The sequence below is a fragment of the Catharus ustulatus genome, chromosome 10 (genome assembly GCF_009819885.2).
Source record: "Catharus ustulatus isolate bCatUst1 chromosome 10, bCatUst1.pri.v2, whole genome shotgun sequence".
NCBI lineage: Eukaryota > Metazoa > Chordata > Aves > Passeriformes > Turdidae > Catharus > Catharus ustulatus.
In genome coordinates this window covers 7,223,775-7,295,863 of record NC_046230.1, presented here as the reverse complement: position 1 = coordinate 7,295,863, position 72,089 = coordinate 7,223,775, and the positions used below count along the sequence as shown (strand labels likewise).

Here is a 72,089-nt window from a genome sequence, read left to right as displayed (position 1 = left end):
GAGTATGAAACCTAATTACCCTGAGCTTGCAGGGTCCATGGCATCAGTCATATACTGCCTTTTAGACTGTCCATCCTCCTAACAGGATTTATTTCAGACTCAGTTTTTCAGCCCCCGTTCAACAGCACCAAATTAATATGCAGAACTGTGAATTATGGGAGTAGGCCAAATTCAGCATTGTGAACTCAGCATGGCTTCCAAAGTTGGTAGAGATCTGCAACAGTCGAGAATGTGGCTCACTAACCACTCACCATTAATTTGTGTTATCAAACAGGTAATTCAGCCTCAGCACCTGGGAATGCTGGGTACTTGCAATGGAAGTTAAGAAGAATCAGGTTTACACACACAGTTTGTTTGCTTCAAAGCCCAGTTGTTTTCATTCATACCATTTATGCCACAGTTTTTATTCTGGAAGGAGATCTGCTGATCAGAGCAAGTGAAAAGAGAACCTGACCTCAAACATATTTTCTGATTTGTAGCAGAATAGAGGAGGAACCGAGAGTTTTAAAAAAATCTCTTAAAAATATAACTGAAGTAATACCATCTTCCCATACCTACATTCTATCATGGGCTGCTTTCTTTCCCTATCTGCTGGCCAGGCAATGCCATCACAGCAGCACATTTTTGCACCCAAAGTACCTTTGTGATATAAATAAAATCAGGTATCATTGAAAACAAATTATGCCAGAAAGCAGAACTGATGTTATCAAAGCAATTTCAGAGTGCCTTGGGGATCAGTGAAGTGTGGGTCTATTTTGGTAACATTGAGAACCAACTACATTATTACATTTCCTTGTTGTTGTGGTGAGCAAACAGCACCAGCAAATACACTGCCTGCACTCATCCTCAGCACCAACCTGCTCCTTTCTGCATGCTCCCCACAGGACTGAAGGGGAAAAGCACAAGCTGCTCATCTTTGAGCTACCAAAATTAGTCTTTTTCCTTGACTTGCTCTAACCTCAGGCCAAGAACTGAGCAAGTTGGGCAGATCTCAGGCTAAGCCAAGGAAGTTTATAAAAGCAGTTGCATCTGCCTTAGTTTGTTTATCTCTGGTTAAAAACTTGAAATAACACCATCTTATAAATGCTGGTATTTCTATGACTGAAGGCAAACAATTCATGCAGTATTGCTTTAGGGTTTTAGACATTTGAAGGCTTATGCTGCAAGGCATGTTTTGAGTCAGAAGTTGATCTCTTTTTCTTACTAAGTTTCTCTCATTTCAGCCACTGCTAAATCCATTTGATATTTGGACTCTATGTGGCATCTGATTATGCTGGTATTAAGTTTACATTGAGTCAAAATCTCCAGAAAAAGCATGGATAGCACAAGAATTAAAATCTTCTAAGCAGCCATTGTTTGATAAACGACATCTTTGACCCAGATTTCTTTATAACTCACACAACAGGGTTTATACAATTTGTTACTAATATTAGAAATTAACTGTGGAGTTATTAAAAAAGCAACCTGTTTCCATCTTTACCAAAAAAAAAATACTCAGACTTAACAGAGGCTGTGTATTTTTTCCAATTTCTTGTAGAAATAGCTCTGTGAGTAATGCTTATGAATATACAAATCCCACTTTGATGCTGTGCTATCAAAGCCCTGTGAAGCCAGCAGAAGCAAACCTGTTGACTACATAGGCTCCAGGTGGACTTCAAAGAGTTTTGCAGCCCTTTCAAAGGGACTTCTTCTGAAGCAAAGTTGGTATATGATTGAAACTACTGTTTTTACAGCATCTAAATGTGCATTATGTCTCAAATGTCTTAAAATAAGCTGTCAGATTACTCTGGCTTGTACACATATTTAGCTATTGGTAGAAACAAGCAACAACTTTGCAAAGGCCACACTTGCCAGGCCCTGAAAATCAGATCTGCTTGGTAGTAGCAATACTGTAATAAGAGTAATTCGATTTTTTCAATGCATATTTAGTAGCCAGAAGGTACTGTTATAATGCTTTTGTAGCTATCTGCTCTATGTGTGCCTTACACACCAATCTCAGGGGTCTTGGTGTTTCTGTGGTACTCACCCCAATGCTGAGGAGCCTTGCAATATAACATTTTGTGCTTTCACACAGCCTTCCCCAGCATTGCTGATAACAACACAACTGGCTGGTTTTCATTAAAGGCTTTTTAAAGAATTTATACAACACATAATTGCATTACTGTTTTTAAAAAGGCTGCACTTTTCAGCTCTGCCCTGCTGGAAGGCACCATGAAACACTAATAAAGCACATGCCTGTTTGCTTTTGGTCAAATACATCTTTGCTGCAACAAATTAGTTTTAGGCCCTTTCTACCACAGATTGGGCCAGCTTCCAGCTGAAGCAGGTTGATAAACACAGCCCAAAGCTTGGCAGAGAGGAACTCAAAAGCAAGATGGAAAGCGAGTCAAACAGGTGAAAAATTAGAATTTAATAACATCAGCAAAACAGAATATGTCAGTATCTTTGTGCTGGTTGGCAGGCAAGAGTTCAGGTTCAACTACCAAATTCAATTCATACTGCTGTAGATTCATTTGCCTTGATGAAAAGCTACAAGTAATTTGATAACTGCCTGAAAAACACTCTTTCCAGTACAAGTTCTGCTTTGCCTTATCCTGAGTTGTCAACACAACAATTCTCTTCAGAGCTATTGCAGGTCAGACGGGGCAGAACATAAAGGCCAAATCCAAATCCTTCTACATATCAAAAGGAGTGGAAGACTATAGTATGCCTTCAATATTATTTCTGGCCTAAACTAGTACTTCTGAATTCCCATTTTGCAATATTTTGAAAAACTGGTTTTTTTCCCATACTCTCTATGTGTTTTTTTCCTAGATAAGCTGTATCTCCTGTTGAGAAACATTTCCATCTAACTTCAGAGTGAAACACAAGCTTTACACAAACATGCAATCTAACTCCTAAGGGAACTCACCACACCGCAGGGCAATCAAATCCAATCAATCTTAATCTTAACTTCATCTATATCAGACTGAGAACACTTTGTCCTTCACCTTGGTGATTTTTCCAGGCAGCCCATACAAGCACTCTTTCTCTCTGCTCCTCTATTCACAGCAGCGATATTTTCAGCCAAGTTTTTCCCAATGCAGATGAAAGCAGTGAGCTTGTTTTGCACAGCTACCAAGGATCTTCCTCTCAAGGATATCAGCAGCTGTTAGTGTTAGCAAATCCAAAGTTCAAACTACTGTCTCCATAGCATTACTGTTCTCCATAAATCTCTCTTTGATCTTAAAATCAAACAAGTCAACCAAAACAAGGCCTCTAGCTACTCTTCACATCGAAACGCTCTCCGTTGTCTCTGAGTTTTACTTTTTCTCAGGATTTTCAGCTAAATAAAACACTTTGATATATAATCTCTCATATTGGTCATGGCTCCATAAGACAAGTTCTGTTTGTCTTAAAAGTTGAAAGTACACTCAGTGCTTCCCATGAAGAAAATATTTTCTCTCTTAAAAAGTAAACAATGCAAAAGTAATTTACCAACAAGAAAAAAAACCCCAAACTTCAATGAAAGTGAAAATCCTCAATGCTAGTAAAAACCAGCATCTTGGACTTTAAGCTGTCTGACTTCCTGTCCATTATATTACTTGACATTTTCTCTCTTCTTATCTGAGTTACAAAGGTTTTAACCACATCCTACCCAACTTTTGCGAAGCTGGCCTCTTCGTCATTGCATGTTTTGGCAATCCTGCCACTTAGAAATTACTACAGTCTATAAAGTTTTGGGGTTCTCAGCAGAAGAAGTACTAGCAGGGAAAACTGCCTTTTAGAGAAGTGCTGCAGCACAGATAGTAATAACAAACACACTGTGACTCAAGGCAAGGACTGTGTGTGGATAGGAGAGGGAAAGCAGCAAGGGTAAGGGGAAAATCTGGAACAAATCAATGTCTTATCAATGTCCTGCTGAAAAACCTACCAATTTTGGTGCTTTCTTTCTCTGAATATAGGGCTGAACTTCAAGTCCAGCAGAGCAGTGTAGTGACTGTTCTCATGTTGCTATGCACTTCCTTAAGGAGCTGACTGGTGAGTGTGAGGACAATCTCCAAGCACTCACCTGTCCTACACTCACTTCAAGACCAAATGCTCCTCATGCAGCTTTGATTAGCTCAGCACCTACAGAAATGTAGCCTGTCCCTGCTCCTGTCAGGAGGCTGGAACAGGAGCTCCTGCCAAGCTCTGTACAATCAGTAAGTTTCCACTCTCTAGCTGCATGGGCACACATTTTTGTCTCCAGGAGGAATGCGAGATCATCATGTGAATAGGAGGGGTGCAGAGTCCAAAGGGCTCCAAGCAGGACAGCCACAGATACTGATGAAAACAGCACAACTAGAGAAGTTGAAAACATCCCTGATAGGAAAATGGCTTTGTTTATTAAGATAAATACATGAAAGGGAACTGCTACCAATTTCAACAGCTCCAGTTCCAGGTCATGGAAGTACTTAGCACTGAACCACTTTTCTGAATCCAGCTGGTCTTATCTGAAAGTAAATGCCAAAAAAAGGGATAAGCAATATGTCAGGTCTGATCTCAGTTGTCCCACTTCACCCTGAATTCTCTGTAAATTTAGAGCCTCCTAAAAGCTGTCCTCATCTTTTCCTGTCCTCTAACATTTATTAACTTTGCCTTCTGTATGGAAAACTGGAATTTCACTGGTTAGACTCCCTGCATTAAATCTCATTGTCACATTCTCTCTGTCTTAGATATGCAAATGTTTACAGCCCACCCCAAATCATTTATAACTTTGTTAAGTTAAATTAACTCTTAAGTTGTTTTCTTGAACTTGTTTTACAAAACATGCAGAATTCCCCAACCTGTCAAATCCCTACTGTCTGAATTATTTTGTTGAGAGCAGTAATATCTGTCCAATTATGACCACCACCATTTGGCTTCAGAAACTTTACTGTCTTCTCCCTCATCTGAAATTCTCTGTGCTTGCTCTAATCCCAGCAGTCTTTTTTTTCTCTTACTTACAAAAGGGAGAAAGACCATTATGGTATATTAAACTGACTGTAACAAGGGAAGGGAATTTGTTAGGAAGATCCTGTTGTCTGTCTGAAAATTACCTTTAGTGCATTTACTCAGCCCTCAACAGCTCTTACGTGTGTGCACTCTGGGAGCTCAGCTCTCCACAGCACTGTTCTCATTTTATGTTCACATAAGAGACTTAATAAGGCTAAAATATGCAGAGGTTCTTTTTATTGTCTCTAAAAACACAGAAGATTAAAGGAGGAAGTTATAACAGAGAATAACAATCTGAACACTTTTTAAAAAATCTCCTTTGACTCACACCAGAGGACAGCACTTCTTTTACACATGTTGGCTATGAGATGTCATGTGCTCCAGCTGTCCTGGGTGACAGTGGCACTCCCTGATCTGTTTCCAGTCCAAGGACTCTGCTGCCTGGAATCAAAGCACTGCTGAATGAACTTTCTTCCCTCTACCTGATGCTACAGCAAGCAAGCAGGAGCCTGGCTGGTGTGTGTTCCCTGCTTTGCTGCAGAAGTTCAGCATGGTAGAAGCTCTAATGTCATTTTGCCTTTTTCAGTGCTGCAGCACATGAAAGAGAAAAACATCTCTCTTCACACTAAGCTTTTTTGGTGGTGGTAGTGGCAAGGTGCCATTGGGGAAATGGAAAGACAGTGGTATGACCATTTCAAGTCTGGGAAAGAGACCATAGACATAAGACGTGCAAGGTTCTCGAGTTAAGAATGGAATAATCTTCAAGTACTTCTTCACTATTTACTGTTTTATAGACTTCAATGCAATAAAACTCTTTTATAGTCAGAAAGTTAACACAACGACAACCAATCCAAGTGAATTTATCTACAAATCCAGACATCTCTGTGTGAATAACCTTTGATATCTTTGATATCTTTTCACTCAGCCTTATTCTTGACTGTAATTCTGTACACAAACCTCTCTCTTGGGTGAGGAAACATATGTGGCTGCATCCATCTCACAGCTGGCTCTGCCTGCTTGCAAAATTATTGTGCATTATTCAGTGCAATGTAAGAAATCACCATCAAATACCAGAGTGTGTTGCCTTTTGGCTCACTTTTCTAATAAGGTTCCTGTAAATCTTCTGAACTATGGCCAACTGAACATACCTGTTGTTGAGCAGCACACAACGCCATAGAGAGGTACTTCTCTCCAAGATTACCAGCTTTTGCAGTCACAACAACCTACTTCCTACTTTTGAGGACAAACTCCCTGCCAAAGCACTTCTCAACAGATGTTATGATTCCGCACTTTCTTTTCCTGTTAAACAACAGTCTCAGCAATGGCACCTCTAACTACTGGAGACATCATTGCTTGGGACCTATGAAACATGACTGGGAGCCAAAATATCCACACAACAAAAACAGAGATAAAACCATGATATTTGTCAAGTCTATTAGATTATAAGATAGTGGAGGAAAAGAGGATATTTGCATGAAAAAGTCCAAATAATAAAGGTCAATGGTAAATATTGTAGTCTCATGCACCATAGACAAGATCATTGTTGAAAAAGACACTCAGGAAATAGCACACTTAGGTTCCATTAGAGCCTGGAAGTGACATATTGAAGTTTGTTCAGTTTTGTCCAAATTGAAGTATTTCCTTCACACATACATGAATCACAACGAGCTTTCCTTTTGCTTGCTGAAGTCATGCTAAAATAACCCAAAAAACACTGGAAAATTAATGAGGTTTAAAAAAACCAAACCACTGTTTTTTGTAAAGAAGGTTTAAAAACTACACACTGTGTTCTATGAAAGAAGTTTGAGCACTGAGATTTTCACCAGCCATGTCTGAATTATATTGCTTATAAACACAACCAATGATTTGGCTGCTTCCTCTAAAGCTAAATTCACACTCCCCTTTGAGAAAGAGAAACACTATTGCACTGGAGGAACCGTGCTGTTTATCCAGCTTTTAATTGATGTCTCCATTATCTGGCCTCTCAAAAAGGCTACAAAAGCAAACACCACAGTACATGTTTGACTTACCTACTCTCTCTCCCTGCAGGCTGATTTATTGATTGCAGTTAAGATTAGCCAGCACTGAAGTGTAACTGATCACATTCTGTGTGAATTCAGTTCCAGGCAGACTCTGAGGAGCTGGAAATGTCACATTGTTTGTGGATGGCTCAGTTTTATCCCAACTGAAGTATTTCCTTCACACACACACACACCAATGCATCACCTCCAATACAGTGAGAGAAGTCACTTGGCCTAAGATCATTATAGCCAATTAAGCTGAGCCTCTGTGGAGACTGCAGTCCCAAATTCCAGCTAGTGAAGTTCTTGGAAACTGTAGTGAAAACAGGGGATATGTTTATCTTACCTGGTGGAACATAAGCCTGTCTTTTGATCACCAAATAGTTTTGGTTTGGGAAATTTTACAGATTGCTACCTAATTGCATATCATTAACATCATAGTATATGCTCCTTTCCAGCATTACACACCAGTACTGGTTAAAAATATATGAGCAATATCTAACTCCAAGATTCTTTCTTCTAAAGCACGGAGGAAAATGAGGAAAATGTTGGGGCTATATTTCTATCTATTTCTTTCCAGAATTAGGCTGAGATTGAAAATAAACTTCTAAAACAACCCATTCAGATATAACAAGCAAAAAAAATTTAAAAATCTATGTTTCTGAAATGGTATCAGCAGCTGGCAGTGCTGGCAAGTTTTTACTGCATAAAAATTTCAGGATATATTTGCCATCTGATTTTAATTACAGCTCTTCCAGTTGGAAAACATCACTAATAACTGCAAGCAAGAAGTGCAGAAGAGAACAATTTTCAATATATCCTCACACCTTCAGTCTTTTCTGTGTGACTGGGAAAAAAAAAATTGTATCTTGAACTTGGTCTAGGATGGAATTCCTAACGGCAACTCAGAGAATTAGAAAACAAAAATCCCATCTGTTCACAGTAAATAGAAGTTAAATGACATTGAAAGTCTCACTTCTGTAATTTATGTCCAGATCTCAGGATTCCCACCTCAACCCCCAATAACTTAAATGTATCACTGCAATTGCTTTCAGTAACTCTCTTACATAACATGGAATGAGGGGTCCCTGTAAATACCATGCACCTTTTTTCATGTAATGCTCACCAGTGTATTTTGAACTACTTTTCACACCTGTATTTCAAAGGTGGTTTGAACAATCTCTTAATGAGAACTCCTTCAACAGGTTTTTTATAAAGTGTCAGCCTGATAATTGTAGGGGAGAAGAATGATAACCTAGAGGCCTTATTTCAGTGTTTATAAACAATAGGAAGGCAGTGTTCTTACTGTGATAAATCCTCGGTACTTGTCAAACTCTGAGAATAACACATTCTTAATTTAAGTTTATGTTTACCAGAAGGAAGCAGCAGACATAATAACCTTAGATCCAACTCTCCATTAGCTTACTTTTCCAGAATTAATTATTGCAGAATGGAAAGTAAGTTTTCCTTCAAATGCTACAAATTCAAACTTCTAAGGACAAAGCCAACTGGAGTACTGTCATTCAGTGCTTGTTCCTTAAAAAAAATAAAACAATAATAAAAACGACCAGAGGTTAAAGCCATTCTAAGAGATCTTTACATATTGTCAAAATAAAAACCTGTCATTTTGTTACCATCATTTATCTCAGAAGCCCTCTATCAGTATCTCTACCAGCATCCCAGAGATGTAGAATATAAACTTGACAATTCCTTGAATGAAGCTGTAAAGTTTCCCTCTTCCATCCTAACTTAGATATTAGAACTGTCCGTATTCATTTCTGAGGATCATTTCAACATCCAGAATGATGATTTTCATTATTTAAGTATTCTTAACACCATAAAAATCAATACAAGACTGTGAAGGACAGTGGGAATGAGCAGCAGGAGTTGGGCTCCTACTCCACCTTTATTCCAGTGGCGATGTCCCTTCCGTTGTAGCAACAGATGGTGGTTAAGAAAGATAGCTTGGTTTATAGTAACTGGTAGCATCTTTAAAAAAATAATTCAAAACATCTGCTCTAACAGAAGACAGGCATAAGCCTCAAGTTACAGAGCAAAACTCCTCTCAGACTCCACTTCATGGAAAAATATGGTCAAGTATCTCAGAATTTCAACACTGTGCTCCATTCTGCATAAAACACAGGGACAGGCAAGGAATCAAACTTGCACTAATCTGAACTCAGGACTCATAGAACACAGAAAACAAAGTCAGTACTGTACTACACAGTTGGATTTAGGAACACTGAACTCTGTTTGGAGACACTTGAAGCACATGTGTATTGCATAATCTCACATAGACTTGGCTTTGTGAACACATAAACTTCTGCTTGGCACACACAACAAACTAAAATCAAGACAAGATTCAAATATAACTGGAAGAAAGAATAAAAAGTATATTCTTAGCCAGAAATTCTTGCATTTTGAGAGAAGGAAATTGAGAAGATCCTTTTTAAAAAGAGGGGCAGAAAATGTCATACTATGATTAAAAATAAGGGGCTTGAAATCTAGGTCACCATTGACACTGGGTTATGCAGAACTTCTATTTCATTTATGGGGATAAATACATTATGTTTTATCATGAAAAGATAATAAATTCAATTTCCTCATCACTTCATGTCATAGGAAACAATTAAATATAGTTCTTCCCACTATGGTAACTAACAACCTAATTACAAATCCAGTCAAAATTTGAAAGATTAGTTTGTCAAAGCCACCACCATCAAATCTCACTTATTTCACATTAAAAAAACACTGCTCTTTCCACAAGGCTGATAACATCAAAGTCATCCAAGAAGCAATTTCATCAAGGCTAAGGTACATACAGCATGTTATAAATGAAACTACTTGAGGTTCATTGTGTCTAAACTTAAAAAAAAGCACAGAAGATTTTATTAAGTATTTTCAAAGAACTAGGAAAAGATAACACACTGTATTTGATTAGAGAACAGGTTAAAAATAAGTGAACTTGTGCTTCACAGGAGAGGAAATAACAGTTACTAGGCCTTTATATCTGAGAGTGTGATGTATCCTCAGAACTTACACGAGCCTACTTGTGCTAAATAAATTCCAGAACAAATGGGGATTTCACCTGTTTCACCTGATGCCCTGTCCCAGAGCCATTACTTGCTCATCATAATCTTGTTAATTTGTTTTAAAGGTCAGGTAAATCCTTGCAAGGATCCTTGAAAGTAAAGTGTTCCACAAAGTCTTGAATACAACAGAGCAACCTGTAAGTGTTCCTTCTTGTTTTGTTAAACATCTTTTAAACTGGCATTCCTTACACTGTAAGTAGCTTCTTTCCCTTTCTTCAAGTGCCTTTTCTAGACAAAGGAATCACTTCCACAGGCTTTTCAGGGGCAGAAAATCAATTACAATCTGACCCTCTTAAAAAGCTAAACCCAAATAAACTTTGTTCCCCCACCATTTCTGGGAGTAAATGAGACTGTCAGAAGAATCTGGAACACGGCAAGACATTTCCACAGCCTACAGGAAATACTGAAATTTCAAGGAATGAAAATAAAATTTGGAATAATCTTTGCCCCATTAGGATAAACAACCTGTTAATAAGACTCAACATTCTCCCTATGTAGCAGCAGCTGATACAACAGTTTTCCTTTTAGTTATGGTTTCTAAACTTCAAAACTGAGGCTCTAACTGAGCTTTGTGTCATATGCAGAATATCCAGGAAACAAACTGTACTGCACAGCTAGGCACCAAAACTTCCAATGAATTATCTCTTGCAAAAAAGTCTCCTGGCAATATTTCTTCAACTGGGTCATTAGCAATAATGAAGCTTATGTCTCTAATGTACACCTGGGTCAGCAAATTCCTTGTCCAAGCTTAGACAAGCCAGAGAAGTAACATCTCCTCCAGATGGACATTAATTATTAAACCACATTTATCAAGGGAGAGCAGCAAGGTAACTGACTCCCTAGGCAACTGGCAGTGGCCTGAAAACACTTCCATAGCCTCCATGCACATCTAGGATACTTGGGTTTGCTCAGCTGTCCAAAGCAGGCTGCTCACATAAAACACCAAAGGCCAACACAGCCAAGAGAGCACTGTGTGCTGCTGTGTTCCCTCTTCTGCACTGAAACCCAGCCTTTCCCAAGAAACACAACAATGAGGTGCAAGCAGTGAGCACACTACTGCTAAGCTCCCTGGATTTGCTTACTCCATGTTTGCAAAACCTATGCAGTCACACATTCACCTTTTCTAAATTAATCACGCTTCCTTCTGCATTTTGATGTAAAAAAAAATTATAGAAGTTCTGTTCCATTTAGAAGTGAGTAAATTTCTCAAATATTTGAAGTATTTCATATCAGGAAGTTTGTCTCTGAGCCATGGGGGGACATTGTTTACACAGCTCTCTCAGAGTAAGTAAGGCCATTTTAAGGAAGCCCTTGCTATGGGGATGGGCTAAAACAGAACTGCATCTTGGATTCACACCTTTCAAAAGAAGGATGCCTTGACAAGGTAACCCACCCATTTGGCACAATTTGACTCAACTGGGCATAGGGTGCATACAACAACACTTGAAATCTTTCATTCTACATTCCTGATGCTGTAGAAAATCAGATCACAGACTCTCACTTTTTCTTCTCTACCTGAATTTATTCATGACCTCTGCTAATATTGACCATCAGTTTATGTAGTATTTTACTGCTCTGGGCTCCATAGTTTATTGCTCTGACATATTTTTTCAGCAGAAATCATATCTTTTCCTAGCCTTTATTTACCCAGTCTAAACAAAACAAATCTTTTAAGGGTTCTTTGATATGATAAGCCACCCATTTTGCAGATAATTTCAATTGCTCTTCTGTACACCTGATTCTCTGAATAAACTGGTTGTAAAAACTGACAGCCTGTCATGCAAAGTGCTAACCATGGCTATCCTGAGGGCCAGCTATGAGGAACTATTTCCTTTACTCTGTAGTAAGTGCCTGCACGTTCCTGATTGTAAAACCTACAACTACTCTCCCAGTCCTCATTTACATAGTACTGATATCTCCATACCTTTTTTTAAGATCTCTGGTTTTCTTCTTTCCCTACTTATTACCTTTTTTTCCTGTCCTCTTCTCCTTTATCTTATGAATATTACGTAAGCTACAGACTTCAGATAAAACAAGTAACTGAGCAATAGACTTACAAATATATGTTTACAAATGTGTTTTACAAAGGTTTTTATGTCCTCAAGGAACAGAGGCTTTCCCATTCTCAAGCAACAGAAGGCCTATGCAAAGTATAAAGATAGTTGTTTATCACACCCTCCCTGCTGGCTTTCTTGGTCAAAAGGTTATTTCTAAATCTGTCATTGATCTGTCCAATAGTTTTGATTAAACATCTGTCTTGTCTCATTCTGCTTCCTTATTTGGAGTTTAAAATGTATTAATAAACAGATTGATAAAAGTGTATTAATAAAATCAAGGCATTTTAAAATCTCTCACAGTGATCAGCTTTTACTAGACCAGAGTAGATGTCTTGTACTTTACACCCCTGCACAAATTCACTTCTGCCATTTCAAAGTGCAGTACAAACACACTCATTTTGTTCACTTTTAGAATCAGTACACTTTATGAGCTAAAATATTCCTTGTAATGTCTTGCTATGATTTCAGATTGGCAATTTAAAATATGTCCAACTTCTGGGAACAAAAATCCCAAATTCATCATTCATGCTGGCGGTATTTATCACTGGAATCTGAGTCACACAAGTCAGAAGGCAAGTTATTTATAGGACAATCTTAAGATTTTGGGATTTGTATGTCTAAAATTATTTTGTCTTAATTGAAAAGCTCTGTGAACATACTAGCAGAGAGAAAAAGAACACTATGTGAGAACATAACTACCATCTCCACTGTTTTGAAGAGTTTATGGAAACAAACCAGATAAAATATCAGAGAAATTGTATTTAAAAGGGGCTAAAGCCCCTAAAATCCACTTCCCCCTACAAAAACAAATCTCATCTAGATCTCATATAACATGTACTAAAGAAACCCATCCAGTTTCTTCCCAGAGGCTTACTCTAGATCTAAATTTAACCTTTCCACCTTCATTAGCAATAATGAAGCAGCTTGATTTCTCAGTGCCATCAACAAGCACAAGCTCACATCTCATTTCTAAGCCAGATATATCAGGAGATTAATGCTGGCTGTTTAACAAGCTGTACTTCATCCAGTTACAAATGTTGAACCAAATTGCTTTTAAAAATGGCTTCCATAGAACACAGAAAATAATATTAAAAAAGGAAGCCTTAATCACCCACTACTCCTTTTCCAAAGCACAGAAGTTGTAATTTAAGGTCTAATGTTAGCCTGACTTCCTTGTGAGAGCAGCTCACTGTTTTCCCCCTTGGAGTAACAGCCCACTCACATTTTGTTGCTGCTAAGTCCTCACTTCTGTACTTGTAACAAGGTCTCACCTGAGCTGCCCCTGCAGTACCACCTACCTTTAGCCAGTCCAGTTTGGGATGTATTCCCAACACTTAACCCCCTGGAATTTACACCTGTGCTAACTCTGGCCCTGAGACAGGACAGATGTTAAGCCCTGGAAAGCTGTGCCTTCCAGTGGGAATATTCCTTTTCCACTCTCACCCCACTCCCTGTGCAGTGCATGGTTACTCATTCCACTGGGAAAAAAATACAGGAGGCTGTCACACAACCTCAGGGTAACACACACCAAATGCAATTATACAAAACATTACCTTGTAAAGTTTAAAGTAAATATAGCATAGTCTCTGACAATTGCTCAGATTGTAAGTGTTGAGTTCCTAGAAATAAAAAATACGCAAAGAGGAGAACATGAAGTGAGTGGTCACAGTTTTGTGTATAGTCTACATTCACTCACTCTTCTAGAAGCTCTTGAAGTATTAGAAAGACTAAAGAAAGTGAAAAAAATTTAACTTCATAGGCTTGAATTCTTAGTATTCATAATTTTTTTATTTTCCATATCTTGTCATTCCTGAATACGTGTGTTTAAAGGGAATACCTTAAGACATCTCTGCTTGCTTTTCATGATCTTTGGAGACAAACAGAGCATGGTGAATGGAATGATCATTTAAATAAGGCATAAAGGAGATCAGGAAAAGGTAGTTCCTAGAAAGAAAACTAAGCAGCACACCTCAGCTGTGCCTCTTCCTGTGCTCTCAACAACTTACATAATTTGCTTACTCAAGGGAGACTGATTTCTTGCATCTCACTACTCAGCAGCTCAGGGCCAGCAAGCTCAGAGTAACTGTTGTGCTTCCTGAGGCCTTAAAAGAGAGGCTGGACTCTGCCTCCACTCTCAGGAGCACCACAGGCCACAGCCAGCCTGATTTAGCCACATGGTATTCCCTGAGCCAGGGAATTCCCTGAGCTGAACTCTGTGCCACTGTCTGCTGCTCCTCAGCCTCAGTTCATCAACAGGAAAGAGGGGCTGGGTTTTGTTTGGGGTTCCTATTTGGTTTTGTTTGGGTTTTTTTCATTCACATAAACTTGAAAAGTTTATTGGACTGAAGGATCCTACCTACCTTTCAAGTCCTCTGGGGATAAAAATTTCCCTCTGTCTGCATGAGCATGTAATGCACACATCCATTACAATAAATAATTTTATCCCAAGGCAGGAAAATTTCATAGAAGGATAAAGAAGTGGATTTAAATTGTTTAACAAAATAAACCTCATTTTCCCATTTCTTGAAGGAAGAAAATATATTTCTATGAGCTTGGTCAGGAAAAGGAATAATGAATGTCTCACTTAGATAAACAGAGCATCTAAGAATGTTAAATATTTTAAATGGATTGCTTAGTACAAATAGTGTTGTTTTATGAGGGTTAACCTTGGCACTGGCAAAAGACAGCAAGTGCTTGTTTAAAGAACACTATAGGGTAAACAAAGCCATGACTACACAAAATCCATGTTTCAGATGGGGAGTTATGGTCCCATTTCCTGTATATTTTACAGTTGTGTAATGTGATCATATAAATATTAGAGACATAGAGAGTCATCATAACCATATTAAGGGGGATGTGAATCCAACACCGTAGTTCTGGAGAGAAAGACAAATGCAATTTTTGGCAGCCCAGTTGAAAAAAGGCAGCAGAGATTCTCCTGCACAGGAAGGATCTATTCTCCCACCTTAGGTTGCTATAAAGGAAAAAAATAGCTGTATTAGGTATTCTAATGTATTCTGTTACTCTTTTTAACACAGAAAGCCAGTGATGAAATTTAAGAAAGGGTGTGCTCTGTTCAAAGACTACATGAGGAAAAGTGCTGCAGGTGCTATGTGTATCTTGAAGAAAACCCAGAAAAAAACTGAAACAGTGTCTTCAATTTTTTTGTTACATTTTCTCCTTATGACATCTTTGTTGAGTTTTATTACACCCTTAGTTACACCAAGCAGAATAGGAAAACTAAGCCCAAATCCCATCCAAACAAATTCAGTTTTAAATTATTATTTCTAAGGAATCAAGAGGTAAAAAAGACAGAATATTAAGTAGAAGAGTTACTCAGGTTTTTGCAATAGAAGAATGGAAAAAAATAGAACATTACAAAAACTTCTCTAAGGTCTTTTGAAAATGGGACTTCATGCAATTTGGATGCTTTTATTTATGTTCTGCACTCTCAGGTGTGATCCCATGTGGTATCTCCTCTTCCCACTTACCCTGAAGGATGAAAAGGAAAATAGACTGTAAGAATCCATTTCCATCAAATATTATGGGATATGCAGTCCACCCAGAAAGCCCAGCCTAGCAAGGAGAATAGAAGTGGTATTAAAGTCAGCTCTCAAGAAATACTGCAAAATTATTTTGAATCAAAGTGCTTCAGACTCCTAATAAAAACAGAAAATATTTCAACTTGGGCCCTTTAAACATTTCAATGGAATATCTAAATTTTCTATTAAAAGATATATTTTTTTAATGTACAAAGCATCTAGTTATGTAAATAATATGTTTCAACAGCTCTACTTATTCTAGCTATTCAATAACTATTCATGAAAATAATCACATTACATTTTTTCATTTGTCACAGTGGAAGTCACACATGCCAGATGAAGTCAAGAACTCCCAGATTAGGAATTCACCTATATGAAGACAGAATAAAGCAGAGCTTGTGTCTGGTATTGACTCTTCTTTTGAGGTCACTGGGACCTGGGCTTGCTGGATGGAATCACATGGCCTGCAGAAAACCCATCTTCTGTTCTCTCTTAAGCTCCTTAAGGAATTTGAAAAAAATTGGACCCATGACCTCACCCAAAGTATTTGGCATATGACCATATTTCATGTAGCACTTAATAAAATCACTATTGGAGCTTTCCAGTACTTTTGAAATAATGTATCTGTTGTAATTAACCTGAATATTTTTACTCTTTTCCATATGAAATCTTGTACAAAGCAGCACATGATCCTTTCTCACTTTTAAATATTAAATTTAACATCTCTGATGCACATAATACTGCAGGCTTGTAGAAGTCTTGCATGTCTTTCTATTTTGGAACAATTCCTCATCCATTCACTAGTTTCAGCTACATCCTGTGTTGAGTGGCAATGCAAATCCCAGCTGCAAAATCATTGTCCTACTTTTACTTGTCTCAGTTCAATATAACAACTTTCTCCCCCATCATGCCCACATCTCACACTTGTCCAAGCCTGCTCACACCCAACCTCCTCCTCAACTCCCACCACACTTTCAAAATCTCACATTGCATTTCCAGCTTGTCTTCCACATCAGCTCACTTGCTCAGAGGAACATTTCTCCTTTAAGAAATAACTTTGAAAATGCAGTCCTGTTTTACTAAAAATTGTTCTGCTATTACGAAATATCAGCTTTTATTTTTGTGGGGGTGCTTTTTTTTGTGGATATTCAAGAAAATTTTAGCCAGTCATGTATTTGCCTTTAGGTACTTGGATTTTCAAAATAGTAACTCTGATGACAATTTTACACTATGTCAAATATTTTCCTGTTTAGCCTTATTTATTTTCCCTTATGCTGCCCTAAAGATAGGCTGGAAATAAATCCCCATAGGCTGATGTCAACAGAGCAGGTATTTGTTTAATGCAGTACTGGTGGTGAGGGGAATTTCTCCACCCAATTCACCCACCTTTGCCACGTGCTGTGGTGTATTTGCACAGTATGTGTTGGTTAGTGTTACTATGTCACTACAACATCATCACATACACACTGGAATTAATTTACATAGCATGAGCTCATGGTTATTAGATGGTTCTTTGGCACTGTGCTTGCACCTCCCCATTTCAGGGGTCATCGGGGGTTTTGAAGGCTTCCAGGGTCTTCTTCACATCTGAACTTTTCAACTTTGTCTTTGGAGCATGTGCAGTTAAGGCGTTCCTTGGTCTCTCTGGTCTTAACCAGCCTAAATTCTTTGTTTTGTGGTTAATTGGCCAATTTTGGCCACTTGCCAGTTTGTCATTAGTACTATACTTATCTATCTCTAAACCTGTTTTTTCTTATTTTTTTGTCTACTCAACTAATTAAGCAACTAATGAAGCATTTAATGACGTATTAGCCATCACATTGTATAAAAAGTTATGATTCAGGTTTTATAGTTGTCAGGCTGTATGAAAAATTATGATTTAGATTATCAGGTCATGATATCAGGTTATATAGATACAGCAGGTTATACTGGTATATAAAAACTCATGGTTTATGTCACATTGATAAACCTCAAGCAATATAAGCACCTTGTAACTTTGATCTAAGTTGTATAGGCATCACTTATCTGTAAGTTTCTGAGGAAAAACAAGATGAGAGCTGCTCAGCGAGCCAGGCTATTCCCCTCAGAAACACAAGGAGCAGTGTTTGGGTGCCTCTTTGGGGACATGGATTGCTTCGTTAGCTGAGGGAATGACCTAGAATTCAAGACTAAGAAGAAACAAAAACCAAGGCCACCACACCTTGCTAATGCTGCTGTTCGGGGGTGCTGAGGGCAGCGGGGCTGTTTTTCGTACCCTTTCCCCACATTTTCTGAACTTGCTGGTTGTGACCTTCCCAGCCCCAGCGGCTGCGGGCGTAACAGAAGGGGTCAGGTCGGAAGGCAGCGCAGCGGGGCATGTGGCGCCAGCTCCCTGCTCAGGCGGGGTCACCCCAGAGCCGAGCGACCAGCACCGCGCCCAGAGGGCTCTGGACCCCACACGCGGGGCCGCCCCTCACGCAGGGCGCGCCCAGCCCGCCCGGGGGACGGCGCGAGGCACCGCAGGTGACGTCACGCGGCGCAGCCAACGGCCGCCTCTGTTTAACGGGGCCGAGGGGGCTCGTTCCGTATTCACGAGGCGGGCCCTGCGCTGACGTCACGCCGCCGCAGCCAATAGCAGCCTCTGTTTGCGGGACCGTGCATATTAACCACGCATATTCATTAATGCATATTCACTTATGCATATTCATAGCTACGCACTTTCGGGGCCGCGGCGAGGGGCGGGCCCGGGCCCGGCCCCGCCCCCTTCCTCACAGGAAGCCAGGGCGCTGCCTGCGGAGCCCCGGCGGCCGCGGCAGGCGGAGCCGGCCCGCCCCTATTTATGCCGAGCCCCGCCAGGAGCGGCGCCGCGAGTGTGGGGCGGAAGCGCCCGGCACCTCCTTCCTCCCGCCCGGGTGCAGGCGACGAGGATGAGCCAAAGAGACACCCTGGTGCATCTTTTTGCCGGCGGGTAGGTGAAGCTCCGGGAGCTGCCCCTGCGTTCCCGTTCTCCTTCCTGGGCTACGGGTCTGGCCCCGCTCCGGTGCCCGCTGCTGGCTGGCCAGGGGGCGGCGGCGGCCTGCAACGGGGACATGTCGGTAGGGCTGCGGGGGCTGCCCCGCTGCTCTGTGCCCGAGGGGCCGCGGGGAGGAGAGAGGGGCCGAGCTCAGCTCCCCGCCTCGGCCCTGAGGCCCTTCGGGCCCGCTGCGCGCGGTCGGGCCCGGCCCCGGCCCCGGGTGTTGCGTTATGTCACGGGTGGAACGCGGGCCCTTGGGGAGGCGGGGTGGAGGCTTCCCGTAAAACCAGCCCTTCTCTCTGATCGTCCCCCGTCTGGCGTCTGCGTGGAGGAGCGCGCAGGGCCCACGGTGCGTGGGCTCCCCGCTGTCCGGAGAGGCTGCCGGGACTCGCCTGCGGGCCCCGCGGGCTGGGATTGCCCCGCTCGTGTCCAAGGACCGCTGCATCCATACAATGCGTGCTAACTGCATTAACTGTGCGCTGCGCTTCCCTGTGGGGCTTTGGCACGGTCATGCAGCTCTCCAACCACGAAGGCAGAAGAAATACGAGGGAAGAATGTACGCAGAAATAAAGATGTAGTAGTTAGGTTTGCGGTAACTTTTGTACCTTCACAGCTCTTAATGGCGTTTCAAAATGTGTGTTTTTTGGTTTCGGAATGTATGGGCTGTATTTCTGGAGTCTGTAGTTCTTCCAGGGGCAGGGTGGGAAGGGCACCCAGCCTAAAAGGGAAAGCTGACGGTCCTGATGGGCTTTATTATAATAAATACACTATTTGAGTAGTGAGCACGACTGTACAGAGGTGATAGAGGTGACAGGTGGCGATCTAAACTCATAAAAATCCTGACACAGACACACATTGCATCCTGTGAGGGAGCTTGAAGCTGTGATTTCTCTGTGCTCCTCACCGACTAAAATGAGCTTGCTGCTGCTGGACTGAGGTATTTGAGGTGGGAGAATAGTATATTGATTATGAGCAAGTCTGAGTGATTGGATACATGTCAGTCTCTGTTGTTGGCACACTTTGGAGTATTGTACACCCGATCTAGTGCCCGTCTGGGGGCTTTTTCATCCCCTTGTTTTCTTGCACCCTGTTTAAGAGGAGAGTGGTTATGCAGCAGGAGGCCCGAGATGCAGTAGTGTGTACTGTTTTCTTCAGACTTTGCATCCTTGAAAGTGTTCAGAAAAGCAGTAGCAGGAGCTCAAGGAAGATTAGGAGCTGCTGGAGAGGGTCCAGTAGAGGGCTACAGATTTGATGAAGAGTCTGGAGCATCTGTGTTATGAGAACAAACTGGGGGAACTGGGCCTGTTTTCTGGAGAAGAGACTGAGAGGCTCTCATTACTGCATATGAATATCTCAAAGAGGTGCCAAGAAGATGGTGCCAGGCTTTTTTCAGTGACAGTGAGCAGAGACCATAAACTAAAACACAAAAAGTTTCACCTCAATGTGATGAAGGACTTCTTCATGTTGAGGGTGGCAGAGCACTGGAACAGCTACCCAGGGAGGTTGTGGGGTTCCCGGTCTGGATACATTCCAAACCCACCTGGACACGTTACCTGCTCCAGGTGACCCTGCCTTGGCAGGGACGTTAGACAATATGATCTCCAGAGGTCCCTTCCAGCCCTAAGGATTCTGTGAGTGGTGCCTGATTGTAGCTCTTCAGCCTGACAGCTCTGCACAGGGGAGATTACTGAGTGGAACTGTGTGTTGTGTGAGAAAGATGTTTGTAAACCTGAAACTTGAGACCAGCTGAAGATGGCTCAGCTTGCTCATTCCTATTTATTGCAGAACTGTCTGGTCGATGGGTAGGTGGTGGCCAGGTGGGTCAGGGGTTATGCTGTGGGCAAAAGGCTGAGTGTGAGCCCTGTTTCCTGTAACCTTAGGTCAGCCAAGCTAACACTGTGTATTTGGTTACATTTTGCAGTAGAAGAGTTTTTTTGGGGTCATCTCATGACTGTGCAAGCATGGTGCACTACAGATCACGTGAGTGATCTTTTGGCGCTTTTTTTTTTTCCTTCAAGTGTTCTGGGTCCTTCTTCAGTTCCTGCTTTCTGTAATGAGACTTTGACAGATGACATTGCTGTTTAGTAACATAAGTGGGACTATCCTGGGATTTCTCTGTAGCTGCCTGGGCTGTAGGGAGTTCTTTGTGTAACTTCTCCTTACCCCCCTTAGTCAAATAGCAGTTGTTGTCACTGTAGACATTGTGTTGGTAGTATAAACTCAGGTGCTTTTGTCCTAAACCAAGGATGCAGTTGAATATTCTTCCTTCTTCAATTAACCAGTCTTGTGATTGAAATGTAGTAGATTAATATTTTTAGTTCAAGTAGTAAGTTATGGTTGCTTTTTTTGTTGTTAGATTCGCTTTAAAAAGTAGTAGAAAACCTTAGTGTTTTGCTTTAGAGGGAAGAGTAATATGCTTTGGATGTACTGGCTTGCAGCCATACAGTGAAAATTCAGGTATTGGCTACAAAAATAGTGTTCAGGTTTTCATGATTTATTTTTCATTTCCAGAAAGCTTATGACAGTAATTGTCTATCATACAGACTTCCATCAGAGCAGTCAACTTGCCTGAGTGTTGTTTCCTCAGCAAAAGGAGGGGTTTGGTTAGGAGGTGGACAGCTGGTTTTCTGAGTTCACATCTGGATAGTGTCAGGTTTGCTTCTTTTCTTCACTCTTGGTGTTTCTTGCAGAAATTTGGCTGTTTTCCAATTTGATGTGTGAGGAAGTATAGGGAGGAGCTTCTTATCTTGATTATAGAACTGTCTCAAAATGGTCTGTAATTGTAATCGTTGTGTCTGACAGGTTTTTAACAAATTTCTACAGTGGCTAAAACAGTTAAGATGCAGAAAATATATTTAACATAAGTACTTGAATTCTCAGCAAGATCAGACACTGTTGAAAAGTATGAAGTAAAGGTGAGACACCCTTGGTCTTTTCTGATTTCAGAAGATGGTTAATAATATGTAGCAGGTACTGTGATAATGGGGGCTTTTTATGCCCTTTCAGGCAACAGCCACTTGAGCCATAAATGAGTTTCCAAGCACTCAGCTCCTCTCTGCCCTAAAATACATTAATGGCATTACCCTGGATGTATTTCAGAACAAGTGAGAAGGAGGTTAGTGCCTTTCTGTCCAAACTTGAGGTTATTATTACATTCAGATTCACTTCTGTGTAAAATAAGACCAGTGTTTGTTTAAAGCTTGGGATTTGCTCTATGGGGTTATGAAGTTGCATGAAAATTGCTGTCAGTACTTGTGAAACTGTGCCACTGGTATTTTTCTCATGTTTCTTTCTAGATGCTTTGTGCTGTTTTTACTTAATGCAAATGTTATTGTAAATACTGATTTACCCTGGTTCCTAATAGAAGCTACATGATTAATGTTGATGTTTGTTTTGGATAATGGAACCCAGTGATGCTTGATGCCCTGGTGGTGTTTTTCCTGTTTTCACTTGTAAGTTTCTATTGCAGCACATGGGGGGTTTTATTTTTACACTGTTCATTAGACATCACAAGTTTGATTAGTATTTGTAGTTTATGGAAGTGATCTTAACTTACACTTTCTAGGTTTCAGTAAAGAAACATAATTGCTGAGTCAAATGATTAAGAATTTGTGGCTGCTAGTACTCAAGTTGAACAGTATTATAGCATGAAAGCCCTGAAAATTTGGGCTTACCGAATGCTGTTTCTGAAAGCTGTACTTGCTAAAGCACTTCTGTACTCTCTGAAGACTGATACTATACAGGTAATACCCAAAGCTGAAACTTTGATGTCAAAGTTACTCTGGTTGTAATACATCTCCATGAAACTGCTGAGAGACTTGGGACCTGAATTTGCAGTAACTGATTAAAAGATAAATAGGTGCTCTGTTTGCAAGTGGCTTGGATTTTTTTTAACAGAATTTTGAGCTCAGTTTACTTGCTGTTTCTTTTGACAGCCAGTGTTTGCATGGAACTTTCGTTTCCATACAGCGAAGATAAGTAGCTGGTAAAATACATGAATTAATGTAGACCCAAGATAACAGGGTCAAGGTTTATCTTTAAGTCTTTGAGGCAGTGGTTACAAATACTGTGAAAGGTGAATCTGAAACTAGGATTAGGCAGTCATGGCTTTTGTTTTCATAAAATACATCATTATCTCAAGGAATTAAAAAAATGTGTACTGGCAGTTTTAGTTCAAAGTCAGCCTGAACTGGCATTTGGAACATCAGTCTGCTTTAGAGCATTTCCAGACAGTCCAGTGGCTGAATTTGAGACCCTCATCCATGCTGGAGCTGTCTCTCTTGGTACTTGCTGGGCTGAAAGGTACCAGTGGAAGATACTTAGCTGCTCTGGACAGGGGCAGGCTCCTCAGCAGACACCTTAACTTTGCAATAGTAAGAGAACTTTCTTGTGTAGCATGTCTACAAGGAGAGCCTGGGATTTGAATGCCAAACAGGTTTAGGTTTTTGAAGCATGTGCATATTTTTTTTTCCTTGGAGTGTCACACAAATAATGCAGGTGTGTCTGAGGAAAATGTTTGTCAGAGTTGTACCTGTTGAACAGTTAGCAGAATTTAAAGCCCAGTAGTTGAAGGTTTGTTTCTATTAAACCAGTGAGATAATGGTCACCAGTTGGGATCAAATTAAATTAAATGTGTTGTGGGTAGCTGAGGCTTCCTTTGTGATTTTAGTATTTGTTTGGGTTTTTTTCCCCTCCCCCCAATGGATGCTTTCTGGAGGAGAAATGTTCTCCTTAGTTTAGGAGAACATTGCCGTCTTTCTATAATCTTCAGTACAAGAGATGTCAAGTAGACAGCTGTTCTTAGTTTGATTGTTTTTCTTCTAGGTTTGTGATCCTGCAGATGATAACTACATTTTGTGATGTCCATGATTCTTGTTTCACTGGATGTGATGTCTCTTAAATTGTACAAGAACACTCAAGTTGAAATTCTAATTATCTAGCTTCACTGTATTAATAGTAGTGGGATTTTAGTCCTCCTTTAACTGATGTGTTTATTTTGTGGATTTACCAACTGATCTCTGCTTTTCTGTGCTTCAAATTGCTTGGGCCTGCAGGTGGATTCTCATACCCGTTTATGATCAAGGTGTTTCTGCTGGAAGTCAGCTTTCCAAGCTTTTTTTATACTTGTGGTGAAGCTGAAGAAGGCTTGTAGTAAACATTGATTAGAGGCAAATATCACATTTAGGATAGATAAGATGAGCACATGGTCTTCTGAATAGCATTCACTGGAAACTGCAGTAAGCGTTCAGTCACGGGAGTGTCTTGGGTCTTGCCATTCTTCACTTCCCATTTACACTGTGTCAGCAGGAGTGTGTTTGTTCACCTACTTACTCTAGCAGGTGAAATTCATCTAATGCTGGAGAAAAAGTTACACATTAGTAAATGTTCCTGCAGGTCACTCTTGTGGCCTGGTGCATGCATGACTGGAGAAACTCAAGCCCAGAGTGATTTTAGGTAGTAGAAATTTCTGAAGTAGTTTACAAAATCCCACCTGCATTATCGAGAAGAAATCTCATATTTTTTTCAAACTGTAAAAAAAAATGTTTTTCTGGACTGTTCTAGTTCCTAATTTGTGTTAAACCACAAACTAAAAGTATTCCCCTTAATTTGAAGCAGTGAGAAGGGGGGGTGGGCAGGAAAGGTGGCAGCAGTCTGCTGGCAATTTATGGAGCATTTTTTGTAGGCTGGAGCTGGTGGCTGGCTGTTAATGACCTGCCAGGACTCAAGCATAAAAATGTAGCTGTCTCTTCTGGTATTCCCAGTAGTGTGTTAAATAAACAAGGCTGGAAATAGATTTCTAACTAAAGTACGCTGTCATTGATGCTGTAACAGAGCAGCTGCTATGCTGCTTAGAAGTTGCTTATTTGTACAGAGTGCATATTTTTGAATTGTTTCTCTTCTGTGTTTACCCACAGGCTGTGTATTGACAGTTCTTCATAAATAGATTTTTGTCAAGCCTTGAGGTGTTTATCTTAAAGGTCAAGTGAATTAGACAGGGTAGTTACTGGATTATCCCTTAGTTTAGTTGCTTAATTCAAACTCAGTGGATCTTGTGACCGTTGAGAAAGTTCTGGTTCCTCAGCATATCAAGACATTTTTTTCACTCCTTCAGTGTTTAATGTCCTTTCAGATGTTGTCTCTATTATATGGGGCTTTTTGAGGGCTGGGAAAGTGATGTGTTACTTTGACAGAAGTAAAAATTGGGGGTTTTGCTTAGACTCACATGACAGACCACACAGCATGGTAAAACTTCTCAGCTTTCTTCAGCTGTAAGAAGAAATTTGAAATCTTGAATACTGGGGACAGAGAAGAAGCTTAATTCAAGCTATCAATATTTAGTGGAAAACATAGAAAATATTCTTGGCTTCAGTGAAGACAAATTGTTTAAGAAAAGCCTAATCAAAGAAACACAACAGGAAGAAACTGCCAAGGGTGCTGATTATTTGAAATTACTTAATTGGCAGAATGGGGTGTAGGAAGGGGCTCTTAAAGAGAGGCAGGTGAATCTGCTACTTCTTTAGGATGCATGTGAAGGTGGTGCTGGCTGCTCTTATATCTGCTGGCTGTCACTGCCCAGTGCCTGCTGTAGACAAAACCAGCAAGCACAGAGTAGCTGTATGTATCAGCCCTCTTCCCCAGTAATCCACTGCTGAGTGAAGGGTGTCTGGCCCAGCCACCCTGAATGTCTGGTAGAGCTCCTGCAGTCAGGCATCCCTTGTGATTTAGGTGTGGTGCAGGCGAGTATGCAGGGCACGAGTTCCAGGTCAGTGTTAATCTTCAATTTTAGAAAATTTTTCTGCTCTGATGTAGTGGGGGGGGGGGGGGTGGGCAATTAAGGGCTCCAAACTCCAAACCTTGTTCAAGAATGCAGGTCAAGTTTTTTGTCCTCATTTCTTCCTTACTCCATAGCATTTATCTCATTGATATAAACCATACATTGTGTTTTCTCTTGTGATTACTGTAACTTGAAAACAAGTTCTTATGTAAACTCTCCAAAATCAAAAGCAGAAAAGTTTGAGAGAGTAAGCTCAAAGAGAACAGAAATGGAGGAGTTGCAGGAAAGGAAGTGAACTCTAAAGCCAACTTCCTTCATTGCCTGCATAGGCATGTGACCATGGAGTGGAGTCTGTTTTGAACTGCAGGAAACAGATAACTTTGTCTCGGCTTTAGAGCATCAGTAGCTTCATGTCAAATTATTTTGGGAGCTGATCTACCTGTGTTTCTCCTATGCTGTTCATGTTACAGGCTTTTACTGTTTCTAACCCTGGCTAAAATAAATATTAGCACATCTCCTCTCTTTCTGGAACTCTTAATTTTAAGATAAGTCTATTTGTAGCTTACTGTTAGAAGCACGTGAATTGCTCATTCAGAGCAGGCTGCTCTAATGTCTGTGTCAGGTGGTAACTGCATGTGTGCAGCACACACTGAAAGACTTTCATTTTTTTTCCAGACTGGTAAAGAAACTCGCTATCTTTCCTCAATTAAACCTTGAAAGACAAACTTCAGTCTCACGTTGGATCTAGGGACAGGCCGGATGCCTTTAGGCTTAGTAATAGGATAAGTCTAGGTCACTGGGTTTAAATGGAGTGTTAAGTGAGCATCAAACTTCTACTTGGCAGCTCTACTCTCACTCACTTCATACAGATTAGGTTTGGAGGATGCAGTGCTGTATTTCTGTGGTGGAAGAGTCATCAGGCTACCCTTCTATGAAAATTTATAGGATATCTTCGGTCTTAACTAGTACTCCTAATTTAGACTGAACTCTCCTTTTCGTTTCAGGAAACGTTTTTTAAAAGACTTGAACAGGCTTACAGCTTATTCAAGGGTTTTGGGGGTGTTTGAGCTTCTTGTGTTAGGGGAAAAACAAGCTGATATGGGCCCTCTGACTTTAATACAAATTGTATTTATGCGGTAGTGGATTTCAAACGGACCTGTTGTTATCAATAATAACAGAACGGAAATCTAGGTTTGCTTCTTTGGTTTTTTTTTGTTTTTTTTTCCCAAGGAGGTAGGTAGTGTCCTGGCCATAGTTTTAAGAAGCATGTTTAGCAATGCTAAGAATACTGCTCTCTGAAAAAGTGTGAGACACTATCTTGGAACTCAGATTTTGTGAATTTGCTGTTTTTCCCCTCCAAGGCTGCAGTTGCACGGCTAGGAATGTAGATATTAATAACTGAGTTCTGAAGAAGCCCAAGAGGGACAGTGTGTTCCTGGCTGCCCTGTGGCTGAGCAGAATGGCAGAAACTGCTCTCAGTACAAGCTGAGCATGGCTTGCCTTGGTTTGCTCTCAGGAATGAGAGATGCGCTGAGGCAAACCCAGCAAGTCTTCACCTGGTCAGCACATGAGCTCTTCTCCCTTTGTAGTTTTTACTCCACAGTACCTGGTCTGCCTTGCTGAAGTGAGCAGAGCTTGGGAAGTGCTTGGACAATCACTGCTTTCATGGCACAATGACCAAAATACAGTCGGGCTTTTGAAGATGTTACTACGTTGTGACACTACAGATTGTACTGGATTGTACACGTAGTCCCATGTGCATAGTGCATAAATCTTTGCTGCCCTTAAGGATTTTTGGCATCTTCTTTGTGGTCAGGAGTGCACTAAACATTAAAAATAAAAAAGGTAAAATTTACCATAACAAGTTAAATATTCAAGCTACTGAGCTACTTTCCAGAACTGATTTGCATGTACTATGCACCTTCACTACATTTTGTCTGTTTAAATTTTCACTTCAAGTTGTGGGGTTTGCAAACTGCCTTAACAGTTGGCTTCCTTCAAGGGCAAATAACTGTCATTGTCACATGTTCCCATTGGCTCTTCACTTTTTGCAGTAGGACTGTGTTGACTATACTGTCAATTCTAATGGAATGTATTTTCACATAGTTCAGTTGCTTTGCAGTTAAAAATGTGATGATCCTGTTTCTTTGCAGATGTGGAGGTACTGTTGGTGCAATTCTGACATGTCCACTGGAAGTTGTGAAAACACGACTGCAGTCCTCCTCTGTGACTCTCTACATCTCTGAAGTTCATCTCAACACAGTGAATGGTGCTACTGTCAACCGAGTAACCAGAGTTTCTCCTGGACCTCTCCATTGTCTGAAGTGAGTGTACCTGCACAAGGGTTTGGGCTCATTTTGGGGAGGGAGGAGATCACAATCTGTATAAAAGATTGACTCTTATGTCTGTCATGATGGTGCCAGGAGATTTCCATATTTTGCCTTTTAATTGTGTTTCCAATTTTTTTAATGTCCTTCATGCTTGAGTGTGTATGTTGAAGTAGCCAGAGCATGTATTCCTTGTACAACTCACAGCTCCAAACTACATCCACAAAATTCACTAAGTGCCAGACTCCCATTTGCATCTTGAAAAAGCATAAGACTTTTAAAATCTGTTTTGTATCCAAATCATAGAAGTTACTGAATATAGAGGCAATTAAAATTAACTCTGTTTCTGAGTCTCTTAACTTTCACTACCCACACAGTTTTTGCCTGTGAATACCTTCTAGTGTGACTAGTAACATTCTTTCAGATCTAGTAAGAAATAGCTAAGGCCAGCTTTTGCGGTGATCTCAGATGTGTTTTGTGTAGTGCCTCAATGAATGGGGGCTGTCTTTCCTCTCCTTGTTTCCAGTGCTTGTGTAGTTTAGGAGCCAGCAGGGGAGTTTTAAGGCTGCAGTTAATTTGTTTGTTTGGCCCACAGGAAGTGTTTACCCTGGGGGACTCAATCTAGGCAATTAAGGGGAGGGGAGGTACCTGATGAGGGGAGATTTCCTACAGGAAAGACCTGCTACTGCTTCTTGCATTAGAAAATTGGTCGAGTCTTTAACTTCTATCATCTATTCTCAATTAATTAGTAAGAAGTAGTTTGTAGAGAGCCCCTTTTGGCAGTTCAAGTGTAGGGTTTAAACCTAATTGGGTTAGAGCATAGGATTTGCTTAAATGGAGGTTGTACCCAAATAGCTCCTTGAATGGAAGATCATTCTTACCATGAAAGTTTGGGTTCAGAGCCTTTTCAACAGGGTCTGATGAGTGAACTTGTTATGTGGGAAGGAAAGGCTCAGATTGTGGCCAGCAAGGAGATCTGCTTGACTTACTGGCTTCTCTTTGTGGAAGTAGGGTGCTTCAGCTTCTTTCTGAATGTTTGGTTATGAATTTATTTTCCATCTAGAAATGTATATCCATGAATAGCAGATTGAATAGATCTGTTTTTGTTATGCTTCTCTGCTAGAAGCCTGTTATGCTTTAAATGCATCCCTAAGACTGAAAATAACTTAGTATTCCCAGGACGCAAATTCAGACTGAAGTAGAGGTAGCCCATGATGAGCTTTATTGGTAGGGTTTGTTTGTTTTGTTAGTTTGTCTTTAACAACTGCCCTCTTACACATGCTGTTCATCTGTAATACAAGAATGTGTCTGTTCTGCTGCTTTTGTTCTTTGCTTAGATGCGTTTTTTTTCAGGCTGTTATCAAAGGGCTGAGATGCAAAGCCTGGGTTTCAAGTTCTTTAAATATACTGAATATTAAAAGATCCCAAATGACATGACAATGGACTGTATAATAAAAATACATAGGCACAGGACATAATTACTCTTGTTTAAGGTACTAGGACTGTTTAGTGGGAAAATAAAACTGGATTCCTTTGTCATTGCTATGCCCTTACTGTCATTACTTTTTGGGTTTTGACTTGTCAGACTTTGGTTGTGTCATAGCAAAATTGGTGCTCAAGGCTCGCATCACTTGGTCTAAAAGAGAGTGATTCAGAATTTCAGTGAACTGACTGCTGTAGAATCACTTGTGCATCTTAAGCATCAGTGGAGGTGACTTGAAAGGCATCTCTGTCAGGAAACAAACTCAGAAAAACAGGTGACTTCTCTGGCAACAAAAGCAAATTCTCTTTTTCTTAAATATATGTTGCATGTTATTGTATTTTCTCATCATCTATGTTGCACAATTTTAACTTGAGGTCTTGCTAATGGAAATCTCACCAGCCTCCCAGTGCAGGCTCTCCATGTGACATAAAATCAGTTGAGGCTGTATGGAGCACTTGTCCTGCTCTTCCAACCATGGATTTGCCCTTAACTGCTTTCAATAAACAAATGCAGACCCTGATCTGCTCTTAAATGCAAAAAAGTTTGTGTCTTATTTTCAGTGCAGCCTCTGACACTTAAGAGGTGTCTGTGAATGCAAAAGAGCATCAGTAACTACCTCCATTGAAATCTTCTCTTCAGCTCTTTGCTGCTCTGTCAGATTCTGGGACTGCAGATCCAAAAGAAGCAAATAGACCTGGTATGCTTCATTCATAAGTTTTGAAGACACTGAGATTCCTGCTGCTTTGAATACATGTATAGCTATATTGCATATATACATGTGACACATGATGTGGTAGTAGTGGTTTAAGTGGATATAGATCATGTTAATTGGGTTCAGCATTGCAAAGCATGACAATGCTTTCAGGATGACAGACAGGTCCAAAAAACTTGAATTTCCAAGCTGTCCTTGAGTATGTGTTCAGTATGCCACTTCCACTGCTGTGGAGCAATGCTGCCCACCTATTGAAATGATAACTGATTGTTATGGACAAAAAGCTGGGGTGTTGCTGGGCACATTATATGTCAGTGTTCCTAAGTACTGAGAGTGGAGTGGTAACTACAGAATTACTGGTTTATTTTTGTTTAGTGAAAGCAAAGGTAAACTTTCAGTTTTATTTAGCAGCACAACTATGGTGAATTGCTTTCACTTGTTTGTTCTGTTTTGTTTGTGCCAAACAAAATGGCCATCTATACTATAAGGGTAGTTTGCTTTATTGAGTAATTGACTTGTCATTAACCTGCATGGCTCTTTGGAGAAAAAATATACAGAAAATTTTGTGTGCATTGGCCAATGTTTCTAAATCAGTAAGCACAGGGTTCTGGTTTATAGCATCTGGGAATGTAGTTAATTCTTAACTTTAAATCTGGTTCTGAAGTAATTGCTAGAGCAATTTGCAGTAATGGGGTTGCAGGTAGTGCTTGTTTCTCCTCCCATGTCCTACCATACTTCTTAAAACACCACTGTGATTAACATCTAGATTGTGGGGCAGAGTAATTTCACTTGAACTGGTGAAGATTCTTCCCTAGAGTGAGTAAAAAGCCAAAACACTGCTGGCTCCACAGCCCAGCAGTAGTCCTTGGTTAGGAGCACCCAGGCAGCAGTTCAGAACTGGTAGGAGGGAGTCCCTGCCAGCCTCTAGGAAAGGTCACTTCTCACATTGAAGTTTTCAACTTTCTTTTGCTGTAGTCAAAATAACCACCATGTCTTAAAGAATAAAGCTAAGAATGGGCTTCTAGTTGAATACTTAAGAATTTCAGCATTTTCTGGGTATAAGGAAGGCAGGACAAATAGGAAAGCAGCCTTAGAGATACAAACTTGTGCTACGAAATTTAGTGTCCTCTTGGGAGTCACACTGGGGTAGCACATGCAAAGCCATGTTGAGGTCTGTCTCTTTTTGAGAGGAGGAGATAACCATAAATTGTCAAAAGTGTCCCTGGCTGGGTGCCATAGGCAGTAGAGCAACATCTTCCAGAGTGGCTCTCAGACAACAATGACTGCATTAAACTGGACTTCTGAATTATCTTTCTCCTCTCTTCTCTTGGCCTTTGCTGCCTGGCCCTCCCACTCAAAAAAGTTCACAAACATTGGGTGCTGAAGGGTTATGAAAGGAATGTAGCCTAGAATAAAGTATTTTTGCCTCCTGAACAATCTATAACCTACATGAATGGGTGCATTTCCATGCTTAATATTTTCTCCCTTATTCAAGGATACTGTCTTTAACTTCCTAACAGACAATTCTGTTAGACAACATGTATGTGTTCCTATATATAAGTGACATCTGTTTTGAGGTCTCAGGTCTTAGTTCTGCATTTAGTTTATGGTTTTCATGGTATGTTGAGCAATAACGTAATTTTTTTAATGCTGATTCTAGGAAATTACTAACTTCTTTGCGGTCAGCACTGTATTATTGTCAGTTACTATGAAAGCTTGTCACATGATGTTGTTTTGGTGGTTAGTCCATTCCTTAATTTTGTTCTTGTTTTCTAGGATGATCTTGCAAAATGAAGGCCCTCGTTCTCTGTTCAGAGGGCTGGGTCCTAATCTAGTTGGCGTTGCTCCTTCCAGGTAAATACAAACGTGCACAATAAATGAAATCCATTAAGTGCTTTCATGTGTGTTTGAAACAAGTCTTGCATCTGCAGTTGTAAATACTTAATTAGGAGCGAGTAACCTTTGGTTCTTGGGGTAATCTTTTGCCTGAGGAATTGAACCATTTATGTACACCAGAGCTCCAACTGGCTCAGCATTTCCTATCCTCTGTGCTGTTGTAATAGTATGTACTGTTGGGTGTTATCCCTTGTGTGGAGTTTTGTCCAGTTAAAAAGAAAAATTCTTAAGGAATTGCACATGTAAACTACAAGTTTGGATCTTGGAAAATACAAGGTACGCTTAGCTTTCAGGTAATCCATCATCTTCATGAAGCAATTATCTGATAGTAGCCTCAAAACCCTGGATCTTCCTTCCTGAGTTCTGGTGAAGCACAGTTGGTGCCCCCTTGCAGGAGGATGCCTGTTCTGAAACCTCAAAAAGGGTGAGACTGGATAGGATGTCAGACCTAGCAGCTGTCACAGAGAAAGCAGATCAAGCAGTGGACTGGCCTCCAAAGGGTACTGGGGCAGTGCAGGGTGAGGATGTCAATCTGATCTAGTTGGCAGTGAGATCTGTTCATGTTGTCTGTTGCTCTGCATCAGCACAAATACTCCAGCTCCTCAGCTGGTGCTGGCAGGCAGAGAGGAGCACATTATGCCAGAGTTTGAATTTATCCTTACATAGCACTGTTACCTGAAGTTCAGTCCAAAATATAGGACAATACATGGGAAGACTATAGAAACAAAGCTGTGTAGAAGTAATATATTCCTTAGGCCTGGATGAGGAATACTTGAAGTTGTTTCCTGGCTCTTTTTTCTTCTCTCTTCAAGAGAAGAGCCTTTATGCAGGGCAAATATATTCCACAAAGGTTTTATTATTTCCTTGACTTATTGCCCTGCTTTTGTTTGTTAATTTGTTTTCTTTGAAGAGAAAACAGTCCTATCTCCTCCACACTCAGTCAGAGAGCATCTTAACTTTTCTGGTTTGAGGTATTTAGGTATTTCTGAAAAATATTACTAGACTGAAGTTTAGGTCTGGTGAGGTAATGTTCTTTAGGTCCTCTGCATAAATAAGAAAATAAAACTTAATGAAGGCATTAGATTATCTTTATTTTAGAAGTTTTAAGGATTTAGGACTATTGAAGGTGTTTTCTGATCACTTAATTTAGCACTGCTCTTTGGAAAAACTGAAGTAAACCCAGTAGCATTTTTGTTCTTGACACCTATGGGATATCAGCACTTCCTAGTCTGGAAAGCCTGTATTGAACTGTATGTTCAATATTGATATCACTTTAATAGCAATTTTTACCCAGGAATGGGATCCGTGCATAAATGACTATCCTCCATGAAGAATATCCTCAGTTTAAAAAAATATATATTTCTTTTCAGTTCATTATATGTTAAATCTTCTGTTTCCCTTTGGTTCTTCCCCTATGTGAAATACTTAGCTTGCTAAAATGTCTGCTTGATGTAGTGTGCAAACCTTATAAATAAGCACGTCTTCATTTCCCTCTGGCTGATTCTGTCTTCAACCAGTACTTCATTTCAATTAAGCATTAGCTAAGTGGATTTAGCATCAGCTCTTTGTTTAAATAAGCTGTAGAGAAGCATATTTCATAACACACCCAGTGTACTTAGCTGTGTTCAGGTTCCATTTTAGAAATTACACCCATAAAGCAAGCACTTATCTTTTTTTCTAATAAAGAAAAACATGTTCGCACAGCTAATGAGGTTAATGTTCTACTTGGGAAAAGTGGCACGTTCAATTTTTCTCTTGCAGAGGGGTGTCTGTAGATTTAAAACAACAGAGTTACAACCTGAAATGTGAGGTTTATATGTGCTTAAAATATGTTTTTTAGCTTTAATGAGCAAAAAAAACCAACCATTTTTCATAATATATTGAATTGGGATGCTGACTTTGTCTAGCTTTGTTTGGATACCAGCTGACAGACTTGTGTAGCACAAGTTTACAACATTTTTGGTGAAGTCAGAGACAAAAATCAGTGTCTATTATAAATACAGGACTCAGGAAACCAAAATGTGAATCACAACTGTTCTAGCATTTCAAGTATAAATAAGGTCAAGTTATCAACATTTAAATCCTCTCTGCTATAGTGATAGGAATGCTGTTTTTTTTAAAAAAAATCTACATACTTGATGGTTCTCTTCAAGTCCTGCTGATGAAATGAATTTAGGTCCATTAGAATAAGTTTGTTCTATTATTAATGTTGAAAAATATGAAATGTTTTCAGTGTTTTTTTTCTTCCCTGGCTGAACTTCTTAGTGTCACAGAAATTTCTGCCATCTTTCAGACTCTCTGTCCTTCCCCTCACTAATTGGTAATTGGAGCTGTTGTGTGGAAAAAAAGTTCGTGTGTTAGGGTTAGATTTTTCATTTCCATTCCTAGAATAGTCCCACTACTTTGCAAGAGTTAGTCCTTGAGTAGGTCTTTACTGAGGAAAGAAGTTTTAGCCCAAGATGGTCTTCAGTCAGTGAAGTTAATGGTACTGCTCGTTGGGGATTTTGAAATGTGAAACATAATATAACTTTGATTTTGTTCTCATTTTAGAGCAATATATTTTGCTGCTTACTCTAATTGCAAGGAAAAGTTGAACAATATTTTCAATCCGGATTCCACCCAGGTACACATGATTTCAGCTGGTGTGGCAGGTAAGGATCTGTAACTTTTCAACTTCTTCCTACAGTCATATCTGCAAATGAAAGGTGACAATAAATATGGAGGAAAAAAAACTCAACAAAACAGAACATGCTCAGTAATTGAATGATGTCTTTTTAGTGGCTGTCTGCCTTGGCCTCTCATTAAACAGGCTGTCTGGAGAATATATGCATGAAACTGCACTAAGTGATAAATAACTGTGTGTATGAACAGTGTTCTCTAGAAAATCTGCATGACTGCTTTTTCAGTTGTAAATTGTGAAATAAAAAATGTAACCTTTCAAAACAGTCACTTGTTGCTCTGTAGGCTATAAACAGTGTTTGCACTGACTTCTGGTTTAATTCTTCTTAATCAATTTTTTTGCCACCACTTTCTGCTACAGCTTTGTATATTTGACTTATTTTTGTCTTTCAGAAATGTGCCTGTGGTTATTTGTGTAAATTGTATGTAACACTCCCTCCTCCTTTGTTCATATACTAGTGTTTCAGACCAGGACAACCAGTCTCTGAGAAGTTTGCTCTTCCCCTAAAGACTTAGAAGAGCAGATTTTTCATAGTTTTAATGTGTTTTCATCTCTGTAGAAATAATTCCTATTTTATGGATGCAACTTTTCTGTATTTTAGCGGCTACAAGTATTTGTTGCTTGATTTGTATATTCTGTGCTTTGGGATCATTAACAAGGGGGACTTAAAGACTACTGAGCAGAGTTATGGTCATGGGCTTCTGCTGGGAAAATCAAAACTTGGGTTGGCACCACTTTATCTGTTGTTGCCTGTCCTTTCCTGCACAAAAACAAATGTTCAGGTTTTTTAATGGGTCATGGGCACTTTACAGATCAATTCTAACAATTTAATTGTTGAAGTTGCTGTGTCCTGTCAAATTTTGCAGCCAGTCTGTAGAATGTGAATACCATGTGAATACCATCTGGAATGGACTGATAAAGGTGTGATGTCAGAATAAGGAATAGGATTAGTTTTCTATTTAATGTTTGCTAATAATCTGATACATAGAGTTTTTTATATAGTGTATAAAATATAAGTGACATTAGCTTTATACCTAAATGACACTAATGTTCATCTCTGGCACATGAAGTGTTGTGACAGTTTTTAATCTTTAAAGTGTAAGAAGCTCTTATTTTGCCCAAGTCAAACAAGGATGATGCAGTGTTTGGTGTTTTTATTATCTAGAAGTGTTTTTGTTTGTAGGTGAGCAGCATGGGGAATGGGATGGAAGGGGATTTAATGAAGAGTTTGTCCTAATCAGTTAATTGCATCAAGAAAGATCAAGAGTCTTTAGGCCCTTATCAAGGGAATAAAAGATGTCCTTAATTTGGGGGCAGGGAGAAGTATGGGTGATATAAACAAGTCTGTCCTCAATTGTGTGCATCTCATGCAGTGCTGCAGACAAATGAAGATTTGGAGTGTTCCTCATCTTTGGAAGTTCCTGCCCTCGTTCTGCAAAGCACATGTGCTGTGGTGCCTTTTCCTTGAGTGTTGGCAGCCTCAGGCTGTAGTTTGTCATGGAGCTCTGTAGCTGCTTCCCTTCCAGAAGATTGGTGGTGTGCATGTGTGCATACAGCTGCAGTAGACTGGGAAGATGGATTTGAGCCTTATTTGCTGTTTGCCTTTATTTTACTTCTGTGTTTTAACATTGAACAACCCTTAGGGCTGTTAACTTTCTCATACTTCTCAGGTTCTGCAGTTGTATTTCAAAACCACAGTCAGTGAAACAGAATGCTCAGTGCAGGCTCACACCATAGGTCTTGTTGCTGTACAGTACAGAAATTCTCAGGTTCTTTGACAAACAACATATCAATTCTCTCTTCTGGTGTTACTCTGATATATGGAAAGGACACTGCAGTTAAAATTAACAGTGCTTTCTTGGGAATGTGCTAACCTTGTTTTTGTAATTCTAATATATTTCAGAAAATGCACTTAAACCAGCTATTAACAGTTTTACCTGCAAGGTTTGTATTGCTATATGATGCAAGTCACCTTAAAGAAATGGCAAAATAACAGGAAAAAGATCAAATGTGAGCTCTTACTTGGTTTGCAGGTTAATACAGAGGATCATTGCAATATTTGGTTTGGAACCTAAGATTTCAAAATTGGCGAGGTGGATAAATACTTCAGAATTAGTAAAAAATAATCAGTGTTGGTGTTTTTCTTTTTCAGCTGCCATTGGTTTCAGTAAGGAATTGAGTCATTCAGTCTTAAATGAGGGTTGTTGATTTGTTGATTTTATTATTATTGGTTTTTGGTGGGTTGGTGTTTTGTTGGATATGACCTTTCTGTTTCATCAAGTCTAATACCTAATTAGCATCAAGTGGGTTTTGCATTTACCAAGCTTTTCCTGTAGGTTGCAAAATACAGAAATGGTGCAAAAACATATTTTAAAAATAATTGTAACATTGTTTTATGAAAATGAACTTTAGTCAACTTTAAATTGTTTATTTGTGTCATGCTAATACATGTCTCAGGCTAGACTTGATGTCATGGTTAAATAAGGACTGTTTTATGCACATGGTGTTTTTGGGAATGAAAAACCAAGGTACGGTATTTTAAGCACTTTTTACTTTTTGTTGATTAGGTCTGATTCTTTCTCAAAATACCTGTTTATGGGTTTAAGATTCTTTTACTAAGTTTATTTTATCCCAAGGAGAGTCAAGTAATATCTGCATATTAGTAACTGATGCCTTATGCAAACAGAAATGAATGCTGTCTTCTTGCTGTGCTAGTTTCTAGCATATAGAGCATATCCCCTTCATACCTAATATATCTGTGTTGACATGAAGAAATACTCAGCAATCCTTTTTGCTTACTCCTCAGCATATCATGATTCTCTTTTGGCAAACTAGGGCAGGGAATATATCTAAACTTGCTGTAAAACTTGTTCAAGAGACATTTCCAAGTTAGGCTAAGTTCTTGGATTTGCTGTAAACTCTGCCTTCTCATTGCACTCAGCCTCTCTCACCACAGAGAAGAAAAGCTGTAGAGAACTGAATGAAATACTTGATTCCTGTATGGCTTTCTTGTTTGCTTTTTTAATGATTCACAGCCTCAATCAGACAACATGGTTGCAAATCTGCTGCAAAACTACTTTGCTTTGTATGCTGTTGCTGTTTTTTCTAGAACTTTACTGGCAAACCAACCCAAATGCGGATTTTTTTATTATTATTTATTTATTTTTAAATGACAGAGACCACTTTATTACTTAGAGATACATTACTTTGTAAGTTTAGTACTATGTACACAGTTAATGCATACAAAATATAATACTTATTTAGTTCACTGAACTTAGAAAGCTGGATTTCATAAGGCATCTTTTCCATCCCAAGACTAGGCTAGCTTTACTGAACAATATTTTCAAGGGAGTGGGGAAGGAGGAGGGTTCACTAAATTTTGCTATATAGGTAAGTATTTGGAGGTGTAAAATTAAACTGCTGCAAATGAGCAGAAATTTCAGTACTCAGTGCATTTTACACATCTATTTTAATATCTGTGGCCTGTTTTGATTATTTTTCTTTTTTTCCTAAACTTTTACCTGCAAAGAGTTAGATTTCCCAATAACTAATTGACAAATCCTTCCTCTGGGATTCGATTTGTACACTTGTGTCTGATGAGGTCACTGCTTGTTGTTATGATACAGAAAAGCCTGTGTCTATTTTAGGCATTTACTGTACATTTCTCCCGTGAAAAGAGTGAGATCGTGTCATCTCATGCTCCCCCTCCGCAGGTCACTTCCTGCAGCAATATGGACTAACTTAAACCTCGTGAGTACTGAACTGAGCATCTCTTGCAGCCTCTAGTGTAAGAACCACACATTGGGTTTGTGATATCTTTTGAATAAACAACGTAAGGGGAAGACACTTCTAGCTTGATCTCAGATGATGTACATTGTGCAAAGGCATCACTTTTCCTTAACTCTGTTTAGAGCAATTTTTTTTTCCTGTGCCATTCAGGGAAAGGTAGGAAATACCTTTCACTGAGAGCTGCTACTGTACTTAGCTCTGGTCAACTGGAAGCCCCTACTGGGTTAAACAAGGCATTTTGGTTTGTTTTTGTTTTTTTTTTTTAATCCCAGTGTTCCAGAGCTCCCTTTAAAATGCTGCAGCTGATATTCTGTGTTATCACATTTATTTCAAAGACCTCTTTTCTTTTTCTCTTTTAATATGTGTATATAACCCTTTCTTGTCTCTTTCTGTTTACTCTTTTGGTTTGTTTTTATTTTACTACTTTTAAATTTTAATTCATTCCATGTTCACATGCGTCTGTATCAGTTACATTGGCTTATAGATTAAAAAGCACCAACCCTATCCCTTGAAATACGATGCATAATAGGAATACCTGGGATCTTACCTGTCAGTAGCTGGGATAAAAAGTAGATTGAGATAATTCTGTCTGAAACTTGGATACAATAAAGCTGCAGGAGTTTGTAGTATTGCCAGATCTATCTGTGCTTGTAATGAATCTGTGACCTTTGATGAGGATGCAACACATTGACAGGCATTGCAAAGTATTATAAAGATCATTGAGGCCTTTAAAAAGAAAAAAGGAAACAGTTGATGGAACTTCATGGTAGTTGTTGAAAGCCCCAAAAGTTTGTTTTAACAAATATATTTGCTGCAGATTTTCTGTATTTCAAAACCAAAGTTTATCTTCTCAAGGATGCCAAATGGTATGTTTCATGGTTTGGAGGGCTTTCCTTGGTTGTCAGCACCACTCAATTTTTCTTTTTCACTAACTGCATTTGCTACATTAGCTGTAAGAATTGGCCTGTAGTCATCTCATCCTGAAACCTGAATTATTGAAGGCCCTTTGATTTGAAAACTGTGGTTTGAACTGTCAACTTAGACCTGTAACAGCCATGGGGAGAAATATTTGCCATGTTGCTGAGTGTCTCATCTTACTGTTGGAGGTGCTTAGAGTGACCCCAGGAGTGCAGTTTTGAGTAGAGTAGGGGCTGCATCCTGTGCCAACCACTTTGCAGTGGAAATTACCAATGTACTCTTCCCAGCCAACCTAGAAGTATGAGGCTGCTGCTGTGGGTGAGTACAGTCACTGCTGTCACTCAGCCACTGCCACTGATGCAATGCCTGTTGTAAATTCAGGATTTGCAGATACCCTTATTATGAGTTGAATATGAATGAGAAAGATTGTGTTACAGTCTAGGAGTTAGAAAATTCCAAAAGGTACAACTTTAATAGGAATGCAAAAGGCTTTTTTACTTTGTTCACTTGTAATTAAGAACTAGAAGAGACTTAAGAGCTAGTTTTGGTTTTTAGAGAAGTCTTTCCTGGAAGATATGTTGGTAGGGAAAGCGAGTGTTTTCTTGGGTTTTTTTCCCCCTACCTCATTTCAAAGCCTTTGTTGCAGTTCTGTGCATTTCCTAGTGCACTTCATGCCACAAAGATTCTAATTGGAAGTCAGACAAAATTAAAACTTGATTAGTGCCAGTGTAAAGAAATAAAAACATGCAAGAGTGAAGTTTCCTTTCAATGTAGTTGAACACAGGCTCAAGTGTGATCGGAATCAGTCAAGTTTCTGTGACATTAAGTGACAAGTCAGGCTATGGCTGTCTGAGCTACAGAGCCTGTTTTGCACATGTGGTGGTAAAAACATCCCATGCCTTGTTATGGCAGAGTAGTTACCCAGTGCTATGAGTTTTTACATCATTATTTACCCCCCTGAATTAGAGACAGAAAACTCTTGGCTTGTTAGGATTTCACTCCATCATATGAAGGTTTTATAAGTACTGAGATATAGGAAAAATGAGTAGTGAATCAGAAAAAAAGAAAGTCAACTCCAAACCTTTATCCACCACAGGAATTTGCTTAGTTAACAAATTTGAGTCAGTTTAAAAATCGGTTTAATCAAAAAATTGACCAGAAGCCTCCCATCTGTTTTTATTCTTCTGGTGTAGAAAACTATCTCAATCTTACTGTCAAATCTGATAACTTGTTTTCAGAACTTGAACTGAAAACCATAATGACCTGTTTAAGCTTTTGAGGGTGGGCACAGATCAAACCTTAGAACAGTTAAGATCCCCTGGCATTTCTGAGGATTGCAGACCTTTGTGTGCAATGTAAACCTAGATTGTGATTGAACAGGAGTAACTTATGCAACCAGTTTGGCTAAATCAATTGGTGTGAGCTGTTAGTGATATGATAAACTTGTCAATAGCCTGTTGCTAGATAAGTACCATGCCCCAACCATGCACTGAACAAGGTAACTCTGTCCTTCCCCACTCTCCCAGTCCATCCCTTTGCAGGAGGGCAGTATGTCTTTGTAGTTATATACCAGCCATGTGTGTCACCTAGAGAGCAAGTGTCTAAATTTATCATCTCTTGCCTGGCCATGTTCCAGCTTTTCCCTTTTCCTGTTCTCTCCTGCAGACATGACACCTCATTGATGGTGCATGTGTGGTATTACAGCTTGAGATGATTTTTTTAATTTTACTTTTTTCAGAGCTGCCTTTCACTCTGTTTTTTTTTCTCTCTCTCCACAGTTGTGCAGAAGTAAGAGTGATTCTTACTTCTTTTCCTTTTTTTCTTGTTTCCTTTTTTTTTTGTTTCCTTTTTTCTTTTTCTTCTGTTTTCTTAAGTGGACTGAAAATCAAAGCTTTAACCTTTGGCCCTTATGCAAGCCTGAGTAGTTGCTGTCTGTCTGAATAGTTAGAAGTCATAGTATTTAACAATTTAAACACTCATATGCTTGTAAAAGTATTCCAAGGCCAGCCAACAATCGCTGCTTTAAATACTAAATAAAAGATTAGCACTGAAATATAACTGCTCTTTTTATAGTTCAGTATTAAAAGGTCTCTTAATTTACAGTAACAAATGCCTTTTAACTGCACCAAAAGTAGTATTTATTCAGTCTGCATGCTTTTAAACTCGGATTGTATTTCAGGTAACAAAGTAAATTGAGGCAATGTTTTAGAGCATCTCAAATTGCTATTGCTGTCTCTGCAATGCATTCTTACTGACGTTTTTGCCCAATTGGCTGATATTTGTGTAGTTGGCACTGCTGTTCTCTGGTGTCAAAATAGGGTTGGTATTAGATAGGCAGAGAACTGTACTTAATTTGGCTTGTTTTATATGGGGCATCTCTTGCTAAGAATCAAACTTATTCAGTATTAATGTAAAATTTAAAAACCATCTAAGTGTTTATTGGCTGTATGGATTCACAAAATATTAGTAAAATGGGGACTTCAGAACAATCAGTATAGTCCGAGTTTTTGCATCCACTGTATCTTAACTGTGTGCATTTGGAACTTAGATGCAGCTGTTCTTGTGATATTATCACATCTAATTATGTTATTTTTACTTTTTTTAGGCTTTACTGCAATCACAACAACTAATCCCATTTGGTTGATAAAGACACGATTGCAGCTTGATGCAAGGTAAAGCGACAATAGGAAACATCACTGCTGTGTTAAGATTGTACTCAAGTGTTGTGAATCTGTTCTGTGCTCCAAAATAGAATGAATTCTTAAATATTCAGCATTTCAGATTTGCCAAGTTGATGCTGGTCTCTTGACAAGTTATGCTGTCACTTCTCTTTTTTAATCCATTCTGAGACATGCTTGAGGCACTGTAGTAGACTGACCAGCAAATTTGGAATGAATTACAAGATTAACAGTTTGATTAAAATCATCTTCTACAGACCAGGTGCTTACATTTTCATGCAGTCATATGTTCTCTTTTACTGTTGAGCTAAACATTCCTGAAATATGGATTCAGTATTATAGCAAATGCTTAGAAAAAGGCTTTAAGCATCCTCAGGGATTTTTGTTGTGGCTTTTTTTTTTACCTACAATGAATTCTAGCCTATAAAAAGGGGAAGACTTCTTTCATGGATAGAAACAGGAACTGTCCTAATGTGGGATAGTCAGTAAGTTGTTTGGACTTACCATATCATTGATTCAAGTTTCACAATAAACCATTTGTGTAAAGTAGGATTTCATGCAAATGGGAAGGAAGACAGACCTCTCTATTCCCATCTATTTAAACCTATAGGGAGAGACTGGTATGATGCCATATGGTGTGTCCTTATGAGTTACACAACTGCTTAGGAGGTTATCTGCTGTTTTGTCCTGTGACTTGCTCACTCAGACCTCTGCTGGCACAATCCATGTGCCTGCACTGGTAGCTGTAGTGAAGCACACCTCATGCAGTGTTGTCACAGGTTTGCATAGCTGTGTACAGTGTTCTAACTACTTTAGTATGCACAACTCAATTCAGTACGCAAGCTCAAAATGAGAATAAAACTTCATTTGCCAAATACTGCTTTAAACAGGTATGTCTAATGAGCATTTTCCTTGATAGGAGCAGTGGCTTAGTTCAATCAAATAACAGCTCCCAGTGTTGCACTGGTTGCTGTGCAGTTGTTTGCTGAGAGCTGTAATGCTGAGGGCTGCTTTTTCAACTCTTAGCCGCTGAATGCTGTGGAGCTCTTTATTGAGGCAACAATTAGAGCAAATCCATTATGCAAAAGGAAATGGTCATTTTTCTCATGAGTCACTGACATTGATAGCCCATTTGGCAGTCGGTTTCCAAGCAGTTTAGTCCTTTATTGCATGAGAGTTGGGGAGGCCTAAAGCTGCTCAGTGTTTCTCTGATACTTCAGTCACTGTGTGGAGTTTGGCTTGGCCTCTGTGTAATGCTTTACCTGTGTTTAGTGCTGAAGGCCTTGGAGGCTGTCAAGTGACTTGGAGCCCCTCAGCATCAGTGCTGGGCATCTCCTAAGTCTTCTTGTCACTACAAAGCTGTTCAATAACTTTCCAGTCTTGCTGGTTGCACCAGTTGATATTTGGACTTGTTTCCTCCTTTTTTTAGGAATCGAGGAGAGAAGCGAATGAGCGCTTTTGAGTGTGTCCGCAAGGTTTATCGCTTGGATGGTTTTAAAGGCTTTTACCGGGGAATGTCCGCATCCTACGCAGGCATATCTGAGACTGTCATTCACTTTGTCATTTATGAGAGTATTAAGAAAAAATTACTGGAGTATAAGACTGCTTCTGCCATGGACAATGAGGATGAATCAGCTAAAGAAGCATCGGACTTTGTTCGAATGATGATGGCTGCTGCCACTTCCAAAACATGTGCAACATCAATAGCATATCCCCATGGTAAGTGGGACATGTGCAACTGAGACCCTGAGTCGCATCTATCAAAGGGAGTCTTCTCAGTGAGATTTGTAGCCAACTTTGGCTTACTTGTGCAAGAAATATTTCCATGTCTAGATATCAGATTTAGCAGGTCAATGTGAGTATACAGAAGTGGAAGTGCTTTACAGTGGATATCCAGCATGACCTTTTCTTAGGCAATGTTTATTTTGCCAAGGGACTTGCCTGGGTATGGCCCAGGGTACTCAAAAAGATAGTTTTTCAGTTGGAGTCTTTCCATATACTCGGCAATTTTCCATAATGTGCCAGCAAGTTCTTACCTCCCTTCTAGGCAAACAGGCTGTCTAGTTTGTGTGTCAGTTGCACTTGAGCTTCCTGCGAAGTAGGTGTGTGTATATTGTTTGTTAATGAACTGAGTACTCCACTAATGTCAGCTTCTGAGCTAAAATGTAAGCCCAAGCAACAGTCCTCTTCTGGATTGTAGCGAAGCAAATCAACTTGCCCTGTTAGTCAAATACCTAATACTTGCTCTCTTGCTACACATACTTGGTTCGCTACTCTGTTCATCTTCCTCCTCCGTCTTTTAAAGAGGAGTTGTGAGATTGAGAACTTGGGGAGGGTTATTTTTGTGTAAAAAAAAAAAAAAAAAAAAAAAATCCCTGATCACTTGGTGGGGGAAAAATAATGAAAAGTGGTGAATGTAGCCACTCAATTTTTCTTTTTTCCCCTGGTTTTCTTTGTACAGAGGTTGTACGAACAAGACTAAGAGAAGAGGGAACAAAATACAGATCTTTCTTCCAGACACTCTCTTTGCTTGTGCGAGAGGAGGGGTATGGCTCCCTTTACCGAGGTTTAACTACACACCTGATCAGACAGATTCCAAACACGGCGATCATGATGTCCACCTATGAAGTTGTAGTCTACTTACTCGATGGATAGCAGTCTGACAAGGTGGAAGAAGGTGGAAAATGGAAAGACTGGAGTGGACCACTGAATGTCAATGCCAATGTGGTGGGCAAAAGGAACGTTGTATCAGGAGCAAGCAGCTGTGGACAAACAGAAGGTTGATTGTGGGCAACTCTGAATAATTTTGCTGCCTTTGTGTGGTCTCATGTCAGTGTGACAAATGGGAACTCCCCTTAGGGAATGCCTTCCTACATCTCTTAATTCAGAATTATTTTCTTTGCATCTGTTAATCTAGACAAAGCCATTGAGTCATCCTCAGAGACCCGATGGGTGAGGGAGGGGACGTGAAATATGTTCCTGGGCAGTCCTATTAACTTATCTTAGTGATTGCTCTCAACTACATCATTTTTGTTCTGTTTTACTGCACAGTAACCTGTTGGAGCAATGGGCAAGACAGTACTTTTATAGCTTTCTATACCTGAAACTTTGTAGTTGCTCTGAAGATTCATTAAGAGACTGAGGTAGTGGTAAGTGTGTCAAGTTTTCCATGTTGCTACCTCAAGACAAAGTATGGTGCAGGGACTCAAAGTTATTTCTTCACTACAAAAGGTGATACCTGTTGTAGCTGGTTTTGATTGTTGTTGTTTTTTTATCCTTGATGTTTGATCTGTGTTGTAGGTTAGTGAGAGAGGATCTGATTGTTCCACTCTTCATGTTATCAGTCTGTTAATGTTGGTATATGTGGACTTTGGTCCTGCTGCATCATCTTTTTTCTTTTCTGGAACTTTTCTTAAGTAAGAGATAGGCCTATGAAACATTGTCCTGTATCATCAATTTTCCTTGCCAACCTGTTCAGGTCACTCCCACAGCTGAGGAAGAAGTTGCTGAATGCTACTTGATAGCCTTTTTTAAGATTTGTAATGTGGTGAGAAACCTCTTCTAGTCCAGCCTCTTTTTTGTGAACACAGAATTCACTCAGTTTCATGCTGCCTAAGCACAAGCTGGCAAATCCTGCCTTGGATTACCAGTATTTATATGAGAGTACTGGGGGAGAACACACATCACTGTGGCTAGGGTGACAGAAAGCAGAAACCAATTGAAGTTGTGATAGGTCTTGTCAGTGCAGACAGGCTCTGTGCAGAAGGATGGAGAAATTCTAAGTTATATTTTCTTGAAAGCATTCCCCCTGATAATTGCTTTATCACTTCTGTCAGCTTGAGGCTGTGTACTGAGCTATAATCTTGTCCTCCACATTGTCTGATAATTCAGGCATTGGTTTTGTTCTGTAAGGCAGTTGCAAAATAATGCCTTGTATTCAGCAGAGAGGCTTGGCTGGTTTATTCTGTCATAATTTACAGAATTTTCCAAAATCCATACAACTGGAGTGTCAAGCAGTTTAATGTTACAGTAAGTTTTACAGCTTTCCAGACAGGTATCTTCTCAGTCTGCATCCATTATCCTTATGAGAAAGATGGTTTATAAATTGGGGTCAATAGCTTTCTCCATATAAGTGCTGCTACACTGGCATGGACAGAATTGTGCTCTCAGCTCTTCCAGTGTGGTACTTCAGTACACTTGAACTGTGCATCATGTGCAATGGCTTTATTTTATGAATGACTTCTTATGCACTTTGTGGCCTTCTTAGGGCTTATGACTTTTCTTCCTCTTACTGATTATCTAGAATCAAACAGTGTTTGAAACATGCAGTTTGGTTTTAAACAAAGCATGTGGTTTGATTTCTGCGTCAGCTGTGCAGGAGTTTATGCTGTAAATCCATAGCATCTTTGTGGCAGTGCTTCTGTAGGCTCTATGTACAACCTCAAAGCTTGCAGAACAATCAGTTTGGGGTTTTTTTTTTTTTGTTTGCTTTCCTTTATTTTGACCCTGTCATGCTCTCCACAGAGTGTCCAAGTATTTGAGTATTTCATGTAATTCTCTTTTATTTGGTCATCCTCTGAAAGCCTCCCATAAGTACATCGACCTTACAGTGCTGTATTGTTCCCTTTTTAAAGACATAGCATGGTCTGAGGGGTGACCATGATTGTCTCAAAGAAGTGAAAGGAGTGCTTAAATGTGTTTTAAAGTGGGCTTTTTCTAGCAGTCTCTCTAGGAAAAGACTGGAGTAAGTATATGACTGACCTAAGCCTGGATGTGATGCTTTTGTTCAGATAAATAAATGCAGGAATAGTGACTCCCTGTAATGCAGAAAGTGGGTCACTCTTCAGGTTATCTAGATTACTTAGTCATAGCCAAACCTTAAATTGGCCAAGACCTTTCTCAGCTTTGGAGTTCATGAATACAGTGAGCACTTGGAGTAGCCTAGGCTTCGTGCGAGTTTGTCTCCTCTGTTTGGATACATTGTCCCTTCGTTCTGTGTTTGTCTCCCATTCCGGGTATTCCCCTGGAATTCCCTGGGTACTGCATGTGTGCCTTCTCTGGGTGAGAGCAGAGCCCCTGGAGCTGTTAAGTAGGACATGTTAACAAGGACAGTTGAATACGGGAGATAACAGCAAAAAGCAGACAATCAGCTTATTACTCCCCCTCTTTAAAGCGTGTTCCAGCTTTGTTTTAAACTTCAGGGTTTTGGCTTCTTTTGCATAACCAAACACAACTCAAAAATGTCTTGGGATTTTTCATTATTTTTAAACTACAAGTACCTGCAAAATTACCTCTGATATATTTCCCAAAGATCTTGAAATTATTTATATAGTTTTTTTGATATTTATTATAAAAACTCAAGGAGAGTAACAAAATGCTTCATTCAATAATATCTTAAACTACAGAGCTGGAAGCAGTGCATTTAAATTTGGTCACCTTGATTTGCAATTGGATGCCATGCGTTTGTGTCCCGCTGGTGTGTGCTAGAGGACAGCTGTGTGCCGACTCTGAAGCGGTGACTCTCCTCTGTGCCGGCTGCGCTGGAGCCGCGCCGGGTGCGGGCGGGGCCGGCAGGCGGCGCTCGGGGCGGGAGGAGCCGTGGGAGGGGTCCGGGCACGGCCCCCCCGAACCCGCCCAGCCGGGGGGGACGGGCGGGCGCTGCTCCGGCACATCCGCCGGGCCCGCGCTCACACCAGGGAGCTGGGCAATCTGCTGCTTGTTGGAGTTGTAACTGAGACATCGCCTGTGCTTACCCATTAACTCTGCCCCTATCTCTGTTTACATAACGCACTCCTCATCTTCCCTGGCTGATTGAGGTGTTAATGACAGCCGATTGTTTTTTTGTTAATGACAGTTTCTGGAGCATTGTAAAAGAATTGTAAAAAATCCAGAGACAGGAGTGGAGAGCCTTTGTAAGTGTTGCTTCCTGTTCAGATTTCGAAAACAAGCTGAATGCTGAAGTGTGCCTAGGTAAATGTACTGCTTTTTTCAACTGTCTGTTAAGACTGAGTTATGCAAGTTTTTTTCAGTTCTTCTATTTAAGTCTGCCTACCCTGCATATGTGAACGTAACTATGCCCTCAGAGTATAGCTAAACACTCACAGATGACAGATGGAGAATACTTCAGTACTCATGTGAGGTTTACTATTATTCTTGCATACATGTAGTTGGCTGTAAACTGTGTGCATTTACTCTGTATTTATATAGTTAACTTTTTGTTTGCATTGCTTTAAACTTCAAAGCAAATTAAAATTATGTGCTTCTATTCAAATGTTGCCTGCTGTGCTAAACTGTACACTGTTTTTAACCTTTTAATTTTTCTATTACTGATACATACCAGTGCCTGCACAGTTGTGATTAAAAATGAAAAAAATCATTAATCCAGTGAATCATTTCATCATGCCATTTTACAGTAGCTGAAAATAAGTTGTATTATTGTACCTTTAGTCTAGGCTTTTTGGAGGGATTCATGGATGACTTAATCTGGCAGTATGTGTTGGTGCAATTGGATTTGAGCAGTTATCTCTACAGAACCAAGCAATCCTGTCTGTCAACTGAGGTTCAGGAGCTGGTGACCACAGAACTCATGTCCATTTGAAGTGCCAGCTAGCACAAGCCACTGCTGACAAAACTGAAGGGCGGTAATTCTTTAAAATGCTCAGAGTTAATTGCATGTGAGGTGAGAACCAAGTCCTTGAACCTGACACATGATTGCACGTTGATATTGGTTTTACAGTAGATGGTGTTTGATGTGCAGTCTGTCCTGGACTTCCTCACAAAACATTCTGTAAATGCATACATGGGGTTTATTTGGTGACTGCTGCTTTTTCCCCCGTGTGTTCCGGAACTGAGTCTTTGCAGCCTCTAATACAGATTTGGGCTCACTTCTGCAGACACCTCAGTGATGAGGTTGTGTCAAGCTGACTAGAAGCTTTCCAAGACAAGCTCAAGATGGTGAAATGCTGGTAATTCCTGTTAAACATGCAATGCTCAATGGAAGGCTCAATGTCTGATTTGATTCTTCTAGCTATTCAAAACTACTTCAAAACTTGCATTATGTTAGCACATCTGTGATAGCACTTACTGGATGAAAGCAGCTACTATGAATTGCCCTACCTTGCCACATTTTCTAGCTCCCAGGCCAGCCAGGCTCAGAGTTAATCAGTCCTCTGGAACCAGTACAGGTAACCAGTGTGCTTACCCCTGACACATCTGAAATTATGCCTCTAACTGGCATAGCTGTGATGTCTGTCATTGATCTTTCACTTTTATCCTGCAAAGGAGGCACTGTGGCAGGACAGAGCTCAGGGTAAGTCTGGGGATGTTTTGAAGTTCATGGTGCTTTACAACCCCTTCAGCTAGAGGGGTTATGTTGAGCTTGCTATGGTCAAAAAGATTGTGTGTAAAATGAAGGTGAATTTAAAATGCTAATTAGTTATGACTTGGCATTAATGCAGCAGTGCAGTCTGACAGATGCAACCTAGAAGCACGTGAGGTTTGACAATGATGTCTTTGACAAAGGAAAGCCCTTAAAAATTTGATAATGCACTTACACTACAATAAAATGTACTTCCAAAGACAAACACCTCATCTTGTATGGGCTGCTGTCAGCCACTGTGCTCTGTGCTGACTTAGAACATCCTTATCTTCTTGCACAGCTTCTGTGAAAGGCAGGAAATGCCAGGACTGGAATCCAGTTTTTGTGAGTAAATTAATGCAAGTAAAATGATGTCTTGAACTGTGAAAGGCAGATTGGAGCACAGGATCTTTTGTTTGTGTGGATGGAATATTTCAAGGGATGCTCCTAAGACTGGGCTCACTTCTGCAGACACCTCAGTGATGAGGTTGTGTCAAGCTGACTAGAAGCTTTCCAAGACAAGCTCAAGATGGTGAAATGCTGGTAATTCCAGGTAAATCTCTACAATGTTTCCTTCACTATGTCTGGCTGTTTGAAGGTTGGTAGCTTTTCCTAATCCTGCTCTGTAGCAGACACTGGGGATGGATGGGACTGAGGATGTGCATGTTGGAATTGTCCGGAGTGTAACCAAAATGCCAAGCAGTCTGCTTTGGTCATTACCTCAAACTTCCAAAATACACTGTGCAAGTGAGGCAGCAAATACCTCAATATAGCAGTGTCACCTTGTAATTAGACACTAGATGACACAGAACCAGTATTTAAAAGGGAAAATGACTGATTAGGAAAACTACTGGCTTGTGTCCGTAGCAGTTCTAGATTACCTCCCTCTTTTGCAAAGTGCATTATTAACATAAAGGTAACAAGCCAGTAAGCAAAAACTGCTGATGTTAAAATAAGCTGATGATTATTTGTGATCATCTGTGTTTCACGGGAAGTAAATCCAGGACAGCCATTCTCTTTGGGGGTTTTGAGGAACTATGGGATGTAGAGCCACAAAGGAAATCTCATTTTTTTCCTATATGGGTAAGATCTTGGCTAAAAGAGCAAGTGTTTTGTAAGGGGCACTGTTGGATTGCTGGTCGTTACATTAAGTTCTTGATGACCTCTGAAGAAGACTTCAGAAGACGGAAAAACTGGTCTTGGTATTGTCAAAATCATTTGGTGTGGTCAAATTTCTTTTTCCCTCTCTGTGGATATCTTCAAGTAGTTCATCACTGTAACTGAACTGTGTAAGTTATTCCACTGCTGATCTGAATCTCTCTTGGCCAAGTGCTACAGAATGCTCTTCTGGCAGCATTATATGTCTGTCAGTGTCTAAGAACTGACAGAATGACATTGTCATACACTGGGATGTTAGGAGAGAATATATGGCTTTCATAGGGAATGTTCTGGGCTGGTTCATCCTGCTGTATTCCTGTTTGCGTGTAGTGAGGGAGAGTTTCTGCTTTTAGCAAGGATTTGGGGTACTGACTGGGGGAAATATGTGGGCATTGTACACTTTTCAAGGAAACCTGGTGAGAAACTGTCCTTGCCAAGTTACAGGCTGAGAATTTCACTGGAAAGCATAAAAAAATCTGCAAGTTGGACGCATCTGAGTTACAGCAATAAAAAGCAATATCTTTGGTATAACAAGAAGAAACAGGCAAAAATAGAATGCAAGAAGTAAGTAATGTGATAGGGTTTGGTTTCATTCATGTTGTTTTGATTTTTGGTTTAGATGTGTAACAATATTTTTAAATGGGAAAGGTGTCCCCTTTGTCAGCAGTTCTCACCCAAGGGAAAAAAGATCTCCAAGTACAATTTTGCACAATTTTTGTCCCAGTTTAGGTGTGCTAAATTCTTCCATTGAGAAGGTAATATGGAAGCTTTTCAGGGCTGCATCAGACTGTGCTGTTCCTAGCTCCTCAAGACTTCCATAAGCATACAGCAGAAACGTTTGTGAACTCGGGTCACTTCCCTCTAAAGAGAAAAGGCCAGTTCTCCTAGGACTGTTCAATATTCTCTCAGGATAGACTTTGCCTAAAATGGGCACCAGCCATGAGCCTTTTGGATATGGACACTGAAGGGAGAACACACCTGAGAGAAGGTGCTCCCCAGTTTCTGTATTTATCCTTTGGATAGGAAAAGGAAGTGAATGCTGGACAATTAACTCTTCTTGCTAAGAAAGCCCAGTAATTGTGAGTCTGTTCCCAGAAATGGGTCATTCCTCAAGGAATTCTGTGAGAAGTCATAATGGATTTCCCAAGCTATTTGCTTTCAGTCTATCCGGGAGCACGGTCTGCTTGGGAAGAGTTTCCTTCCTCGTTCCCTGGAAATTGTTGAAGACAGATCCTGCTGTTAAGACTTTCACTGTCCACAAATGCTACTTCCTGCAGAAAATTCTTAATGATGTGCAAAAACTTTTTTTTCCTCTGGCTACTAAAGGCAGGCAAGTACAATTTGTTTTTAAGTCAACGTTTTCATTATAGTTCTCAGATACTCTTATTGTTATTTCTGGAGGTATTTGTTTCCATTCTGTCTCTTCTGGAATGCAGTTAGCAGCAAAAGTTTAGAGTTCTGTTATCCTGCACTGCCACTGGAAATGTTTCTGGCCTTTGCAATGAGTTGCAAGTTGATTTGGGGATCTCCAGCTGGATTCATTCTGCATATGCTTAGAGACTTGGAAATTTGCTTTGAATTATTTGAAACAAGAATCTATTATCACTGACACATTTTCCAGAGAGGCTACTTGAGGAGAAGTACTGGAAAATTGCAATCATTCAGCTCTGCTTGTAGGGTGGTCCAATATTATTCCATAATTCATTCAGGCAACAAAAATTTGAAGTGCTTTCTTTGCAATACAAAAAAAAAAAAATCACAAAACCAGTATAGAAAACATTGACCTTTCTCCATTAGGGAGACCCTAGTCCCTAATTGTTATAAACTGAGGAGAGCATTGCCAAACCTCTATAGCTGAGATGTAAATGGAATATTGCCTCTCAAGCAAGGGCAGCTCAGATCTGTTAAAACCACATACATATTCAGACACACAGGGCTGAACCAGTTAGAGCCAGCATTCCCCAGAGCTCACGGCAGCCAGAACTTTATTCCCACCACCTTCTTTCCCAGGGTGAAAGATTGTTTCCTTATGACAGGGCAGGGACACTGGAGTGGTCCTCAGGTATGATGGGATATTTCTGTGGCAGCATTCTTGTAACTCTCTGGAATTTTTACTTGGCTTTTTACTTGGGCTGTCATTTCTGATCCTTCTCACTCTCCATGAAAAGGTGATCAGGATTAATTTGGAAAGAATGGGTTTTCTAGAGATTACAGAGATGGAAAGGTGCTGAAGATGAATAAAAGCATGAGAATTCTGATTTATCAGAAAAGACAAAACTGCATGACCATACCCCTTCTTCCTAAATGGCTCAAGAAAGATAAAACTTCCTGCTTTATTTATCCCTAGCTGTGGAAAAACCTGTTATTCAAATGGAGAGTTGGCATCATGTGGCAGCAGTATCTGCTTCCTATTCTTGAAGAGGAAATAAGACTCAGCACTGTTAATCCCTTCCTAAAGAAGTATCCAGGCAAAGAGACAGCATCTGGAGAAGGGAGTTTCAACTGCTTCTTCAAGTGCCTGGGATGAACAAGGCTCTGCACTACGTTCAGTGTTACCAAGTATATACACCTTACTCAATTACATCCCATCTTTCCAGTTTGCATTTTCTGAAAAAGAAGAAGAGGTTTCTTCTCAGCCTGGAGCCCACATGCAGCTTCGGGGGGAGTTGGAACTAAGCTGCAGCAATTCAAGGCCTCTTGGTGTACTCAGTGTTGCCCCTGTTTGCTTGAGCCAGGCATAAAAGTAAGAGGGATAAAGGGTGACTTTAAACTGTTAACAAGGAGCAAAAACTCCTCCGAATTTGACTGCACCTCTTTATGGTGTGTGTGTGTTTGTTCTGTTTCAGCTGTAGGTTTTGATGATAAAAGCAGTAATGGAGAAAACAGGATTACTTCACTAAGTACAGCAGTTTTTTTACATGAAAACTGAAGTGGCGTTACAAAAAAAGCTTATAACAGAAACATCCACAACCATCCTGAGCTGACAGACTAAACAGCATTCTTGGGACTGAGCAAGAATCCTGGCAGCCCCTGCTAAAGGCAGGGTAAGAGTGGAATATCAGCAAAGGCACTCTGAAAAACAATAGGTGGGCTATATTTACGAGAAGGATAAAATGGGTTAGGTTGGAAAGGGCCTTAAATGCATCTTGTTCCAACCCCTCTGCCAGGGACAGGACATCTCCACTGCAGTGTTTTTCATACTGGCTCTGACTATTTCGCTCTCTTACATGAAATAAAGGCAAAGACAAAAGGAAAAGAATTGAGGTATTAGTCAGCTCAGCTTTGCATAAGAAAAAATGAATTATCAGCTTACTCCACTGCAGGGAACAATTTAGCAGTAGTGTTCTCAAAATGGTTTATTATGCTTAAGTAGGTTTAGAGTCTAGAGGAAGGACTGATGAGGTGACCATAATATGAGATTATTTAAAATCTCAGCTATAGTCTTCTATGGAATTATGTTGAGGGAATTTGGATTATGAATATTACTACTGTAACATTGAGGAGTGTTAATCATGAACAACATGGTCTGGTGGGAGATGACCCTGCCATGGCAGAGGGGTTTGGAGTGAGATGATCCTTCAGGTCTCTTCCAACCCAAACCCTTCTGTGATTCTATAAGCAGGACCTCTTGGTGCAAGCTACAGATGTGCACCTTTGGAATGACAGCTGCCTTCTGAGCAGGCCCCAATTAATGCACATTGTTTCTGGTTACTATTAATGCATGCAAATTTTCTGCAAACTAAGAAAAATGTAGTCAAACATTCTTGATTTAGCTTTTCTCTTGGTTTAATTTTTGAAGATTAGGAGTGTTAGTGGAAAGAAAAGCATTTCCGCCTTTTTAACAGTGCTGCAATTTAGCCTGTTAATTTGAAGCAAGGACCTAGTTAGGTTTGAAACCTTTTAATTCCTAGCAAAGAACCTAGTGGTTCCTTGTGAAAAAGTAGTCTAAGTCTAGGAGACCCAGAGGGACTAGTGAAAATATGCCTGTTTTTGTAAAAGGTCATTCTGAACTTTTGACTCTGAAACTGGGGGCTTGTTCTTGACCTTGGCATTTCTGGTCTCTGGACTGGGGGTGATCAAGAATTTTGAAAACAGAGCTGTAGAAGACTACCTGTTTTCACTTATGGAAACTGATAGTTTTGCAAGTATGTGAAAATCTGATCTGCTGTACAGTGTGGTTTTTCTGCCAGCCAACCCTCCTATTCACAGTGTAAGTGACTGCACTTCTCCCTCTGGGCAGAATGGTGAATTTGTTCAGGGCCAACTATGTCTTCTCATGATGCAACTTTAGCCCCTTCTATCAAAAGCAGTTGTGGTTTTTTGCTTTTTTTTCTTACAGTGGTTTTCCCACTGTTTTTCTAGTCATAAGAATTTCAGTGCAGAAACAGTGGTGTGGTGTTTTGGGAATTGCATACCAGCTAAAGCAATTCCAGTTATTGTTCTCCCAGCTGTATTTCCACCCCTCTGTGGACCCCCCACTTCAGCTTTTCCAGGTTAGTGGGAAGTCAGTAAGAATTAATGAAGGTAAAACTACATGAATGCCTAAGAGATTAATTAATGCTGATTATTTCCTTGTTTACAGGGGATCAAATATCTCCTAACATGAATAGAAAACATGTAACATGGTGAAAAGTTTGAAAAAAAGCACTTTGAAGGTTAAAGACAATGTTAATACCTTACAGTCAGAATTATGTGCAGCACAGTAGGGTCACCAACAGTAAACCATGAATGGGTCATAGTACTTCGAGAACAGAAGTACCACAAATTCACATTCATAAATAACATCTGGAGTCCCACAGGGCAGGAAAGGAAGTCTATTTGAACATTCTCATTTTCCCTCAGTATGTGAAACATTGAGAATGACTTCTTATTTAAGGTGACTAAGTGTAAAGGGAGGTACATATAAATTAGTGAGATGAAGCTCTTACGGCTGGATTGTAACATTTGGTTGAGCTTATTATAATTGAGGTTCATTCTGTATTTGTAGTTTCTGATTATAGCAACCTAATTATCAATCAGAAAATCTTGACCCACACTGCTTAAGATGTATTTGACACCTAACAGCAAGTTGTAGAATTAACAGATCAAGTGAACTACCTACTGTATTTCCCGTAGACTCCATTTGCAGAGCTCTGTCTGAAGCTCTCTCTGAAATGTCACTGCCCTCCAGAGATGAGGGTAAGACACTAGAAAGAGGTATTGTTTTATAGGTCTAGTCAATATAAAAACATGCTTCAGAGTGGGAGTTCTAACAAAAAACAACAAAGCCAAGAGCCAGGTCTTTAATAGACTGGATAAAGCTTGACTATATCAGTGTATAGAAATGTTGGTGCTTTTCTTCACGCAACTGATAAACGTTGGAAGTGTATCTATGCCTTGAGAGAGACAATCTCTAGTAGGTCACACTTCTAGTAAAGTTTCATTGATGGTATTTTCTGTACAGGTTGATATTAAGGATAACTTTTGTGGTTGATAAATTCTGGTGAATTCTAGTGAGTCAGTAAATTGTTTATGACATGAAAGCTTGTAATACCTTGTTGTGCTGTCGGTGGCACTGCTGTTTAGATAAATAATGCAACTCCCAAGGATTTATAAAATTTGCAGAAATGGAGCCTTAATGCGCAGGTTTAGTATTACTACTGAGAAACAGTGTGATTTGCAGGTACTTTAGTACTTTATGGCTTAAAAGTGACCTGGGAATGATGGCAGAGGACTGCACAATAGGAGCTTAAAGACCATTGGAAAGATGAGTCATTGCTTCCAGTTCAGAACTATCCTTGCCCAGCTCCCCAGAAGGGTCTTGCCACTCAGCCAGTCTGGTATAAACCTGAATTGTTACTGTGCTGTGACTTTTGGGCGAGCTTTGAGTAACAACCAAAGCACCTACAGGCACATAAGAAGTTAGTCCCCTTTCACTTAGCAATGCAGGCCCTAACAGGTATTCTTGTGTGGTTCAATCCAGGTTCTTGTGGGAGCTTGTGGCCTATACCATTCAGAATCTACCAGGCTTCATCTTTAAACTAATTAGGTTACTTGTTCCACTGGGAGGTTGCCTCAATATTTGGCTTTTCTTGTGTTGAAACTGCTCTAATTTACTGGCCTAGCTAGAGTCCATGGAAATTGATATCACCAGTGACAATAAGTGCCAACAGCCCTCTAAAGAGTTACTTGTCATAGGTGCTTTGTATTGGAGAGAGTTTCCTTGATTTCCCTTGTTCTGCTGGGTTTCTTTTTGCTTTTGAGTAGCATCTTGCATATGGAAAAGTGGCCTGGATTGCCTTGTTCTTGGATTTGCGTAGTGAAAATGCTGTCTTATTTTTATTTTAAAACAGTTCATCATATTTGTACAAACAAGTTGTATAATCAGCCAACTATTGTGTCTTACAGTTAGCAAATAGCACAGCTGGCCCAGCTTCTGTGCACCCCAGCAATTAGTTCAGACTGACTCCCTTGGATTGTTTTTGCTGCATCTTGGCTCTCAATTGCTGGTTTGCAGCACTGACTCACACTCTGTGTTAAAGTTTTTCTATGGCTCTATAGACACCAAGTTTCCTTTCAGTTATACATGAAATTATGACACCATTGAAATGCAACCTCAGAATATTTTTACTTGCATCTTTCTGTGGGCCTGATTCTGCCCTCCTAACCTGCCTAAATAAATCCTTCTCATTTGGTGCCATCGTGCCAGCCTACTCCTGCTCTTCCAGCAGCACAGTGTAAAGCTATGCTGAAAAAACATTCCAGTGATTTTTAGCTGTTCTTCTTTGCTGCATACCTACAATGCTCCTGTAACTTTGAGGAACTGTTGTCCTGATGTTACTGCACTGTGTGTGTGTCTGACCTTCAAGCCTACAGTATCCTTCAGTGGAGGGGTTGTTTCAAGTCATGGGAGAGTCAACACTTCCATTCCTGGCTCTGCAGCTGTGCACAGCCACCAGTAAATCACATTCCCCTATCAGTGGGAATTAGCCATGCACTGACAGGCTGTGGATATAAATAACACCATGTGTGGAACTTAAGGTGCGTTCAATTGATCTGTCTGATAATAAAATCATTCCCTGGCAGGTGGTATTTATTACAAATTTCATCACTGTTCCTGAAAAAGCTGAGTTGTTACTTTTTTTTCCCCTCTTTTTTTTTTTTTTTATTTTTTTTATCCTGAGAAAGTTTTCCATTTCCCATTATTTCCTGCTGGGAATTATATAATTGATAAAACAGGTGACTGCACTGTACTGGTTGAGGCTAATGCCATCAGAAGGAGCCTTGGAGGGGTGGAGAGAAGTGGGGAAAGCTCTTCCTGCTGGGGAGAAAGCTGTTCCTGTAGAAAGTTAAATCACTGATTCTTGTTTAAAAAAAAAAATCTGTCTTTTTCACTACTCTCGATGCCAAAGAGAAATAGATTTACAGGTATTTTAGTGAACCACAAAAAGCTGTCTCTTACCTTTCCCTCTGACAGAAATAGCATTCTGCTAATTTCAGACAGGTCTTCTCTGCACCCGGTACTTAAAGTGGTTTCCTGGATTCCTCTAGATGAGTTTGTTTCATTCAAAAGGGATTATACATCTTGCGCTCAGAGAGCCTTTAAATTAGAGCTGCCTAAGTGTAACTAAATGTATGCCAGCATTCTCTGTTCCTCAAGCTGTTATCTTGTGCCCTCATGTAAGGTATTTTCACTCAACCTACTGCAAGTCCTAACACAAGTCTTGCATTAAGTGAACCCATTAAATTGCCAAGACCAAATGGGAAAAAATATTATAGGTGTGGAGCAAACAAATTGTAGAGCCAAATCATAGTTAATTTTCCTTTTTATTATTAGAAGTTTATTTTGATTGTTTGGGGAATTGGGGAATCCTGTGAAGCTGAGGTAAATCCTTTGATGTTTAACAGTTTATGAATATTTTCATGACATCAGATTGCTATGTTCACACTTTGAGATTATTTTCTTTATGAAGCTAAGTTAGTTTATCATTGAAACCATTCAAAACCCAAATAAGTACCAGTTCTGTGACTGTAGTGCTGGACTGCTTCCAGTAAGCCTTTTTCTTTGTCATTATTCAGTTGAGATTTTGCAAATGAAAACCTTTTGCATTTTTTGCACCTATTCTGAGACAAAGCCAGAGGGATATTTTGATATAACCAGGAATTGCTTCAGGGTCTGTGATTAGTGAGCACATTGGAAATAATCTTTGTTTTCTCAACACAGAACATTTCAGAACAGGACTGGCTTTTGTCTGAGGCAATGCATTGTCATCAGCTCTCCACACATTTCCCTGCGATGCTCCTCTAGGTCCAACACTTTTAAGGACAACTCCTATGCAGGTAGATAAACTGGGATGTGGCTGAGGAGACTGAGAGTGAGAAGTAACCAAAAAAGATTTGAAAGGGATCATGCCTGGTATGTACAGGGTAACTCCAGGGGATGGGCTTGCAGGGAGGGAGAAGGGGAGCAGCTGAATGGATGAAAATCAGACTATTTATAGGCTTCCTTCCAAATCTTGGTTGGAAGCCTGGCTTGCTTCCTTAATCTCAGTGAAGCTATCAGATCAGCTGTATTACTTGTAAGGATTTTTATTAATAGAACTGCTGGAGAGATTTTTGGTTTCTTGTTGCAAAATGTAAAGAACTGTCATCACAAATCAGAATGAAAAGCAGGCTATTTTAAATCACCACACAAAAACTTCTGTGGTCCTGAAATGAAAATATAAGTAGACCCAGAGAATAAGTATAAGAAAGTATAAATTTTCTTGCATCAAACATGCTGTTCTGAAGGGAAGCTGGGAATTCAGCTTTGAATATTTTCTTGTCACAGGGGTTGCTGTGACCTTCACAGCAGTGAAGGGGAAGGAGCTGTAGCTTGAAGGGAACAAGGTGCAAAAAAGGCAAGTTTTCCTTGTGTGAGTGTCTGAAGCTCTCCAGTTTTCAGACTGGGAGGTTGTGTTTGACCATTCTGCACCTAGTTCTAACTGCCTTGCAGGGAATGTTCCTGGAGCTGCCCATTCCCCTGGTCTGGAAGCAGTAGTGCAGAAATAAAGCTGTGTTTGTGCATGCCTCTTTCTGGGCCAGGCTGAAGAGTTTGTTTTCCAGCATGGTCCATCTGCTGTCACCATTTCCTGTTGGAAGCAGTTTCCTCTTGGACGTGGTGTCATGCACATATCAATGATGCTGCTTTCTAATACAAATCCACTGGAATAATTGCAACTGTGTTTTTATTTAGCTGAGCATTTTGTCAGGAAAGCAGAATATGCCTGTATGTGGTATCTTGCTGCAGTAAAGGCCAGAGATGGGACAAGCACTGCGGGGGGAATTGGAGTGACTGGTATGTATGTCCATGGTCCAGACACCTGGACACACCTGCAGGTGTGTGTCTCTTAAAGCTGTGCTTGAAATGTTACATTTTCTTTCTCCTACATAAATAGTAGTTAAATACTTGGTTCCCATTGAAAGTCATCCTGAAGGTCAGGACTTGTGTTTAATTCCCATTTCATGTCTTTTGAAAGCCTCCACTTTTTATCTTGCCAGTATGCAGCAGCATTCCAGTGGCCCAGCTAGTTTTGAGGTACTCAAAAAAAAATTACAGTATGAAAATGCTGTTAAATTTTACAAAACTGCTTTACAATGCAAAATTCGTTCACAGCAAAGAAGTTGAATCAAAGGTTCACCACTGCCAACTAATTATTTAATGTTCTCCAGCTGATGTTATGCTGCCAAAAATGTGCTTCCATCTTTTTCTTTTCTCATTAGAGGATGATAAGCTCATAAATTATTTTTCTGCTTGAGTTGTTTGATTGGGACTGAATTTTCTTTTGTGAAACTACGTCTGCTCCTTCTGCTCACCAGCAAACTTGGAAAAAATGGCACATCATCTCTTTGTTGCTGAAGCTAGAAGCAAATATATTTAATTGGGTTTTATCACACTTTTCAAACAAAACATATTGAAAATATTTATATGAGAATCCAGAGACCAAAATGAATGTGTCAGTCCTTGTTTCTACAAGGCTTTGCAAATAATGGCACAAAATAAAGTGGTAGTTGGTTGCTTGTCAAAGACTTGCAAGATCTGCCATCAGTTTGTTGGTTGTGTAAACCATTAGAGGTGCTGACCAGTAGCTTTAAAAAGACTTTTCTTAGTACACACACAAGTACAAACCCTGGAATGGAGGTGCAGTTCAGAGGTGCTCAGGGTGAAACAGGGAGTTTAACACCTGAACACAGATGCCCCTCAGTATCACCTGCCAGCAACTGGTGGTTTTGCTGCACACCAGAACTAAACAAACACTGGCATTCTGTCCATGTGAGTCACGGGCTGTTGATGTGAGTGCAGGTAGGATCCCCCAGATTTGACCCTCATGTAAATTCACACCATTTATGTGTCCCCTTGTTGCAATATCCAAAGATAAGCATTTTCTAGTGCAAGTTTATTTTTTGGATGCATTAGCTTGTACTGTCCCATCTGGAGCTAGGATTTCATCAGCTCTTATTCATCAGCATATTTCAGTCTGGGTCAGAGACTGGAAAAGAAAGCAAGCCCAGGATGTTACTGCTGTGATTTAGTAAATAGTGCTATCCTTCTGTTTCAGTGCCACAATGTGCTTCTCTCAAAATGGACAGAGTATTGGATTGCATTCCATACAGACCTGGTTTCCTGACAGCCCTCACTCCCACCCACTTACTTGTGGTGTTGGGTGCTCAGTGGAATCTGTGACTGACAGGTACCCCATGAGGCAGCACAGCTGTGCAACAATTCCAGAGACCTTTGCAGACCAGATTCCCAGCTTTAGCTATCGCTGCAAACAGAACGGGTCCTCTCAGTCTTGCTCCAGGTTCTGACCAGCCCTGTGTTAATCTTGTCAGATTCCTGGAGATCATAGGTGAGGAGAACACACCTGTGAGGTGATGTGGTTTATTTCCTATGCAGTATTTCAGTGGCACCAGGGCACAGCTGAGCAATGGCTGGAAACAAGGGCAAAACACTGGGAAAAACAGAATTTTTATCCCAACAGGTAGTGATCCTTTACATATCCTTAATGCAGATACAGCTTGCAATGGTCAACTGGAAGTAAGACCGCACTTTAGCTAAAGCAAACCTGAATTTATTCAAACAAAGCTGTTGATATGAGTAGGAAGCATTTGTATTTGTTTTGAGAAGTAAAGCCAGCAGGGGATCCCTTTGGGCTAAGAGTCTGAGATCTTCAAACTGAGGTCTCATGACAAGGCATTTCTAAAAATGTGTAAATAATCAGCCTGTCAGATTTTTGGCAGAGCTTTTGTTTATATCTCCATAGTGAACCTGACAGTTTTAGTGCATGGAACTGGTCAAAGACATAATTGAGGAATTAAACTATTGTAGCTGTAGATATCTCAAATCTGTCATAGCTGGATTCTTTTTAGCTTAAACTCAGCATAAAACACTCTTTAATGTCACTGGAGGAAATGAAACTAAGGTAGGTTGAGGTCATGGTGACAGTGGTTGAAGAATCTGAAGCAGAACCTGGCAAAGCTGTATTAGAAGCTTGGATTTATCAGATCTATTTCAGCAAATGAACGTGTGGGACATTAGTCTAAATGCTTGAACTTCATTAGGGGAGAAAAGAGACAAATAATGCTGAATTTCCATAGGCAGGAAGAGGTCTCTGGGCATCTGTCTGCGCCACAGCGCCCCCTGCAGCCCCGGGGGAGTCAGTGCCTGGCCTGGAGCCACCAGCACCTCTGCTGGCTGTGCCCAGAACTGCACCAAAGGGGAAAGCGCCTGCAGCCCAGAGAGGCTGGGGCTGGGGCTGGGATTGTTTGGTGTTAATGCTGCTGCTGTTAGTTTGTCTTGTTATTCATATATATACTAGTAAAAAACTGTTATTCCTATTTTCTTACCTTTTCCTGAGAGCATCTTAATTTCAAAATTATAATAATTAAAAGGGGGTTTACATTTTCTGTTCCAAGGGAGGCTCCTATCTTCCCTAGCAGATAACTCTCCTTCAAATCAAGACAAAATTCCAGTCCTGATAAAGGCAAAAGTAGGGGTGGTTGGTTTTTGGTGGATTTTTTTTTTTTTTTGGTTGGTAAACTCTATTTTTGGATTTATTGCTATCTTCTGGCTTCTGAATACACAATATCTTGGACCTCACACTGCATAGAATTCGTAAATCAGGTTTCTAAGCGTCCTTGGCCTCCAACGTGGATGCACTGTTTAAGTTTACTGCAGTACAAAAGGGAGGAAGATGGGAGGAAGATGCTGGAGACGTTCAGATGGCAAGTTAACTTTTACAGAAAATTTCTCTATATCATGGACACCCTTAAAGACCAGACACAGTATCTGCCTCAGAAGTCAGGTGTCAGAACTCTGGTGTTCTGACATTGATTTAGATGGTCTGTGCCTGAACCTGTTGAGTTCTGGCTCTTTGGGACATCATAGATGAAATTGCAGCACCCAGGAGAGGCCCCGTGTTGAGTAGCCTGAATTCTAAATGATAAAAGCTCCTGACAGCATGGCACAAAGCTGGAGTCTTATTCTCAAAGTCTTCATATCTGTTCATTTTCTCAGCTGAGACTACACGGGCTTCTTAATAGAGAAAAAACACAGGAAATATTCCAAGTGGTACAAATGTTACTTTGCTTTTGGAGATTGCTGAGCTTCCATGTGCCTATTTGCCATCTTTAACCACAACCCCACAGGCTTTTAAGGATGACTGTGTAGCTGGGAGCAATTGAGTAGTGCCTGCATCCAGCCATCCAGACTTCCTTCTACCTGGGTTCCTGCCATCAGGAGATGCAGAGCAAGTTCTGATCTTGTTGAAGCTCATGGGAATTGAGGTGACTTGCAGGACTGAGGAACTGGCATCCTGGGCTCAGTAAAACTGCATTCACACTCACTTGCGTCAGCATGGATGCGTGATATCCTCAGGAAAAACACTGGAAGTGAGAAGAGAGTACAACAATCCAGTTCTACACAAAGGAAAGGACAAACTGATCTTGGATGTTTCCAGGTTACTTGCCAGGGTTTGACTGCCAACTTCTTCCCCCTCAATTTCATGAAAACATTTCTGTTGTAGTGGTCGTGGCCATATCTAACAATGAGTAAAGCGGTTTCTCTACATTGGATATAAAACAATTTATGCCCCAGGCAGCGAGTGCCTATTTAATCACTCTTCAGGTGCCTGAACGAAGTCTAAAAAGAACTTTTAGCAGAGCTGCAGTAAAATCATTCAGAACCATCTTACTTGCTGTCCTGAGGTTCTCCTGCTGCAGCTGAGATACTGCCCTTGCTCTAGGAAGAAGCAGTGTCATTCCAGCTTGCAGAATCTGTCTCCCTGAGCTGGTGCTCCTTGGTAGGTGGTGACTAATGGAATGATATCCTGAGAAGTGCCACCATATGGCTTAGGGATGCTGAGAAACATCTCTGGGGTCAGTAACTGCTCACAAGTAGCTCTGAGTGTAACGTTTCCATGGAGTGGGATTCACCCAACTGTGCCCCTGATGAGCTGCTGTGAACCTGCACTGTGAGCTGTGATTTAAATTGATAGAAGCATCTAACTTTGTAATGAAGAATCTTCCATCCATTTTACTACACATGCCGGCCTCCCAACTGCATTTGTGGGACTTGCAAATCTTTTGTTTTCTCCCACCTGAGACTCAAGTAAGGAGGTGAAAATACTGAGTTACTCTTTATTCAATTCTAGCATTTGTTTGCCGTAGCTCAGAAACAGATTTGTTGAGTTTGTTGCTGGTCTTACTTTTCATTTACAAAGGTACTCTGGATAGAAGCAGCTAGTTTTAAAATGCATTGAGTAAGATATGCTTTAAAAACAAGTTCAGAAATCATTGCAGAGTTGACTGAAGATTTTATTTTGTAAACTGTATGCTTTATTTTAAAATGCTGCCAAGTATTGATTATGGTCTTTAAAAAATCAAAAGGACAGAGAACCTAAGTCAGGGACAGGATATTAATAGAACACATTATCAGCTAAAAATAACAACTAATGTTTTGGGAGAGAGAGCATTTTTCTGTTAGTTCACCAAATACCCTATAAGCAATAAATTAAACTCATCTCTTCCGCTCACTTGGCTTTCTGGTTTTCCATGCCTCCCTGGTGCAGCCTTGGAAGAGAATGAAAGGCAGAAATAGCTGTGGGGTTTGTACCAAATCCCTTTGTGCCTTTAACACCTTTTGTTTCCAATTCATGCTGTAGTATTTGACAGAGGTGAGTCTACCTGCAAGTAACATAAGAGCCAGAGCTGCACTTAAAGGTAAATGTATCCTCTGTGTGGGTATTAGTGAACAGGGGAGGGCTGATTTGTGCCACTGCAGCTTCCAGCTGTTTCATTTTACAGCTTGCATTGCAGGAAGTTGTCCTGCTGGGACCTCCCAGTGAACCTGCTCCACTGCAGTTGCTGACATGCAGAAATGTTTTATATGATTTCCAGCTGTCCTTTGCTGTGTACTAACAGGTAGATCCTACAGGGAGACACAGTGTCATGAACACAAAGGTCTGTTAGGAAGCTGTTCCTTCCAAAGGGCATCCAGTTCTCTGGTTTCCTAGTCAGCCCCTCCTTTGGGCAGCCTTGCTGCCTGGGAGGTGTTCCCTTGGGGCAAGCAGAGGTGGTACATCTGGAGGCACTGCAGCACAGTCACTTGATAGATAACACATTTGAGGTTTTACTTAATGCAATTGGAAGTATAATTCAAAACTGGCATGAGCCAAGTTTAGGATGATGGCAGAGACTGAAGTGTCAAGGTCAAAAGTAGAATGGGCCCATTAAGGATCTGTGGAAACTTCCAAATAGCTTTTTCCCTGCTGATAACACAAATGGTGCTACTTAAAGACTATATAGACTGTTTGACAATATTGCAGTGGATAGTGATGAAAGAGTAGTATGCTAAAACTGAGGGCATATATATCTAATTAACATTACATATATATTATTCTATGGATTTCCAGTTACTGATAAGTTTGACACTATTTTCGATTTTCCTTTGAAGTCAAATTAACTGGACTATCTTACTCTTTAGAATCGTGCACACTCATTATCACTTACAAAGCTTGTGCATTTTAGCCAAGAAAAACACATTTGTACAGACTAAAAACTCCTCCTGAACTGAATGGGAGTTTTATCTTTGGAATGACTGTGCATCACACAGCATATTTCTGCAGGGAATATGTCAGAACATTTAATTTGCGTGCACTAGGAAAATGTATCCTGGATAATGTCTCTGCTTAGGTTTAAAGCTGCATCTTAGAACTGGCTTTCAGAAAAGGACTGATATAAAGAGTGCAACACAGACTGCAGATTTTCAAAGACTTTTAACCTGCCTGTAATAGCACCTACCCATAACTTACACTTAACTTTACCTCTGGAATTAGCAGTTTTTTTCATTGTTGTGATTTTATTTCACAGCATGGATACATGACAGTTCTGGCTGGATTGTGTTCAGAGTTCTGTGCTAGGACAAGTCAATGGTGTTGTGATAAGTCCTACCTTACACTCAGATTTTTCTGCAAAAGCATTTTTAAGAATTTCAGTTTTATTGGACCATGTTCTTCCCCAAATTTGGGGGATGATACCAGATCTACACAGATTGCAGTTCAATTGTGTGTATTCCTCTAGTGCAGGGGAGCGAATTGTCTGTGCCTTGCATCAGTCTCATTGGAGATACTGGTCATGTGGGATTGGTGTTTGGGTTAGGGTTTGGCTTTCAAAAACACAGGAACAATTAGCCCACTCTTAGATGGGCTTGGAGAGTCAGCATGGGAGCTGCTGTAAACTCAGTTCAGCTTCCATGGATAGGGTGGCTGCTGCTTGTTTCCAACTAAGGATCATTCAAAGTTAGTTTCAGAAAAGGACTGACAACTACTGCTACTTTTTGCACAGTTCTTATGCATTCTGAGCTCACTGCTGGAGAGGGAAGTGTCTGCAATCCGAGCACAAGGCTCACTCGAGCAGCTAAGAGCATTTATCTTCTAACAGTGTCCTTATCTTTAGGTACACCCAGAAGCACTGGTTTCAGCAACACAAATAGGAAGCTGCATAAATGTACATTTCATGGGCCTGAATGAAATTATGTCAGGGAAGTGATCATAAAGCCACCAATATTCTTGTCTATACAGAGGCAGAGAATCTCTAAATCTGACCAATAATTAGAAAAAGGTATGTGTTAATAGTAAATATCACTGAGTGGTGTCTTGGAAAGCATGAGGCTTTGCTTTATAGAGCCATTGACTGATGGCTGGATGTAGGTGCTTGTTTTGTTGTACTGATGCAGTCAAGCTGATGATCTTTTGTTGAAAGCGAGTCAAGAGCAAATTAAATAGTGTGTGTTGGATATTGTTGTCCATAACACTAAAAACATTGTACTGCTTTCCACTATTACTAACCTGACTTCTAAAGGAAAAAGATTAATGAATTCCCATTGTCATTGACAGTGTCTGTCTTGTGTCACTCAAATTACCTCTACCAATCTGTTTCTCTCTCTCCGTGTTGGCTAATTCCTGTCAAATTTTTCTGAGGCAACAGTAAAAATTATGGTCAAACAAGTTTCTTCCTAGTAGACAGTGTATGGGGAAAGGATCTCCATGAAGTGTGTTCTTGTAGAGGAGAACACCACAGGGTGAGTTTGCACCTGACTGGGCATCAGAGAAGCACCAGGGACTGAGTTCTTTGACAAAGCCTCAGTTAAAGCTCTCAGCAGTGCAGATGAAGCAAACTTGAGCAGTCCTGCTGCTCACAGAGCAAACTGGCATCCCTGAATTGTAACTGGTGACACTGGATCTTGTGTCTGTAGGTTGCTTAGAGCCTTGAGACCTCCTACTGCACTAGCCATCCCACGGAGCTGAAAGTCACAGTAATTAAATGACCGATTAAGATGGTGCTGTTGGCACCATGACAAGTGTTTTTCACCAGTAGAAAATTTGTTTTCCAAGTTTTAAGTTTATTAGATTTAATGGTAACTGTTTTGTGAGCCCTTAATCAGAAAAGCAGCTGAGATTCTGAATTTCTGCCCATCTTCATTGCAATAGATGAGGGGAAATTTCCCTAACTGTCCATCAAATTTAACAATGACTAATCTTCAGTAACAGCTGGAATAATGCAGAAAGCATTTGTTATGCAAAAATCTGCAAACATATGGCAAGTACAGTTCCTTGCTTCTGTTTCTACAGTTGAAAATGAGAGAGATTTTTGCAATGTCATGGAAACAAAACAGCTGTGCTAATCTGGAAAGAGCAGCCCTGCATAGCTTTCCAAGGAGAAAAGAAGAAACCTGATGCTTGTGAATGGCTGAGTCTCTCATGTACCAGTTTTGGGTTGGCAATTTAGTGCTTTTGCATCTCTTTCCTTCATATTTACACATGACCCACTGTTCCATCAAAAACAGCCTGCTGCACTGCTATCCTTTCAGAGAAGAAATTCAAACACATTTGTTAGCATGTTTTCATGCATTTGAAGAATACTCTAGAATTAGGCTTTGCTGTTAAGAAAATCACACTGTGTAGAGATACAGTACCACAGCAATCCTTCTTCCAGAAGAACATACTGGTACATCTTTGGGCTCCAGTTTACCAGTTAAACAAGTTTGTCTCCACTGCATGAGGGAGAGACAAATTTATTCTCTGATTTCCTCAATGATAGCTCATTATGGATGGCTTAGTAGCTATCAGGGTTTCAAGCTGGAATCATTAAAGCATTAGACAAGTTTTTCATACATATTTCCTGTTGGTATGTCACACTCCAGGAAGGTGAATGTGAATAGAGGTCAGTAGCACATAATGAACATGTGAACACTGTTCTAAGAACTAGCTCATCATGGCTTTATTTGTGCTAAGAGGGATCCTGATTTCTCTTTTCTGATTGACTTGCAATTTATGTGTAAATTCACATCTTCTCACTGGATTTATGTTAAAACAAAGGTGAGAATATATTCCTTCAACCTGCAAATCATGCTAAGTTTACATACACCACTCACACTAGATGTGGACTTAGTGCTCTACTTTTATATAGAGCTAATGAGAGGGAAAAAAATGTCAAAACTTTGTTGGTGAAAGAGGTATCTCTAGCAATATATAGTAAGATGGACTCAAACCAGGGAATAAATACTATTTTCTCTTTCTGCAATTTGTACTGTGGCAATGATTGAGGTCCCATTTGGTTGGTCACTGAAAGAACAGAGCCTCCTGAAGATCTCAATCTTGCAACTTTTGTAACTGTTTTCCCACTTTCTCCTTAAATGGTTTGTAAGATCTGCCAAATGATGAGAAAGTTTCTCGTAAGTGAAACGTTTTAAATGGGAGAAATATTAATGCTAACCCTATTCCTGGTATATGATATAAAGGAATATTTACCATAGTTAATATTTTTCAGCTCAAATACATCTCCATATTTTTATGGCCATGTAAAGCATCCCACTTGCATATGTGAATCCTAAGTAGAGAAAAATTGAGTGTACAATAAGAGAGGTGATTGTTCCTTTGAGAATTCGAGTGTGAAGTCTTCCTGAAGTGATGAAATCTGGGTGCTCTTGCAGATATCTGAGGGGATATGCTTTGTTAGCCAGTGCAGCATCCACAGACAAATTAGTCTGCACCTCAGAATTCCTGCATTTCATTTTCTGGAGATCTGCTTTGCTCAAATGGTGTCAGACAACTCTTGCTGTCAGATGACACCACAGAAAAGTAGAACAAACAGAAAATAATGTCATTACATAATGTCTCTGCTCTTTCTCTAGTCTTAGAAAGTGACTGCCTCTGCATCAACCTGGAGTGTTTGCATCTCCTATTTCCCTTTAAGAAATAAATCAGTCAGTTCTCTGCAACAGGGTGGAAAGAGCCAGCCATGTCCATGGTACTGCTCCAGGCATGTGATTACTTACAAAACATGATTATTAACCATGTAATCGTGTGTTTTTCTACTATATTTTTCCTGGGGTGGTGCTGTTCAGTAGTCTGTTGAAAATGTGCCTGAGACAGCCGAAAGAAATGCACTGATAATGAGGATCCCTGCCTGGTGATTCAGTCCTTTCCAGTTTCCTGAAGGTCACCTCCAGCTGCCTGCCTGTTCATGCTTCAGTTTCTCCTGGTTCCATTTCAGTGCTCCGTGCAATAACAGGTTGCAGAATTCACTTTCTTAAATTGGCATCCTTAAAAAGCCCTGCTCTGGAAATCTAAACACTTTAATGATTATGTGTATCCACTCTGCTGGTTTTTGTATAATAACTTTGGTTTTCTTCTTGTTGACAATCAAGAACTAAAGCAGAGAATCCCAAAACCAAGCAAAATACTTCATATAATTGCTTCATCTCTGGTCGGGTTGCCAGGGGGATTCTACGGAGTAAAGCCTTGGTTTGTCTTTTACTGGAATCTTTAGAAAAACATGTACCTTTGTCTGCTGTGAAGATTTTTGTTTAACGATGCATAGAAAATTTGTATCTAATGAAACATCAGTAAAGACTTTTCACTGTTAATGTGCACTAAAGGATTCATCCAGGATGGCATTTTCAACATTTTTACTCAGCAATCTCATACACTTTTGTGCTCTTTGTGTATAGAAACTATGGTTAAAGACACAGATTTGAACATGGCGCTGTGCCACACGCTTATTAAAATGTAAATGTCTGAACTCAGCCATTAGCTTTGGGATTTACAGTAATTTCACGAATACAAGCCGCAGCAATTTGACAAAAATTTTGGTGGAAACCCGGAAGTGCGGCTAATAGTCGGGTGCGGCTAATATATTAATAATTTTCTGACATTTACAACCCCAGACGTGCCAGCCAGAGTGCCGAGCCAAGCACCGGCCAGTAAAAGCCGGCATTTCGCAATTGTTACAGTGTTACCGTGTTGCCCTGGCTCCCTGCAGTCAGCACGGGGGGCGGGGAGAGAGGCGGGAGAGCTCTCTTCTTCCCTCCTCTGCCGCAGCCCAGGGGAGGAGGGGGGGGGGGCGCCGCCATTGCCGCGGCTCCGGGAGCCGACGGGAGCCCCGCGCAGCCATTGCCGCGGCCCGGGGAGGGGGGGGGAAGTGCGCGCCGCCATTGCCGCGTCTCGGGGAGCCGGCGGGAGCCCCGCGCCGCCACTGCCGCGGCCCGGGGGGGGGCGGGAAGTGCGCGCCGCCATTGCCGCGGCCCGGGGAGGAGGCGGGGTGCTTTGTCCGCGCCCGCCGCCGGCGCCACGGGCGCGGGAAAGCTCCGTCCCCGCCCACCGCTGCTGCTGTAGGAGCGGGGGAAGCTCCGTCCCTGCCTGCCACCGCGGGGCAGCGCCGACCCGGGGTGACCGAGCCCAGTGGCAGCGGTGGCCGGCCCCGAGCTGCAGCACCAGGCTGGGCCACCTGGCCCCGTCAGCAGCCCCTAGCGGGCCAAGCCTGCACAGCCTTAGCTCAGCCAGTAAACCCCGCCCTCCCGCGGTTCTGTTACTAATTGCACGCGGGTCCTCGCTGCGAACGACAGAGCGGCTTATATTCGTGTGCGGCTTATCTATGGACAAAAACTGAAATATTTGCCAACACCCAGAGATGCGGCTTATACTCAGTGCGGCTTGTATTCGTGAATTTACTGTATGTTATTTGTGAATGTGATAGTAAATTTGGAGTTGTTCTGAAGCAATAGTTACTCTGTGAGATATGGATGGGAAACCTCATTAAAGGGTCTTCTGTTTGCTTACACTGATATTATGTCTTTGTAGCTTTTGCTGTCTTGGGGCTATGTATTTATCCTCTCTGCACAACGCTTTCATGTCATCACTAAATATACCTCAATGTTGTAGGGTTTTGGTTAAAGTTCTACAATATTTCAGATGGCTCATACCAGAGTAAGGCAACTGTTTTCGGGAAAGAAAAAAATCTAGGCAATTTGTTTAGCCTGTCTTTCCCAGCAGAAACTGGGCAGTCAATGAGCTTGTAACTGAAGTACTCAAACTGGTAATGCCAAAACAGAAAAGTGACAAAGCTAAGAAGGAGTTTGTGTAATGAGAGTTCTGGTTCATCTGTGGCATCCTTTTGAGTCACCACAACCCCTGATGTTTTGGGGAAGGAGAACATCAGGCTTTTTGGGGATGTAAACTACATGGGCCATCTCTCTTGAAAGTTCAGAATAGGTACCATACATTTGTCTGCTTCAGGCCTCTTGATCAATCGCAGTAATATTTTTCATCTGGCAGCTATTAATGTTTTGTACCTGATAAAACTGGAAAAAGCAGTTTGGACAATTTGCAGTGGGTGCTTAGAGCCTTAATTGCAAGGCACCTTACATTCTTAAAATGCTTGACCTAGAGCTCTTTATATGGCTTGTTTAAAACTAGCTCACATTGTTCTGTGCTGCACTGTTACCTGCATTATGAAGACAACTGAGGTTGTGCACTGCTGTAGGTTGGCCATGCTTCCTGACCTCTGGGAATTTGCATTATGATTTCTTGTGCAAGTCATGTGCAAACATAATCTTCTCTTTCTTCTCTTTATGTTCTACTTCTGTCTCTGAGCAGACACAGTAGCAAGGTGCCAACGGGGTAGAAAATGAGCTGCCTCTCAGAAGCATCTGGAGGGTACTGTGAGCTGGGCTGAGCTGCACCTCTTGCTCAGCTGGAAAAACACCTCAGCTGGCAGCTCCATGTTTTTCCTGCTGCTGTTTATTTTCTCCTTATAGGAGAAAGGTTTGAGAGGAAAACTCAACCTCACCTTGGTCTGCT

The 72,089-nt window shown here is 40.5% G+C and overlaps 1 protein-coding gene and 1 long non-coding RNA gene across 2 annotated transcripts in view; both read left to right on the top strand.

Annotated features, from left to right (window-relative positions):
- The window catches only part of LOC117000568, a 22,613-nt gene extending 6,520 nt beyond the window's left edge, over positions 1-16,093 (top strand). The window contains exon 3 of the long non-coding RNA XR_004418815.1: positions 15,986-16,093. This is a non-coding gene — a long non-coding RNA (uncharacterized LOC117000568). The remainder of the gene's footprint in view (positions 1-15,985) is intronic.
- A 2,357-nt stretch (positions 16,094-18,450) lies between these two features.
- SLC25A36 (solute carrier family 25 member 36) lies at positions 18,451-47,050 on the top strand. Its single transcript, XM_033068577.1, has 7 exons — positions 18,451-18,615; positions 27,589-27,759; positions 31,734-31,811; positions 34,404-34,504; positions 41,846-41,912; positions 43,348-43,637; positions 44,380-47,050. The coding sequence occupies exons 1-7, from the start codon at positions 18,575-18,577 to the stop codon at positions 44,571-44,573; spliced, it is 942 nt and encodes a 313-aa protein (XP_032924468.1). The 5' UTR covers positions 18,451-18,574; the 3' UTR covers positions 44,574-47,050.
- The last annotated feature ends 25,039 nt before the right edge of the window (positions 47,051-72,089 follow it).

What these genes read in the sequence shown, in the direction of transcription:
- SLC25A36 (XM_033068577.1), top strand. Translation starts at nt 18,575, where the DNA reads ATGAGCCAAAGAGACACCCTGGTGCATCTTTTTGCCGGCGG. An exon ending in GTGCATCTTTTTGCCGGCGG is followed by an intron (nt 18,616 to 27,588) that starts GTAGGTGAAGCT and finishes GTTTCTTTGCAG; the next exon opens with ATGTGGAGGTACTGTTGGTG. An exon ending in CGATTGCAGCTTGATGCAAG is followed by an intron (nt 41,913 to 43,347) that starts GTAAAGCGACAA and finishes TCCTTTTTTTAG; the next exon opens with GAATCGAGGAGAGAAGCGAA.